Source organism: Vigna umbellata, chromosome 4, assembly GCF_029865625.1.
Source record: "Vigna umbellata cultivar VRB3 chromosome 4, Vumbellata_1.0, whole genome shotgun sequence".
In the NCBI taxonomy this organism is placed as follows: domain Eukaryota; kingdom Viridiplantae; phylum Streptophyta; class Magnoliopsida; order Fabales; family Fabaceae; genus Vigna; species Vigna umbellata.
In genome coordinates, this window is record NC_142168.1 from 44,613,985 (window position 1) to 44,686,073 (window position 72,089).

The following is a 72,089-nucleotide window of genomic DNA, read 5'->3' on the forward strand; positions in this document are numbered from 1 at the left end:
AAATTAAATTAGAATTTAATCTTATAAAAAGGTTTGTAAGTGAAGTTTACATTTGACTATTATAAAATCAATAAAATATAGTCAAAGTAAATAAAACATAGTCAAAGTAAGAAACTGAAGAAGAGATTATTGTATCATTAAAATGCTAGCTATGAATTCTGGATATGGATATTCTTTAAAATTTACTTTGATTCATGTAGTCAAAGTTTATGCATATTTGTAGTTCTAAAATAAATAAGGCATTAATTTTTTATAGTGAATGCCAATACAGTCTCCTATGATATATTTATAGATATTTCTCAAAAATATCCTTTAATATATATCTCCAGCTGTAGTTATATTCCGAAATTAAAAGAATGTTCGTTTTGAACAATATTTTTTTTACGTGCCTTTTACTAATTTCAAGTTTCTTTAATTTTCATGTTATTGTCTTGGTACTCTTTCTTTATATGATTACTTCACTTACCCTTGTTTAAAAAATGTACCTTAAAACTACATTGATTAAACAATGATTCATACAACTGTAAAAAGGTAATGACGGAAACCTCTCTTTCTTCTACCTTTTACTTTTCTTAGTTTTGCATAACAAATATCTTTGAACTTTGAAAGTAAACTTTATGTGATTTATTAAAAAATTTATCAGCAAATTATATTTATATATTAAAGCACTTGGAGTGTTTCAACCCGTATATAAAAAGAGATATACAAAGATTTCTCAACATTAGGTCTCCATGGAATATTACAAGACCTATACATTTGAAAAGAAAATATACCCACTTATTCCTTCCATGACATTTTACATTAAACAATCATACAAAACATTTTACATTCAAACAATATTTCAAAATAGATGGACACTTTTGTGGTAGCACTAGTAAAAAATTACATTTTTAACTCGTACATTATGCTTCGGTTTTTTCGGAACCGAAGTGTATCAGACGCGGTGACAGGGTTGTAATTTTCAAATCATTATATGCCTCGGTTGCTAAACAACCGGTGTCTAAACGACATACTGACTCGATTGGCAGAATGGACCGAGGTATATACCTCAAGTGAAAATATTACTGCCTCGGTTACCAGATGGACCGAGGCATATAAGGCTTGGGCTTTGGACCGTGAAAATCTTCAAGAAAACCTAGCAGCTCTCCCATTTTCCTTTTATTTTTCTCGCTTCTCTCTCGTCTTTATGCTCCAATCTCGCTTCTGCCTGTTGTAAGTGCCGCTGCCGCTACCCGTCCGCTGTCCCACCGCCCCGCCATTGCCTCGCCGCTGCCGGGAGCCACCACCACCTCGTCCTAGGCGATGGCTCGAGTACAACTTCCACCTCACCTGCCATTGCGTCTCTGGAGCGAAGAGCAAGCGGCCCCGCCACTACAAGGAGCCACCACCACCTCGTCCTGTGCGAAGGCTCGAGCGCAGCTTCCACCTCACCTGCTAGTGCGTCGCCTCTAGAGTGAAGAGCAAGCGGTGGTTGTTGGCGGTGGCTGTTGGCAGTGGATTTTGGCGGTGAAAATCTCAGATCTACAGATCTGAAGGCCTGGCTTCCACCCCTAAAGACCCCTCCTCCATCCCCAACGTCCACAACAAGATCCAGAAGCTCACCCGCAACGTCTCCAAAGTTGATGCCTCTTCGCGGATTCGCATCTGGGGAAGTGCAGTTCGCAACCTCACGTTGGAGCCGAGGCCATTCGTCGGACCACCGTTGCTCAAGTTGGAGAAAGTCGCGCCGTGTACGATGGTTCGGCCGCTACCTTTGCTACCCTAAGGCAATCTCCCTTGGTTTTCAAATAAGGATTCAACTCCTTTGTCTGTGATTGGAGATGAACAGAGAGGCGTAAAGGCTTAATTTCATTATCTCATTTGGTTGTTGGCTCCATTTTACGCAGGTGAAGAAGGAGCAGAGCACGGGCTTAAGGATCTTTTTCTTTTTTGTGTTATATGATTCCATTATCTTATGAAAGAATCTGAATATGATTCTAGCCTCTCTGGATATTTTCCTCTCTTTTTCTGGTTGTGGTTTCATAGAGTTTGAGATTAAAAGATGCAACAGAGAAAATGATAATAAGTTAATGTGATGGAAGGTGGATCTGTTAATGACCTGATGTTTAAAAAAAAATAGCCTTCTACCGCCTCTGTTCTGGTGAACCCGAAACCAAAATTCTTCCCTCTCTACCGCCTCGGTTTCATTTTAACCAAGGTAAAAACATGCATTTTTTTGATCTCGCCTTCATATACCTCGATTGCAGAATTGGTGCGAATAGGCGAAAATAACCGGTGTCTTTTCTATTTATTGTACTAGTGTAGGTTGGTGTAAACTGCTAAACTCTTGCATATAACATGTTGCTTCCTCTTCCATGGTACTTCCATCAATTGACACTACACTGCATTATTTTCTACAAAAAGAAAAAACTATGGACTACATAGTTTGAGATGGATCAATCTAAAACTACTTGAAAAAAACTAAAAAAGAGGGGAGATGTGAATAGTGTTAATGGAAAAATCTTTTCTCAATCCTTCTGATATAGCATGTTCGTCGAGTACAAGATTTATAAGGTAAGTGTTAAGATCTTGTGAGTGGTTATAAACAATAACTTCTTTTTACGTGTTATTTAGAATATACACTACAATGTTTGTAAGAACTCCCTTCGTTAAATAAGGATTGTTTAGTACAAAAGTTTCTTGTATGTAAATATAAAAATGTAATTGCAAGTTTTATAAGAGAAACATTTAGGTAGAAGTAAACAATAAATGCACACATATTTTTATACTAGTTCACTCCAACTAAGCTACGTCCAGTCTTTTCTATCCACAGAGGATTCCACTATAATATTTAACAAGATTACAACTAAGTATTCTCACCACTCCTGGTATCCTTAGTCAGCGAATAACCTTCCGTTATCCTAGACTAGTTATGTATTCGCACCACTCCTGGTATCCCTAGGCACTCTTGGTATCCACTGATACACTGCCTAGGTGAGTTTCACCCACTCCTAGTTGTGCAATATTATTCACCACTCTTGGTATCCCGATCAGCGAATAACCTACAATTACCCTAGATCAATTGAGTATTTGCATCACTCCTGGTACTAGACAATCCTGATATCCTCTGATGCGCTGCCTATATTTCCTTAACTCGTTTGAGTTCAACAACAAGTGTTTTAATTCTCTTCAGAATTGGAAGCAACGATTGCTTACAAGTCACTCGTAGAGATGATATGTGTACAATACAATACAGTCTAGAGACTCGCTAAGTGTTTCTCTCTTTCCTTACAACAGTAAGCATATATTACAATGAAGCTTGAGAGTATTGCTTCACTTCTCTTCTCCTTCTCAGATATTCTCTTTTTCTCGAGCTCTTCTGTGCTTCTCTTTTGAATGTTTTTCTTAGGATGAATATTTTCATTGTACGTTATCATTTTGATTCTTCCTTTGAGTGTTCTTATATTTAAAGGCTCTTGAAAATATATCTGTTAGACTGAGCTCTTAGCCTTGATTCTTATGGCTTCTCTTTCTTTCATGTTAAGCAATCGTTGGTTAAAGTCAAGTTTGTCAGAGCCAGCTCACTTTTTCAGTACTTTGCTTGAAGTAGGTTATATTTTCTTTCAAACACCACTTCTTAAGAGGAGAACATTCTGTAAATATCTTATTTGTCTCCAACGTCCACTTCTGATATCTTTTGAATAAAGTAGGTGGATGCGTGTAAAGTAGGTTATCTTCATAGAATAGAGTAGATTGTGCATGCAACAAATATGTCTTATCTCTTATCACTTTTGTTGTTTTTGAATGTTAAGCATTTAATGTCATTTAGTGCTTGCTCAAAACAACAAAGTGTTTTTTACATTTTCTACCGTTGAGGTAGCGTTTACCAATTAAGCTTTTCTCTAAAGATACCAAACGTTGAGTAAGAACTTCGTTGTTGGATGAAGTAACTGTTTTAGCTCATGGTATCGTTTAGACTGATGTAAATGCTTTTTGTGATATTGCCTTTTTAGAGCAAAAGTGTTTAGCAGGTTATGTTTTTTTTTATGTTTTTGGTTTAGGCTTTTAGAGTATTTTTCCAAAGACATAGTCTTGACACTTTTTGTGTTTTTCCGAGAGTTCATTTGGATACCCTTGGGTACAATATAACTTACATGTGTAGCATAACTCTCTTAAATGCTTTGACTTGTGAGTAGTCATTGCGTCTGGATGTTTTGACTTCGGTGTTTTTGTGTTTCCTACCATCCTAAGTGTTTTCCTAAGGTTTCTATTGTTGGGGATTTAAGCCTAATTCTTATGTTTCTACCTATCCTATTTTTCTAGTTAAGAAATTTCTTATTTCATTTAATGTTATTTGATTAAACTTCAAAACATCAGAGTGTTTATACGTATAGACGATTTTGTCTTAATAAACCTTTTACTTAGAACCATTTTTTCATATTGACCCCCTAGGTAAACTGATTTGATGCACTCAATTGAATATAGAATCCAATTAGAGTAAGAAAATTTAACATTTGAAATTTTATGTTTCATCCCTACCCAAACATGTAGTTGTGCCAATGAAAAAATTTACTCTTCATCCACTTTACCTTGTTTAAATACAATCTTGCTCCTATGAAACCATATGTTTCATATAATTGATATTCATAGACCTTTCTATAATTTATTTTCTTTACTATTAAGGATCGATAAATAAAAATTGTTGAAAGTGCATATTTATTTGGTTATGGTATACTGAATTTATGGCCACCTATTTACTACACATGTTCCAAACCCTACTTGCAATATTGCATGTAAGAAAAAGGTAGGTTGTAGTTTCCTCTTCCAATCCTCATATACTTGTTATTTATCCTAATTGTAATCCTCTCTTCCTCAAATTTTCCTTTATGGCTATTATATTCAACATTACCCTCCAAGCAAAATGTTGGATTGATGGAGCCACCTTAATACTCCAAGCAACATATTAGAATTTTTTTTCCAAAATTAGAATTGCACAATCTTATGTATGTAAATTTGATTAAAAACTTGAGATCCTCATCTTTCCATTCCCATCTATCCTCACCTTTTCTTTGTATTTTTATTTGATTTATTAATTGCTTAAATTCAACTAATTGAGGCAATTCCATCTCAAACTAATATCGTCTTCATTATATTGTTCATTGTTAGTCCATCTACCAAACTTCATTATTAATTTATCCCTAATGATTGAGTTCCCATATAACCTAGGAACCTAATATATAAAGGCAAACTTCCAAGCCATTTCCTAAAACTTGTTCCTAGACCTTGAACATACTTTCCACTTTATGTTCTAATCAAACCATCTTCCATCTCGACAAACCCCGCATAAGTCATTCCACCATCCACATGTGTAATGTTTTCTAGTTTTCCCATTTAAACCTCTCCAAGAGCCATATTTTGAATCTAAGATATTCTTCTTGAAAAAGCCTACTGGTGCTCTATAAAATGAAAAATAATAAAGAGGCAAGGTAATGATCACTGATTTTATTAGACATATTTGTCCTACAAATGATAAGAACCTACATTTTCATCTAGACAACTTGTTTTTAGTTTTCGCTGGTTGCCAAAAAGATAGCTTTGTTGGGTTACCTCCTACAATCATACCTAGGTACATGACACTTCAATTGTATTGCCATTTAAAACTTCAGAGTACTTCTAATGGTTCCAATTTCTCTTTTATGAAAGTTAACTCTGAAAGTTTGACCCAAAGCGTACAATATCTTACCATTGTGAAGATCTATGCGTGTGTTGAACCTCCCTAGAATCCTTACTTAATGTCCCAAAATTTCTAAATGAAACTGAAGTTAAACCCATCTAGACTTGGACTCTTAAGACTATCACACTCCCACACTCACTGCCTCCTTAATTTTAGCTTCATAAAAACTCTTAGTGAACATATTATTGTCTTCATTTGAAATTTGCTGGAACTGAATATTGTCCATCCTAAATCTAGTGTTGCCATCAATCTTTTCCTATAGTATTCTTTCTCCGCTTCCTTAATAACATTTGGATCTTCATTCACTTTCCTAGAATTTCCATCCATTTAATTGATGGATGGAAAAATTTAGAATTGTTGTCCCCTTGTTTAATCCATTTGACCCTAGATTTTTGTTTCAATATGGACTCATGTTTCAAATTTAAGACCTTAAGTTGACTTAGTAACTCTATGTTCAACTTTCCCTTCCTCATCCAAGTTACTAACATCATCCAAGCTCTAACTTTCCTATTTTTCGGATTATATCCTTTTTTAATTTTCCAGTATGTCCAAAGATGTTGTTCCAAATCTTTAACTTATGTTTCATTCATTTAAATTTTTCTTTTACTACTATCATATCGTTTCCTTCTAAATTATATTCATTCAACTTCTGTTTTACTAGTTTTAATCCTCATTCCATTATTCCACACTTCTAAAACCCCAATCTATTTGAATTCTTTACTACAATGGCACAGTGGTCTCAGACCTGCCTATCTTGAATGTTCTGTTTGTACGTAAATTTGTTATTCAAGATTGATATTTGATTAATTGAGTATGTAAATTTGTTACGTACCTTTTTATAGTGTATGACCATCAATTTTTTTTAAGTTTTTACCTCTAGTTGATATTAGTTTATTTCTCTCGTGTTTTATGATAAAAACTGAGTTGTAGAAAATAATAATCAGTAGACCGATAATAATAATAAAAGTTACTCACATAAAATCAATATAAACTGAAAAGTAAATGATCCTTATTAATTGTGTAGTGTAAATATTACCAACAATTTGTGGTATTATAATTGCAAAGTTCACACTCCAACTTTTTTTATTGGTTATACTGAAATTATTGGCTATTAATTATATGGAAAGTGTTTTGTTGACAACCCATAGTTGCCAACCTTTTGACAACGATACGTGGCGCATTTTCATTGGGTTGTTTGTTTAAGTTTTTAAAAAAGGGGAACTTTCTCTTCAAGGGCGTTTTTGGAAGAAAAATTTCATTTGGTGGTTTCATTTCATTTTCATTTCACATAACCATCTTCTTCCTCACGAGCTCCCACTCTCTTTCCACCATTTGGCGGTTTCATTTCATTTCATCGTTCGTCTCTCCTTCTCAGTGTTCCGCTCACCATCAACATTGAAGTTGGTCTGATAATCACATTTCCTCTTTCAAACTCTCTTTCTCTGTTCTTGTTAGCACTTGCTCTCTATTTTTGTTGGCGTCATTGTCGCCTTCTCTCCCTGTTGCATTGCGCCTCTCTGTCGTTGTCCCGCTGTCTCGTTCTCCATCAAGGAGTAAAAAGGTGTGTTCTTTGTCGAAGGTTTTGGGTTTTCGCAATGTCGAGGTTGGTATACTTTGACCATCAAAGTTGTGTAATTGAACCATAATACACTTCATTGTTAACAATGAATGGTACAAATACTAAATACTATTAATAAACTCAGCCATCCATATAAGAAAATGGACTAAATAACGTCAATCACCACTTGAAGCACGCTTGAGGATAACAAACTGACTCTGGGGAGTCACGTTGTCATAGCTGGGGAGTGTAGGTCAAGTTTTTGTACAAAACACATTTTGGCCTTTAGTAATCGCTTACAACTACCCTATAAGCGATTACCAGCCTATTTTTGCCTACAAGTTCTAAAGAAATTCACCTCCCCCGTTGGAAACACCCTCATGGGCTCCTTAATGGAAAATGGACTATCCAAAACATAATTTTCATGCACTTGGGACCATCAACCATCAACAACACGAGTCACCCATAAAAAAAGATGGAAAAAAGCCACCCTTTAGGACAACAAACTCAACCAAGGGAGTCACGTTGTCATTTTATTAATTAAGAAATATGTCATTTAATGTTGTTATAGTGCACAAATTTTAAAAGGCGTCCTCAATAAATAATAGATCTTTGAACAAGAGGGAAAGATATACGTATAAGATAACGTGCTGTCAATTTTGACCTTTGCTGACTATTTAATGATAATTTTTTCCACCAACCTCCAAATGATACGATTATTTTTTTATTATAAAATAGACTCAAAATGATTTCCAATGAGTACTAATTTGTAAGTTTTGGACATATTAGTAGGTACAATTAATTCCTTAAAGTTAGCGTTTTATATATTCCTGTCAACTTTGACCTTTGCTGCTTGCTTTGCTCTTAACTTTCTCCAACGAACTCCAAATGAGTTGATTCTTGTTTTGTTGGAATCTAGACTCAAAGAGTTTTTCAAATGACTACTAACTCATAATTTTTAGACCATTATACTAGGTGCAGTTAATTTTCAAAAAACAACATTTTTCTATGCTTTCTAAATGAGTTTACTTTCAAGTTATTGTTTCATGTTTCTTATTTTAGATGGGTGAGTGATTTTAATGGTCATGAGTAGTGTTTAGTGCACCAATGGACATGTTAGGTCATTGAATTGTTGAGAAAAAATTTCATTTAGGTGCTTTCAGGTAAGTTAGATAGGTTTTATAAGCATTTCTGGCCATTTTCTACCCTGGTAATCGATTACAGGGGTCTTGTAATCGATTATCAGAGAAAAATGGTTATTTGTATAGAAACTTCAACTGTACTCCCCAGCTAGATGAACCACACTCCCCAACTCTGTTTCTCGGACCTTTTCTGCTGGTTTTGCTCTTAACTTTCTCCACCGAACTTCAAATGAGTTGATTCTTGTTTTGTTGGAATCTAGACTCAAAGAGCTTTCAAATGACTAGAAACTCATAATTTTTAGACCACTCTACTAGGTTCAGTCAATTTTCCAAAAACAACGTTTTTCTGAGCTTCCTAAATGAATTTACTTTCAAGTTATTGTTTCATGTTTCTTATTTTAGATGGGTGAGTGAGTTTAATGGTCATGAGTGGTGTTTAGTGCACCAATGGACATGTTAGGTTGAATTGTTGACAAAAAATTTCATTTAGGTGCTTTCAGGTAAGTTAGATGAGCTTTACAAGCATTTATGGCCATTTTCTGCCCTAGTAATCGATTACATGGGTCCTGTAATCGATTACCAGAGAAAAAATGGTTATTTGTATGTACTCCCCAGCTAGATGAACAACATTCCCCAACTCTATTTTTCGGACCTTTGCTGCTTGTTTTGCTCTTAACTTTCTCCACCGAACTCCAAATGAGTTGATTCTTGTTTTGTTGGAATCTACACTCAAAGAGCTTTCAAATGACTACAAACTCATAATTTTTAGACCACTGTACTAGATGCAGTTAATTTGCCAAAAACAACATTTTTCTAAGCTTCCTAAATGAGTTTACTTTCAAGTTATTGATTCATGTTTCTTATTTTAGATGGGTGAGTGAGTTTAATGGTCATGAGTGGTGTTTAGTGCACCAATGGACATGTTAGGTCATTGAATTGTTGAGAAAAAATTTCATTTAGGTGCTTTCAGGTAAGTTAGATTGGTTTATAAGCATTTTTGGCCATTTTCTGCCCTGGTAATCGATTACAGGGGTCTTGTAATTGATTACCAGAGAAAAAATGGTTATTTGTACAAAAACTTCAACTGTACTCCCCAGCCAGATGAACAGCACTCCCCAACTCTATTTTTCGAACCTTTGCTGCTTGTTTTGCTCTTAACTTTGTCCACCGAACTCCAAATGAGTTGATTCTTGTTTTGTTAGAATCTAGACTCATAGAGCTTTCAAATGACTACAAACTCATTTTTTAGACCACTCTACTAGGTGCAGTTAATTTGCCAAAAACAACATTTTTCTAAGCTTCCTAAATGAGTTTACTTTCAAGTTATTGTTTCATGTTTCTTGTTTTAGATGGGTGAGTGAGTTTAATGGTCATGGGTTGTTTTTAGTGCATCAATGAACATGAGATGAGTTGGAAGACCATTATGGCCTTTTTTTATGTCCTGATAATCAATTACAAAGATCATGTAATCGATTACCAGGGACCTAAGGATCATTTGTACAAAAAGTTCAACTGCACTCTCAAGTTGTAAGAACATCACTCCCCAAGATGTTTTTGGCTTTGTTTTAGGTCAAATTTTCCATTTTGTTGAAATGGATGATTTAGTTCAATGTGAAAGGTTGTGTTCCCTACACCAATTACCACGTTTGCCTATTCAATTGTTGATAACACATAATTTTGATATATATCATTTTCATCTTCTATGTATATGATTTTCAGCTTATGTTTATTTTATTATGTTCGTGTTGTCCAAATCAATAGATGTAATTCAAGATAATATATTGTTTGCTTGTTTGTCCAAATGTCTTTCGATGTCTTCATTTCGTTCAAAAGTATATCATAACTGTTATTAGAATTATGTGCACAATTTACACAAAGCAATGTTTCAAATTCAGGGATTCCAAAAAAAAGTAGTCGTAATCGATTACGAATGCTATGTAATCGATTGCAGAATGAAACCCTATTTTGTTCCCCAATACTCTATGTCGTCACAGTTGTTTCTCTCTCCCACTTCCCCTCACATATCTAAACCCTTCAAAATTTCTTCCCCCTTCCAAACCCTTAAACCCTAACAAATCCCCAATGGCAGAACACGCTAAGAAAAAGTAAAGGGCTTCTTTTTTCACAGCGGCACGTTGTCGTCGTGACAACCCACCCCATCCTCACCACCAACTAATGGGCTTTTCTCCATGACCGACCAATATGAATAATGTATTTCCAATCACGGTCCTATGTTCCGGGGTCAATCTTTCATTCAACCCACCAACAAATTAACTGCATGAAAAATAAAACAATAACCAATGATCGAACTCAAAATGGAAATAGGTACATCCAAAACACCAAAAGGTAAATGAAAATGGAGTAAGGGAAAAAGGGAAAGGGGAGAGGGGAAATAGGAAATGTGAAACGAAAATGCAAAGGAGAAAGAAAATACCTTGTCACCGAAGCTTTCCATTGCTTCACCAGAGTCTCGCCGGAGAAGATGACCCTTTATGCTTGTTTCGGGAGAGAGAAAGGAGAGAAAACACACACAAAAATTGCAAATGAAAATACACAGTGGAGAGAGAATGAAAACGAAAATAGAAAGGGTATTTTCGGATACTAAATTCATTAACTCTTGCACGTTAGCTTTTTCAAATAAAATTTTATTTAAAATGATCCAATAATATTTTGACACGTATTCGTTGTCAAAATGTTAAAATTGATTGTCAATATATCGCGGTCCTAATTATATATGCTTCACTGTCCAACCTTAGCTGCCAATTTAATTCTTGAGAACAGTACTGGTAGTGACTTTCAGTATATAGTACTACAAACAAACTATAGGTATTTAACACGGTTAACTAGTGTAGTCCATATTACACATATAGATATACTTCTGGTAATCATATTATTGATAATAATAGTTACCCATTTTTTCTGATGATGAACCTTTGTTAGATTAAGTGGTTATTTAAGGTGTTGCTTTTGGGTAAAATTTTCTTTTATTTTGATCAAATATGAGATAATTTTGTATACTTGAGTATTACAATGTGAAATAGATTGGAATAAAGGAACCTTGAAAATATTTATTAAATTGAGTTTCAGATGTGTTAATCTCGGCATATTTGTTCAATAAATTAGTTTTGCATAGTACAAATCTACTTTGCTTAGAAGAAATGCAAATATCGTCCACATATTATTTTCCTTTAACGAATTGGTTAATTTACGGAGAACTTTTGCTAGGGATATTTTCCTAAATAAAAAGGGTACTTTCTTTTTCGCTAAAATAGTACTGATAGTTATAGATAGTGATAAAAACAATAGTTTTTATAATAGGAACTCGATTATTATATTAATTAAATTTTTTTAGTATAAAATAGAAATGAGTTAGGTCGAGTTTATCTTATAAAAACTATTATCTACAGGAACTCGATTATTTTTTTAATTTGTTTATTTAATAATTGAAGTCTACTATATAAGACTTTTAGTGGCAAAGTCTACATTCTACCCCGATTAGTTTGTTTAGTTTGTCAAATAAAATAAATTAAGCTCATCATTTGCTCTTTTTAGAGTGTTTTTGATTTTGTGTTGTATGAGTGAAGTTTGAACTGCCATGTCTCATCTCAAAGTTCTAGATGAATATATGTTCAATTAAGATTGTTAGGATATGATAGAATTGATTTGAGTTTTCCTTGAATAAATATTGTTTTCTGTGAGATTAAGAGTACATAGAGGTCGAAGAGACCTTGTAATCTTGTTCATAGTTAGGAATTGGAATAAATTGGTTAAATTGTTGAATGAAATTGTTTGTAAATGTTTGTTTGAGATTGGTTGAATATGGTTATGATGTGAATTAATGAAATGGTTAAATTGGCGATTGAGACAAAAACTTATGTGTGTTTGGGAATTTGATGAGAAGTTGTTCTAAGGATATTTACATTTGGTTCAATTGGTTTCAATTAACATATTTTGAACTTATATAATTTGTTTGGACTCGTGAGAGAGAAGAAAATTACATGTTAAGGCTAATTGAACAACTTCACGTATCTAATATGACTTCTGAGTTATGAAGACTCGTTGAGCGAGTATCTCACTCATTGAACGAGAGCATAATTCATGAAGTCAATGATGAAAGGGAGGACTCACTCGTTGGGTGAGAGATCCACTCGTTGAACGAGAAATTTTTGGTGAAAATCAAAGAACTAGGGGTGTTTCACTGACTAGGCGAGATAAGACTCGTTGTGTGAGTTTGAAAAAATTGTTCATTGTGGTCTTATTCACCAAATTAGTGAAACATTCACTAAGCAAATTTTTGCCAAAAAAATCAATTTTTAAATGAAATGTATTATTTTTTAGAAAGATTGGTTTGGAGAAATGTTACAGTGTATTTATGTGATGTTTGGTTGTTGCAAAAAGAGATGAAATGTATGAATAAGGAAAGGATGTAAACGTTGAGGATGGTATGTGGTGAAATATATGTTATCTTGAAGGAATGATGCAGTTTTGATTTGATGAACCCAAACATGGTACTTGAAGGTTTGGTGAAGAACAATGAAGAATTGCTATGTAAACTAATTTAGGATCTTACTAGTGTGTCAATGTCTTTTAATATGTTAAAATGTGTTTTAACATGTTAATTAACTCCTTTGCAAAGAATGTATTGACACATTAATCAATTGAAATTTATTGACAATTGATTAATTTCACCAGTTAAGTGAAATAAGTCGATTGACAGTTACAATCAATAAGCTAATGTACACATCCTTTATATCAAGACCTGTACTCAATGAAAAGTGACAATTTTTCTGGAACAATTTTGAAAAACGCTTAAGCACCTGTGCATGTGAGATTATTAAGTTCTTGAGGAGGAGTTCATTTTCATGAAGTCTGTTGATTATCTTCACGATTTTTCATTCCTCAAAGACGTGAGTGTAAGAAAAGAAAGTGTTCAAGTGTGATTGTTTCTCATCTTCACTGCTGCTTTGGTTGTATGTTGTTTGGTTCTAGGGTGCGTCCAGGTTGCAATAAGGACCTGCTTGGGTAGATTGTTTCTTGTAGATTTAGAGAACGGTGTCTTGATATTGCAAGTGTGTGATTGTAGAGCATTGAATTTTTCTATAGTGGAAAGTTGTGCTCATGTTGCATATGTGATGGCATACTCCTAGCCATGACATAGCACATTCGTGAAGAGTGAGACATCAATGGAATATGGGCCTATACCCTCCTTGGTCCATTTTAAGACATCTTGAAGATCTAGTAGAGTAAGAATAATTTTGGGCCTTGTATTTTGGGCCAAGTAGTCTAGATTTTATTTGGACTTTGTATTATGGGCTAAAAAGTCTAGATTTTATTTGGCTTTGTATTATGGGCCTAGTAGTGTAGGATTTCAATTGAGTCTTGTATTTTGGGCCAAGTATATTAGGATTTTTACCAAACAAGTCAACAAAGGCCAAGGTCCAAAGGTGACTATGCTTGGACGTCAAAAATGGGTGTGTTGACCAAGGGGTCAACATTTTGGCTAAGCTTGGAGAACAAGGGAGCAAGACTTCATCCTAGACATGTGGAGGACTTCCCATTGTAGAGTTTTCCTCCTAGCTAGTGGTCATGTGTCACTTTAGGAATGGAGAATTTTTCCATAGGAAGTAGTCACTTGTCACTCTCTCATTTGAGAGGATTTTTTTGTCACTTATCTCCCTCTTATTGAAGACGATTTCTTCTTACTCTCCAAGCTAACCAAGGTCATTCTTTTAGGTTAAAGTTTCTGTCCAATTTGATACACCTTAACCTATAAATAGAGGTGATCTCAATCATGTAATTACCTTTGATTTAGAGTAAAGTTATAGTATCTAATTTTGTGACATACTACTCTTTTAAGAGCAACCCAAGTGGCCTTCTCTAGCCACATTCCTTTAAGAGTTGTCTCAAGTTCTCTTAGAGAGAATTCTTAAACACATCTTCCATCACCGTATATCATTTCAAAATCTCAACCCATCCATCATTCCACCTCACCACAAATTTTACATGCAAACCCATAAACTCTCATGGCTTAGTTGCTTCTAGATTTGGCTTATCCAATTATAGCATTACCATATGCTAATTCGATATAGCTTGAGTCTTAATAAAAAATGTGTATATGTTCGTATATTTCTCTAATTCTATCTTTCTTGAGCTTTAATTCAAAATTTTCATGTCACTTATTCAACGTGTTTTACGTAAAGCTTTAAAAGCAAAATTTAATAAACAAAGAATTGGCAGTGCTTGGGCGTATTTTTACATCGTATTTAAATTTACTTTTATGTTGATGTGACTATTTGTCTTTACTAGTTAACTTAAAAATATCGTCACATCTGAACCTAGATATTTTATGCACATTATCTTACATATTTTAATTTAATAATTTATCTCTTCTAATTTACTTGATAACATTTTTTATATTTGTTGTGAACTTCACGTATAAGTGAGCTATCAACGTCAATTACTAATTTATCCTTATATTAAATTTTTTTATTTATTTTAAAGTTTTTATTTTCATAAAAAGAATTAATGTAATTTTTCCATTAAATTAACATTAAATTGATGTTTCAAAATGTAAATTTATGTATCAAAATTTAGATATTTTTTATTCATAAACTCCTATAACTATGACACAATACCTTTTAAGTAAAAAATAATCTAAATTTTAATACATAATAAAATAAAAAAATAATCTAAATGTTAAGGAGTAATAGACCCCTGGCACTCTTAAACCACATTAATGCAAATTAAAACAAAAGAGTCACATTAAGTTTTTTTTTAAAAATAAAATAAAAACTTAATAAAATTTTATTTTAAAAGTTAACAACTCAAATAAGTAAAAAAAAATAAAAAATAAAAACCAAACAAATAAAAGACCTAAATATAATAAATCTAAATTAATAATTAAGTCTTTTAAATAGCTAAATATATAGTACTGTCATAATTGAATAATGTTTTATCATTTTAATACATAGTCAAAACTAAAATAGAAAAATGATTCGTATAAAAAACAGTTTATAAAACAATTCCTTTTTATCCATTATTGTAAATAAATAAATAAAAATTGTACTTAACAACATTCCGTTGTGTTAATATTCTATAAAATACCATCTTATTAAATACAATGTTCTGTTCTATATTATATAGAAAAATTAAAATGAAAATGTAAACACTTCTCTTCCGACAACACTGAACCAAAAAGAACCAACCTGCTTTTGATTTAGACTAGTTCGGCTTGGATTTCACGAATTTTCTTTTACAAATCCAAACCAAATAAAATTAATTGGTTGGGATTTTTTTTTACTGTATCATTTTTCAATAGAAACCGAGACATGATCTAACGTTGTATACAACCAGAAACATTAAAAAATCAAAGAATTTTTGTTCACACCATAAAATTACTTCACAATGAAAGACGCCCTAGTAAAGCTTAATTCTGGTATTAATGGGGCTCCTACAGATAGGACACGTCTGAAGATCTGGTCCACACTCACAGCATGTCTGTCATTTAACATAAACAAATATATCATTCATAAGCACTTATCCGATTTTTCCCTGAAAAGGTATAGCAAGAAATTGAAAATATTGTTTTACCTGATGCCCACATCCAAAGGCCATGTCTTTCGGATTCGTCAGACATATGGGGCAAAGCTGAAAAATACGAATTGAATTCGTTAATTGAACAGTATGACAAGGACAAAATCATCACAACATTTCAAATTTAGTCCCTATATTGCCGATATACAATGCAAACCAGGAAACAAGAAAATGAAACTATGTAACTATAATCTGGATTCATTCAGGACAAGCACAATTTCAGTCACTTGACATAGAAGATAGAGAGTATGAAAATATGCAACAAAATTAAGCAGCTAAATTGATACCATTAATCTCTCCCCATTAGACCAGGAAGAAACTCCTACGAAATATCATTTCTCAACTAAGGCACGTAAAAATAATGCCAAAAATAAAAGCAAGATTGGAACAAGGGAAAAAAATAGTGTCTATTCAGGTAATTTCTAGCAGTGCCCTGCTACATTTTCATTATGCTTTTGCTTCAAAAATACTTGATCCAGAACATGACACATTTCTATTCGAGCACTTTGTACTCTGTAGGGTTCGTACCTGATTGTCATATGTGGAACTTGGGGCTGGAGGAGCTGTGCCAACTGCATCGATGTTGTCATAATAAGAAGGGGCGCTCTTCTCAAAGCTAGTAGCATGAGAAGGTTTTGAGGTGTCAAAAGATGCTGAACCATTTGGTTTTGAGGTGTCAAAAGATGCTGAACCATAAGGTTTTGAAGCACCAAAAGATGCTGCAGAACCATAAGGTTTTGAAGACACTGAACCATATGTTGGAGTTGGGAGGGCAACTCTCTGAGGAGCATTGGCATTTCGACGACTATTTAATAAAAATTAACAGAGCAACCAAAATTGTCAGAAACTTAACTGAAGGTTTATTTCACAAAAGAAAATCATAAGTGGTATAGAACAAAAGTTTACCCCAACAGATTAAGCTCTATCGCTGCCTTATACTGAGAAGGAATCTCCATCAGTGCTGCAAGAGCAAATGCTGCCTCTTTTCGAGAAGGAGGAATGTTCTTTGACATAATTTCTGTGAAATTCACAAACTAAAGAAGCACAGAAATCACGATAAATCAGTCAAAGAATTCCCACTGATTATAACATTTTAACAGTTAGCAATCAACATTATTATGTATGCTCCTTGTCAATTACCTGAAAATTATCGAACGCCCTGGATGGAATATTGTCGTCAAACTCCTTCATCATGTCCCAAGGACCATCTCCAACTCCAACCAGAATGATTGAAAGGGGAAATTTACTGTGATAACGTAGGTAACTTAGAAAAGAAATTCAAACACATAAAACATCATTAAACAAAACCTACAGGATACTCACCTCGCCTCAACAATGGCATCCACAGTCTTCTGCTCCTGTGGACTCAGCCTCCCATGTTCAGTGTCAATACTTCTTGTTACCTGCAGAAAATATCAATGTAGGTGGGATTACACTAAGCTAAGTACCATTATAGCAATTGAAAGTCAGACAATCTACATTAAGTTGCATGGTAGCAACTATGACTTTAAATAAAAATTACAAGAGTGGAGTTTCATGAATGACAAATATGTTTCCTCTCCATTTAAAGTCTATGTCACATAGATTAGGAAAATGGTTTAATTCAAGACAATTCTACGTTCTGGATATAGAAAAAAATAGAATACCTGGCCATCTGCGACTATCACCAAAACATGGTACTGGCCTCCGCTCTGCTCAACAATTGTCATGGCCATTTCCACGATTGGTGCAAATGAGGTAGGACCTGACATAAAACCATTAGTCCAAATTAGCAAGTCAGCACTACAGTAACTACAATAGGAATAAAAATTTACAAAAGAAGAACAGGACAAGTAGTAGAAATATAACCTGCAAGTCGGATATTAGGAACAATTTCCCTGTAACGACCCAACACTTCTTCAAATCCATTGCAAAATCGCTCATCTGGATAGAAACTGAAGACATCCTGATCATGTGTTGATGCTGCCATGATGTCACAGTAATGCTCATTACCATATTTAAAAAACAAAACAGAACATCTATCAAATAGAAAGTTAACTTATAGAAACATACCATCGCCAAATCCAAAACAAGGAATCAAGTTATCCTCGTCAAATGCAGCCAAGGTTTTTCCAATAATAGATATTGCTTGTTCGTAGGGATTTGGACCATTCCCAATGTGATGCAAACTTTTTCTGTTAAATGAATGCTTTCCTGAAAGACGCATCAAGTTCAGCATACATTTCACAAAACACTGAATAAATTGAAATTTTATCTAAAAACCTAATGTATATCAATAAGGTCTAACCTGTCCACTCATTGCTCTTAGTGAAATCAATACCCAGAATAAGATTTGACGACTCAAGGCCTGCACGTGCAAGAGCCTCAGTCACCTGTAATGAAAGCACAAAAATAGTTCATAAAATATGAAAAATGAATAGGAAGGATCATCAGTGTAGAAATAAGCAAATTGGAAGACAGTATCATGACCAGCTAAGTCATGCCTGATCACACAATAAACTTAGAAGTAGTCATAAACATGCAAAGTCGTAGCCTTTTATTTAAGTGAGTTCAGTTCTGTACACTAAGTTAAAAACGACAGTACATGAACTATAATTAAACCATTTCTTACCTCATCTATGGAATTGTAGTTATCTGCGATTCTTGAGTACTTCCTGTCCAACCGCTTCTCATTTCTATGGCTGGCCACTCTACCACTATCATGAGGTTGAGGTTCATAGCCATAGTTTTGCTGCGGAGGTGGAGGGGCATAATAGCTCTGCTGTGTAGGGTACGAAGGCTGTTGAGGCTCATAGGCGTAGGCCCCCTGACCGTAACCCGAGTGGGGGTCAGGATATGCACCCCAAGAAGAAGCAGAGGGACTTGAACGCACAGATGAATTCTGCCTCCAATTATTATCCTCCTTAGAATTGTTACCCCCCATCAACTCAATTCTCTAAAAAATAAAAACAAATATCAATAAATAATAACAAAACTCCAAACCCCTCAGCAAAACTGAGCAGAACACAATCCAAAAATGAAAACCCCAACAAACAACAAATACTCCAAAGCCAATTCCAGATGCTGTATACCGTGTTTACAAACCCGTCGAGAAGAAAGAGATCACGCCAGCAATGTGAAAGCTAGAATGAATGTCTAGAATGTGGAGCTTGAGATGCAAAAGCTATAACAATTGTTCTCTTATTAGAGGCGAAAACACTACGTCTGGATGTCTGAAACGTGAAACCAAACACACCAAAAATACTAAAATAACAAAATCTCCAAACCTCAGTTATATCTCCTTAACAAAACCAAGAGGAAACAAAGTCTAAATTCCAAAACCCAGCATGCAGTATAAGAACTCCAAAGTCAATTCAAGGTGCTATAAATGGAGACAGGGAACTCTCCTCAAACGTTGACTCTTCAAAACTTCGAGGCAAATGCTCAAGATTAGAGACAAGGACCAATTCATAAAACGCTCACCGACTCAAAGAAACACAGCCTTGTTAAGTAAACAACTTAAACGCAAGAAAAACCCTGTAGCCGCCATGTGCCTTCAAACACATTCAACACACGGCACCCCTGTTTGGCCGCACACCGAAAGCAATAACGTGACAAAATCCCGTTCAACGATAAATGGAAACTAAACAACTCAAAATTCAAAATAAATAAATAAATAAATCCTTAAATATCAATTCAATTTCTTCACGAACTCTATCCATCACCCCGGGATTTCAAAAATCCTTATATTAACTTATGAGCATAAAAAAGCAATGGCGTAATTAGTGAAAAGCATGGATATAGAAGCATAACGAAACGACATCGGTGGAGAGTGGAGGTTGCGTTTGGGAGATACCTGGATCTGGACGGCGCTGAAACATGGCGTTCGGAATATTCTGGAATCGGTGTGGGACTTTGATTAATGGCGAAATGGAGAGTGTATGTGAGAGAGAGATGATGGAATAATTATGAAGTCTCGTGAAGGAGAAAAGTGAATACTGGAAGAGACACACTTTCTCTATCCGTTTTTTATGTATTTTAATTCGTTAGTTTTTGTTTTGTAGCGTTGAAGATGGAGTTTGCAGAAGAGGATGCACATGGAGGCGTAGACGTGTAAAATATGACATGGTTAACTCTGGTTTGCAAGCAAGTTAAAAAAACAAAACGGATGAATGTGTTTGTTGCATCATGTGTTTCCTTTCTTGCTTAATTAGGTTATCTCCTAAATTATTAAGAAAAATGTTATAATTAATAAAAATAATAAAATTGAAAGAGATGGGAGAACAACGCCAGAATACTTAAATAAAAGTAAAAGATATTTTAAGAGTTGAATATAACGTTTTGTTATTATTTCTATACTATAATGCTATGTACCTTTCCACTATGGATTTCTTCTAAATATAAAAGTTTCCTAAACCAATTTTGTAATTTGTGGTGTGTCCGATTTCCATGATCTAAACTAAATTATATATATTTAATCTTTTATGCTTTGTTCTTTTGGGTGTATTTGGGGGAGATGATTCGGGAGAAATGATTTTGAGGGATTTGATTGATGTGATAGATTTAATTAGTTTAATTGGTAGAAATAAAAGATTACCAAAATGTCCCTAGTGATAAAAATAATATAAAATGTTATTTATTAAGGTTATATTTAATTGTGAAAATATTTTTAAAGAGACAAAAATTATAAATAATTTTTAAAATAAATTTTAAAAAATTATATGAAAGAAAAAGGCCACACTTCGACTCTTAACATTATGGTCAATTATATGAAGAAATTGAGCAACTTGTTGCTCCAATGTCGACCGGATGGTGTCCTTAACTAACTCAGTTGATCTTAGTCTCTCACAAAGATTAATAAATGTCTCTGGACCCATCCTAATAATGTCGTGGCACCGATTAGTATGCACAAGATATGACATTAATTGCTCCCTACGACGATCTCTGTCTGGTAGGTAATTCATTACACTACTGGAATCACTAGAGTACTTATTCAAGATACTCAACGCGTGTCCAACAATGCATAGCATTGTTAAAGCACCCAATGAAGTGGTTATTTGTAATTGTTGACGTATCATTGCGATAATATTGAAGTCTACACCAACCACATCATCATTTATATCTTCACGGTCCTCATATGATAAATCTAATTCTTCTTCCATCTATATTTACTTAACAAAATAGTATAATTTATGAACTTTATACATACAACTAAAATGAACAATATCAATAAAATTAATATATTCATATAATCATATACTAATTAACAATATTCATGCATTCATATAAAAATTAAACAAAATTCAGTATATTTATTCAATAAATAAACCACAGTCATGCATAATAATTAAATAACCGAAAACATACCTCATGAAGAAACTTAGGAAGCTTTAATTTCAGAATTGTTAACTGGATTTGAAGGAAGATTGAAAACGCTATAACCGTAAGCTCCCAATAAGATACCAATTTCAATTGTCAATATTGATATAAATGAGTGACAATTCCAAACCAAACCTGTTCAAAAAATAAATCACTATCTTATATCATATATTGGTTAAAAAAATAAATTGGTTTGTCAAATATTTACCTTCAATTCACCCTACATGCGACTTCAAGAAATTCCAAACAATGACTCAACATAGAGCAACTTAGGAACCTCAACCACTTAATGCATCAACATTATTAACATACAGCCACCAAGATTTTTCAACCTCTAATCAGACTATAAGAAGAAGTTCAATAATAAGGTCCACATTCCAAATAACACGATTTTCTTTAACAATAAAACATTAAAAAATGCAAACAATATATTTCCCTAACCTTCACAGCTTAGTTATCCCTCTTTTCACCTCCAACTTAGTTATCCCTCTCTTCACCTCGGTCAAATACTTTGTTGCTTTCCAATTCTAAGATCTTGATAAAAAAACCTGCAAACACATACAAATGTTTAAGCCTCATGCCATAAAAATTCATTTCCAAAAACAACCTATGACCAAATCTCATTCCTCGCGCATCTACGGTTTGATGGAAGCCATATCACCCCAACCCGTACGCCACAAAACATTCTTATACTTTGCCCTTGACCCTCCTCACAACTCTCGTACTCCACCTTATGCCACATCCATGTATATCAACCTCACTATCCTATTGCATCCTCTACTGTTACCATGCATTCTCGGACCACCACATTTCGACCACCACACGACACTTCATCTGCAACTCCATGCCACACATCTCCCTCATCTTCGTTGATTGATGTCCCCATTTCTCCGTCCAAGGGTGGTCATAACAACACACCTTCATCCTCTCCGGCCCTATCATCAACCTTCACCAACCGCTGCTTCCAACGCGGATGAAGACTTTCGACAGCCACGCCTCCAACATCATAACAGCATCAGTCCATGGACGATAACTTACACGCTTCTGCACCTTCACCTTTGTCGACGGAGCCAGAATTTCAGCTATGGGGATCCGCTTACTGGATTTCCAACACAGCGTTGTCATCCGCTTGCAATGATAGGAAGTAGCACACCACCCTCATATCCAGATACGTCAAACACCGTATCCGAATACACCAACAAACCAAAAGCTTGGTAACCCTTGATCCGAATACATCAACGTATCGTTTGCGCTTTGATCTTCTTCATCCGCTTGCGTCGTCATCATCAACTGCCTTCTTCCTCCTCCTTCCGGGTCTTCTTCATCCGTTGTCGTGGTCTCCATGAACCCCCTTCTTCCTCCTCCAAACACCCTTCTCTTTCGTCTTCACTACTTGCAGAGGTCTTCAACCTGCAACAACCACATAAATCTATTCCACAAACATGAGCTCACCTCAATTGTTCTCCACAGCTGCTCACTCTCAGATCTTTTCAGCACACACACAACTCTCACTCACGCAAAGCTCTGCTAAGTAAAGAAACCCTCACAGTTAATACACACACCAAACTTATCTACAAAGACCGTCTTATTAATGTTGTTAATGGTCAGAGATTCTTTTACAAATTCAAAAACGAATCTCTTCTTTGCAGCATCGAATGGTTGTGTCAACCAGGGAATCTCAGTAGGACACTGTGCGCTGCTAAACCATGATGTAAAAGCTTGCTTTCGGACACTCCAAAGTCCTCACATGGGAAGGCACAATAACACTCGTGAAAGCACAGTGCATTTGCTGCAATGGAGTACAGTTAAAATGAAACCCAATACGTTAATATATTATGCATGCTTTATTGAATGCTTCTGGAATTATAGAAATAGTAGAGGGACATAGACGACTTTTCATCCCAAATCGTCGCAAATCTTTGCAAAACTGCGAGACCCAAAAAAAGCAATAATCTGCGCAAATCAGCCCTATTACCTGCTTTTCCATCGTCGCAAATCATACAAACCGAACAGCATTTAACCCGCAAATCCATCCTTTCAAATTAGCGACTACAGTAAATCACCCCAACCGAACGCAGTGTTAATGATAAAAAGTACATATTTGAAGCCTTTTTATTTAATTAATTATGTTTGAAATAGATTTTACTTACAACTATTCACTTTTAATTTTATTTATAAAAAAATCTTATAAATAAAATACCTTTGTAAAGACTTAATATTATTCTATATAATATATAATACTTAAGGAAAAATTATTTAAGAAATAATAAAAAAAATATGGATTAAATTCAAAATATAAATAAAAAATAATAACAAACAAACTAAAAATAAAAATAAAGATAAGATATCTATCATATTTAGTAATATAATATCTAAGATAGTGTATACAGTCGGACTATCCGTCTAGTTCGATCCGACCCACCACGGGTTGACCATTTAATGAGTCAACCTCAACCCAGTCCATTTATTAGTGAGCTAGAAAAATTTGAACACAGTCCGACCTACCATGGGTTGTTAGATTAAATGGGTTGACTCACTTAATTACAATTTTTTCAAATAAAAAAATTACATTTTTTTTATAATTCAAATCTAAATAAATTTACTCTAAAATGAATTTAAAATAAAAAAAATATCACAAAATCAAATGTAATGAAAAAAGCAAGTACAAAAAACGAATAAATAAGTTTCTAAAATTGATCATTTTTGTGTCACTTGTCCATTTATTAGATTACAGTCCTGAATGGATAAATCTATAATATTTTGCTCTCTTGAAAGATCTTCCTCTTTATCCACATCTCCAATACAATAAAAGAAATGTTATCTAATAATATTAAAATACAAAATAATAAATAATTAAATTAAATTAGGTGAATTTGTGAGCGGCTCACTACGGATTCAACCCGGGTGAGTCGAGTTCTAAGTGGACTGGGTTTAAAATTCACCCGTATAAAAAATTTATATTTTTTCAAATCCAACCCAACTAGAATCGGTGGTGGGTCGGATTGATCCGCATGTTCTATCCTATCTTGACAAAACTAGTATAAATTATATGTACCATTATTATTAATATAATCTATAAATACTTAATAAAAATATATTTTTTTGCATGAAATTATTAATATCATAAAAGATAAAATATCATGCTCAAATATAGAAAGTTGTTTTATATAAATATCTTGTTATAAATTATTATTGAAAAATATATTACTGACATTTGATTGATAAAGAAGTCCGTATTAAAGAGTCATGATTATAAACAAACTAACAAAAAATCATTGTCACTGAATAGTTTAATTTAATCATTCAAGGTTTGTTCATAATTTTTATTTTATAGTTTTTATACTTGATATTTTAAGTGGATTTGGTTTCTCTTGACAAAATCAATTTTAGAAAATGAAAAAATATAATAATTATTAATTACCGAGTTTTAAATTTATAATCAATAATTTATAACTGCTAATGTAAAACATTTATATATGTTTTGTAACCGTAGTTTACATAACTTCTTATTAATTTTATTATTATCAATATTTCTCATTTTACTATTTAATTGTTTCAGTTTTATAATTTGTTTCTTAAACTTAATTAACTATACCCAATAAAAAATAAATTATAAAAAATAGTATATTACGTATTCTTCTTTATAATTGTTTTGTAGTTACATATTTTAGTATATTGTAGTAGTTTTTTTATCATAATCAATATATGTAAAAGTCCATGTTGATATAATTGTAATACTAATTAAACATTTTATAATTGATATTGAGCAAAATAGTTACATAAGTAAAATTTATATGTCATAATTTTCCTCATTAATTTAAATAACAAAATTTTTCATTCCAAAAATATAGACTTAATTAAAGGAAGAGGAATTCTGCAAAATAAATAAAAAAATATACATATAAATAGCTTCCATCATCTATGTGACTCCTATGATGTCTCAATGTTGATGATCTCACTTGCACTATATCATGTTCCTATGCAAATACATTGTTATAGTAGCTAACAACCAAATCACAAATTAGGATAAGTTAGTATATTTAAAAAGAAATAGGAATTGTAATAATTCAAATATTTATTATAAACATCATTCACAAAGAATTTATTCACCACACACAAAATATTTAAACCAACTATAATTTTTACCTCCGAAGTATTTGTGCCTTCAGTTAAACTAAGAGATTCTCCACTTGTCACACATATCGTGATAGATTTTGGTATGAAATACCCAGACTCTACGTAGCACCATAATGGACTTATTTCCATTCTATATAACAGCGTTAACTTACTATGACAACAAAAATGCTATCTTTTAAACCAATTTTCGTCATAAGAACCTTCATCGACTCTCACTACCTAAATATCTTCCTCTATATGAGTTTGAATACTTAGTAGAGTTTGATAATTTCTTAACAAATCCTTATTCAGTACACCCTAACTTAAGATCAATGTAGTACTTCCTCTTAAAAAATCACTATCCTATCCTCATGAAAACAACCAACATCACACATTACATATTAACTCATTCATCATTTACTTTCCATTTCATTAGCATAATATTCAATTACAATATTTCAATAAAATATATCAAAATAGAAAGATGTATTTCTCAAACCACAAATCTCTCGTTGACAATCTCAGTAGTTGAAGTGAAGAACTATCTCTAAAAATTTCAGTATGATCTAATGGTTAATAGAGTGAGAATAAAAATTTTAAAGACACAACTCAAACACAAAACCAAGGTGGCACCAACGCTCTACACCTAGCACCCAATGTTATACCCTCCTGGAGCTCACTATCAAGTGAGCGCCAAATAGTACTAGGCGAGTGCCCAATGGTACTAGAGTAGCGCCCAATGCTGTAGAGCACTAGAACTCACAAACTTGTGAGCACCTATCAATTTTAAAGTGACGCCTAACATCTTGGGCTACTAGAGCTCACTAACTTGTGTCTCTCACATGGTGCCCAATGGTTCTATGGTACCAATTCGACATTGTATAAAAAAATCAACTTTTGATTTGGCTGAGATATGTCATCCAACTTGCCTACCTATGCAATTATATCTCTTCATTACTTAAAATACATTGTTTATTTAAAAAAAAAATCCTCAAGTAAAGCAAATTGAGTAATCTAGTCAAGTTAAATCAATTCCATAGACAACATTTACAAAACAAATAGATTAGCATAAAAAACTATCATCGTAGTAGTTCTCAATTCCATTCACCCAAAACTCAAGGATCAAATTAAAACAAAGTAATCATTATGATCAAACTAGGTTCCCTTACCTATAGTAAAAACTCCTAACTCAAAGGTTACTTCTAAAGCTTTAGTTCTCACAGGATGCTATAATTACACAGAGAAAATCTCTATCAAAGATTAGAACGCATCCTCATAATCACAAACAAATAGAGATTCACCTTGAACTATTTTAAGTCACATGCATGGACGAGAGAGTTATATAATGTTAAATCACAGCTAGATAACCTTGGTTATCTTAATGTCTAGTGCGTATCTTCCTTATGCTTTCTTAATCACCAAAACACCATATAATGTTAAATCATATATAATGGGTCTTTATCATAATTTCTTAATCAAATTTCTATTCAATACAACCTAACTCACGATCAATGTAGCATCTCTTCCTTGAAAATCACTACATTATCCTCACCCAAACAACCAACATCAAACATTACATAATAACTCATTCATAATTTATTTTTCCTTGCATTAGCATAATACTCAATTACAATATTTCAATCAAATATATAAAAACAACAAGATGTACTTTTCTAACCACAGATCTTTATTTGACAATCCACACGATTAAAGTGAAAAATCGTATTTCAAGAACTATTTGTCGAAGTTTTAGTTCGATCTAATGGGAACTCAAATTTTACCTAGATAGCTTAGACATTAAACCAAGGTGGCACATAATGCCATACACCTAACACTCAATACCAAACCCCATAGAGCTCATTGTCAAGAGAGTGCTTAGCGGTACTAGAGTGGAGCCCAACGCCTTAGACCATTGGAACTCACTAACTTGTGAGCAGCTAGAGGTTCCAAAGTGGCACCCAAGTCCTTGAGCACTAGAGCTCACTGACTTGTGTCTCTCGTGTGCCACCCAACGATCCTATGTTATCACCCAACTTTGTATTAGAAACTCAAATTTTAATTTGACTGACATCCAACCTGCCTACTTAGCAATTCTAGCTCTTCAATAGTTGAAATACCTTGTTTATTTGAAAAAGACATCCTCAAGTTAAGCAAATCAGATAATCTAGCCAGGTCAAACAAGTTCCAAAGGCAGCAACTCCAAACCAACGTATCAACATCACAAATTATCATCACGACAATTCTCAATTCCATTCACCCAAAAATTAATCATCAATTTAAAACTAAGTAATCATTATAAATAAACTAGCTCTCTTTGGAGTAAAAACCTTAACTCAAAGTTTTCTCCCAATGCTCTAGTTCTTACAAGATGCTTTAACTACACAAAGAAAATCCCTGTCAAAGATAGAAACACATTGTCATGATTACTAATAAATAGATATTCACATTGAACTATTTTGAGTCCACATGCACCAATCATAAAACTATGTACACCTAAGAACAATGCATTAACTAAAAAGGAGCAACATGTGAAGAAACAATGCATTAACTCAAAAAGGAGCAACATGTATAGAACTCTTTGTAAGAATCCTTCTTACAATCTCCGATCTTCAAATGAAAGATGAGGTAGAAAAAATGTGAAGAAAAGACTAAGAAAGGTTTATAGAGAAAAATTTTAAAAAGATAATGAATTTTAATAAAATTAAATTCGATTAAATGTCATGTTTTAGAAAACCTATATTTCTCTTTATTTTCTACGTTTTTACCATATAGCTCATTATATTATTTTAATCTTTAGATTTTATAACTAGTTTTTTAAACTTAATTTTCTACCCACAATAAAATATAAATTGTAAAAGATTTTTATTTTATGACTTCTTGTTTATAATAAAAATTAATTTAGTAATTTTTTTCCAATAATTATCTACATCTATAATTTATAAGGATTCAGTTTTATAACGCTTTTTTAGTATATATAACTTTTGCAAATTTTACTCTTTATTAATACATCTCATTTTATTATTTTGATCCTTTTTTATTTTTGTAAATATTTTTTTAAACTCAATTAATTATCTATGATTAAAAATTAGTGCTCAAATCACATGACATGCAATAAGGAGTGGCTGGTCAGATTAGATGAATCAAAGAAGAGTAGGGTCAGATTCGCAGATAACAACACACTTCAGGTAGAAGGAATGGGAAATGTGGTTATACGGAGAAAAGATGGTTCACATGCTATCATAGAAGAAGTTCTACTTGTGCCAGCAATGAAATGCAATCTGCTAAGTCTTGGACAACTTGTTGAGAAAGGATTTACAGTTGTTATGGGAGGCTATGATCAAGTAGAAGTGTTTGACAAAAATAAAGTGTTGATCTTGAGAAGCAAGATCTCCAAAAATCGAACATTTCAAGTGTGTATGGATGCAGTAGGAAGCTGGCATTGTTTGTCTACTGTAAAAGATGATGAGACCTGGAAGTGGCACTTAAGGTTCGACCATCTAAACTTTAAGGATTTAAGGCAGCTAAGTGGAAAAGGTATGGTTTCTGGAATATCAGAAACCAGTATACCAGAAAACGTGTGTGAATCTTGCATTATGGGAAACCAAAGCAGAAAATCGTTTCAAGCGAGACTACAGATGAGATCCAAAGGATGTCTTGATGTGGTGCACTCCGATATATGCGGCCCTATGGAAGTGTCGACCTTGGCTAGAAATAGGTATTTTATCACTTTTGTTGATGAATTTAGTGGAATGGTTTGGGTGTTTCTGATACAGCTGAAGAGTGAAGTGCTTGAGTATTCAAGAGGTTCAAGATTAAGGTAGAAACAGAGAGTGGAAAAACTATTAAGATACTTAGAACCGATGGAGGGGGTGAGTATACGTCTCATGCATTTGAACAATACTGTCAAGACAGTGGAGTCAATCATGAAGTAACAACACCATACACTCCGCAACACAATGGCTTGGCAGAGAGGAGAAACAGGACAATTATGAACATGGCCAGGTGTTTGCTGCGTGATAAGTGTTTGCCACAAAATCTCTGGGGTGAGGCTGTGTCAACAGCTGTTCATATATTGAACAGGTGTCAACCAAAAGACTCACAGGCAAGGTTCCACTCGAGGCGTGGACAGGTATGAAACCAAATGTGAATCATTTTAGAGTGTTTGGATCTTTGGTCTTTAGCCACATTTCAGATCAAAGAAGATCGAAGCTTGAAGATAAAGGAGAGGCAATGGTTCTAGTGGGATATCATTCGATAGGGGCATATAAGCTCTACGACCCTACCAAAGGCAGAATGGTGATCAGCAGAGATGTAATAATTCTAGAAGATGAGAGTTGGGATTGGGAGAAAGGGCAGACTAGTATCAAGAAGGTGTCGGTGGTGACTGAGATATCAGATGCAACTGATTAGAAAATTGTTGATGGTGCTGATAGTGATGATACACTAAGGAGACCTAGAAGACAGTCTACAAGACCACCGAGATTTGCTGATTACGAGTTATATGCAGATACTGGTGTGAGTGATGAAGGTGATCTGGTTCACATGGCGTTAATGGCTGGAACTGAACCAATAGATGTAGATGAAGCTATGGCAGAAACCGAATGGAAGGAGGCCATGATTGAAGAACTCAAATCCATCGAGAAGAATAAAACGTGGAGCTTGGTTGATCTGCCACATGTAAAGCAATGCATTGGATTGAAGTGGGTTTTCAAGAGAAAGCTGAATCTAGATGGCATTGTTTTAAAACACAAGGTTAGGCTCGTGGCAAGAGGATTTTTGCAAAGACAAGGGATTGATTTCACAGAGGTGTTCGCTCCAGTAGCAAGGTTAGAAACAATTCGTGTAGTAATTGTTATTGCCTATGCTAAAAGATGGTCGATGATTCAACTTGATGTTAAATCTGCGTTCTTGCATGGACCACTGGAGGAGGAAGTCTATGTTCAACAGCCTCCAGGATTTAACAGAGGGAATAAGAAGCAGCAAGTGTACAAGCTTCATAAGGCTCTCTATGGCTTGCGGCAAGCTCCAAGGGCATGGAACAGAAGTATTGACGAGTTTTTCCTTGATCATGGGTTTAAACGCAGTGTTTTGGAGCATGGTGTGTACGTAAGGGAGAGCACTGATGGCAACATGATGATTGTCTACTTGTACGTAGATTATTTGTTGATATCTGGATCAAGCCTAAAGGAGATAGACGAGTTCAAGCGAATGATGGAATCTGAGTTCGAAATGACTGATCTCGGGAAGCTTAATTACTTCTTAGGCATGGAATTTACTCAAACAGCAGCAGGGTTGTTGATGCACAAGCAAAGATACATGAAAGAGTTATTGGAAAGGTTCAAGATGGCATCATGCAATGATTTTAGAAGCCCTCTCGAAGTGAATACCAAGGTGAAGCTAGATGAGACTGAAGAAGGAGTGAATGAAACGATCTTCAAACAGGTTATTGGATCATTACTATTCCTATGCAATAGTAGGCCAAACTTGTTGTTCAGTGTAGGCCTGCTGAGTCGCTTCATGGGAAATCCAAAGAAAAGTCATATGTTGGCGGCCAAAAGGATATTAAGATACGTAAAAGGGACAACTAACTATGGAATCTTGTTTCCATATGGTTTGCGTGAGGATGAACTGAAATTTGTTGGCTATGGAGATTCTGACTATGGTGGAGATCTTGTTGAAAGGAAAAGTGCGTCTGGGAACATATTCTTCATCAATAAAGATCTTGTGCTCTGTCTAGCTGCGAAGCAGAATACATTGTTGGGTGCCATGCAGCTTGTCAAGGGGTTTGGTTAAAAGAACTAATGAAGGAGTTAGGGATAGTTGAAGAAAGTCCAGTGCTGTTAAAAATGGACAACACTTCTGCCATGAACTTGGCTAAAAATCCTGTTAGCCATGGAAGGAGTAAGCATATTGAGATAAAGTATCATTTCTTGCGTGACATGGTAACCAGAGGAAGAATTGAGCTGATCTACTGTAAATCTGATTTACAACTTGTAGACCTTTTTACAAAACCACTCAAGACTGATAGAATTGAGTTTCTTAGAAAAGAGATAGGAGTGTTACCTCTGACAGCTTGATTTAGGAAGGAATGTTAGGTGTTTTAAATCCAAGCTTTTATACAATTTATTCTGTTATTTTTTTCGTTTACTACAAAACACTGTTATATTACATATTCTTACCACTTCAATACACATTCAAGTATTTTCACGTTTTCATTTCTCTATTCTGATATCTCCTATCAGTTTCCATTCTCTGCATTCTCTTACAAATACGACGTATTTATATGGGTTTCCAGTAATAATAAAAGAACGTAAATATTAATGGCATGTTTAATTTCAATGATTTAATTAAACTTTTATATAAAATATACTTGTGAAAGAAGAAATAATTGAGCCACATTTCTGCATTTTTATTCAAAAAGATATTCTTGAAAATATTCTATTTTATTTTATTTTAGCACAATAGTAGCACTCAACCAAACTTAGTGGGTCTTACGAAGAATTAAGAATTTAATATTACTTTAATAATCACAAAAGTTAAACGTAAAGTTCTCTTTATTGACTTTAGCGAACGGTATCCCTTTCCCAGCAATCAATCATAAGTTCTCCACAAAATAAAATTGAAAACTTTAATCATCTTTTTTTTACAATCATTACACGTGAATCATTCAATTCTTCTTGTAAATTAAATAAGGGAAATACATGACATTGCCTTCTTTTTCTAAGTTTGTCTTTTCGTATTTTCTTTTTAATATTCTTATCTTGTTTTTCACTTTTTTAAAAGATCATTAGGATCATTCATACGTGAAGAGAAGTTAAATTAGAATATGTGTCATTTTTTTCTTGACATATTTTGTTGTTATATTGATTTAGATAGATAAGAGAAATGATTTTTTTTACTAGTTTCTTATTTATTTAAAGGTTTAATACTTCTTTGGTTTCCACTTTCGTTGGATAATCTCAATGCAATCTTCATTCTTAAAAATGTTTAAAAGTGGTTCTTAGTTATTAAATTTTGCGTCAAAATCATCCCTTCCATTAAATAAAACTAAACGACGTTAACAGAGTGATGATCTGGCAGCATATAGTGCTTACGTGTCATTATTTGGCTGCCACAATAGAAATGCTTCTTTGACTCATGCGAGAGGTTGGCTAGGAAGCTTCCCCATCTAGGTTCAACCCAAGGATTCACTGTCATCCAGTCTGAACCTACTGGCTACCTCGAAGGTGGACATCCCCACAGTCAAACCCAAAGCAGACGCAACCAAGCTCTCAAAGAAAGCCAAACGCAGATCAAACAAAATTCCCAGACCCAAACTCGAAATGGAAAATCTCACATTCGCAAAACGAAATAGAACAAAATCATAACCCTAATTTCATTCATTGCAATTGCAGATACACAAGAAATTCCCAATTAAAAACCCAAGAACAGGACCCCAAATTCCCAAATTGAAACCCTAATCAGCACTACCGATCTGCAAAGAAGAAGAAAGGAAGCAGAGGAAAGGAAGCATAGGATGGTGCATACGCAAGCGGTAGCGACAACAACAACGATGAAGAGGATTGAAGCGCTGCCATTTGCGAATCATAGAACCACTGATCGAGTCCATGGAACTCCCCTGTGCTCCGTAGAACTGAGAATAACCCCAATAGTCTCTGAAGCGGCGCCCCCTGCATCACCATTGGAGAATAACCAGACACCGCTGGAACATCACCGGAGCCCGAGAGTGAGGTGGCCAGAAAATCGAGAAGGTGAGGAGGTCGAACCGCAGTAACGTTTTTAGGGAAGTTGAGTTTGGCTTAGTTACCTCAAAACCTTAATGCGGCCTCATCGTAGGCTCTGGCAGCAGCCTCGGCGGTGTCGAAGGTGCCAAGCCACACTCTCGCCGCTTTGTGAGGATCGCAAATCTCTACCGCTCATTTCCCCCACGTTCTCTACCTCACCCCTCTGTATATCCTCCTCCTCCTCTCGCCGCTTTCTTCTTGTGACGCACTCCGTGACGAACCACCCTCACCCTTACTCACGACAACAACACTATCATCTTCACGCGCTCTTTTCTGCCCAACCGAGCCCGAGCCCAAAAGAGGGTGACACCAATGGGTCGGAACCGAACTACAGTACCCCTTGCAACCGAAAGGAGAAGAAGACCCTAATTGGTTCTATTCATGCCCTAAATAAATTTTTCCCCAAATTAAAAAACCCTATCTTAATAAAACATCGTATCTTTTATAAGTTAGTTACACGTCAGCATGCACAAAACAATATACTGACACGTTGTCAATAACTCGTGCCACATCATTAACGTATTAACTCTGTTTGGTTATACTTAACGGAAGGGACAAATTAGACGCAAATTTTACTAATTGTGGACATATTCCAAACACTTTTAAAAATGGAGACTGAATTGAGATTATCCAACGAAAGTGGGGACCAAAGAGGGTATTAAACCTTATTTAAAATACCTCTATGTTATGTAGATCCTCCAATTTTAGAATTTTCACAATTCTGGTTAGTTCTTTGTTGGATGTCTCACATCGACTAGAGATAAGACCAAATTATAAGAGATAAGGCCAAATTATAATATATAAGTGAGGTGCAAACCTCACCTTATAAGCCGGTTTTATGGGGGATGAGTTAGGCTTAAAACTCACTTTCTAATATGGTATTAGAGCTAAGTTAGAGCATATCCTAACGAGTTCTATGTGGGCATTCTTCTGTTTCCACCCGTTGTCGGGCCGCTATCGGACCACCCCATTAATTCTACTATCACGCTCGAGATGTCTATACCTCGGCGTGAAGGGATGTGTTGGAAGTCTCACATCGACTGAAATAAGGCCAAATTATAATATATAAGTGAGGTGCAAACCTCACCTTATAAGCAAGATTTGTGGGGATGAGTTGGGCTTAAAACTCACTTTCTAATATTCTCACTTTCTAATATTCTTAACTTCAAGCTTGTATAGATAAAGAAGTTATTATTATTATTATTAACTCTTTTAAATGAGTACAAGTTATATGTTTAAGTTGGTGTATGATTTTTTAAAGTTTATTCTTTAGTTGAGATTGAAATTAAATATGTTAAACATTATGATTTAGGAGAAATTTTGATGATATACTCTAAGGTGATTTTTGTATCCTTGTTGGATTGATTTAATTATTTTGCATGTGTTTTGAAAATCCTTGTTGTTGAGGATAAAAGTTATAACTTAATAATAATATTATATTGTGACAAATGTTGGGTTGTATTATAATAATTGTAACTAAGTGTGATATTTGTTGTATAGTGAAAACTTGAAGATGAATATTTTAACTTGGTTCAGGATGTGAAGAAAATATGTTGAGTTTAAGAAGAGAGGTGATTTGAACTTTGAAGCAAAACCTTACTTTCTCGTAAAAGAATTCAAAACAAAAATTGAATCAATTTTTAGGGTAAAGTTTATTGAGCAAGATTTTTGAGAAGTTGCACCGATTTACCTTATATTTAACGAACAAACTTAAAAAGAGAGAAATAAGAAAAGCACAACAAATTATTTGGTTCACTTCTCGAAAAATACTACGTTCACTTGTCTAATCACTTTAAATAAATCACTCTACTATGATCAAGATTTTACATGAACTCTATAAGAAAAAAAAAATAGAATAAGCACTATATCTTAAACCCTACAAGATCCTTACACATGTGAAACCCTTTCACAAGCCAATCTTAATCACCCTTATCAAGAAAACTTACAAAATAATAAATGAAAATAACATTTTAAACAAGATCACCAGATTATGATTATATAGGAAAAAAAAAAGTAAACTCTTACTAAAAACAATATGGTAAATGATTTTGACCAAAGAAATTTGTAGAACAATGTTTGAATTTTGATCTTTGACAAAAATACTTTCAAAAAGAGTTTTAGGAGATTTTTTTTAGTGTACTTAAACTTTGCTTTCAAAAATACTCTCTTTCAGTTTATGAAGTCTTCTCATTTATATTAAATCATTTGAAGATAAAAACACTAAATAAAACATATTTAACCGGACTAAACAGATGAAAAGAAGTTTTGAAAGCCTAATTAATTATATGCCAACACTTTAACTTGTTGAAATAACTTAGAATGACTTTTTTAATAATTTTAATTGAATGATTTGTGTTTCAATCGATTAAAATAAAGAAAGTTTATTTCTTATGAATGTTTTAGGATTTTAACAAGTTGAAAAGTTTGGACTTGAATAACATGTCAAGCCTCAAGTGAAGTTGTTTTGATGATGATGTTTGAAAATGTTGATGTTGAAGATGTATTGAGTATTTTAGTTTTCATTTCAGTGTTTGTAAGTCTTTCACACAAGTACTCACAAGATTTTAAGTTCAACACACAACATATATTAAAATTAGTAGAAAAAAAAGTGTTTTGAAAAGTTACAAACATGAAAAAGGTTTCATAGTTATGTTAATTCATTAAGGTTTTAAATAATATATTAAACTTCTTTTGAGATGTTTCTTAATAGAATAGTCAATGATCTATTTAGTTAACTATTAGAGTAAATTTCAACAACCTAGAGTTTTAATTAAGTTCTTAATTGAAAAAATTACAAAGCAGGAAGAAGTTCTGTGTTATAAATGTGGTATAAAAAGAAAAAATCATGCAAGTGTTGGTGATAATAAAATGATAGGCGCAAACAAACTTTAACCTAAAATAAATGTAAAGAATATTCTTGAAAGCCTAATTTTGGGTTGTAGAAAATGTCTTCACCATTGGCCACTAAGAAGATTTGTGCCAAATACAAGTTCTATTCAAATATCTCTTGGAAATCAAGCTACAATTGTTTGTTCACCATCTATCTTGACACAAACATATTTCAACTCTAATCCAACTACCTACCCTGTACGATGAGCTTTCACCATGTTTTGGAATGAAATGTTATGCAATATAGAGATATAAGTACTATCAATTATCAACGACATTGTATGAGGAAGAGAAGAGTAATTAATGTTCACTAATGAAGAAAAAACTTTCTATGTTGCTTAAAATACGTTTTCTATGATGGTTGTACTGGGGACATAGATACAGACGACACATAAAGTTTAAACCTTTTATAACGACTTAAAAGACTCATCCTAGAATGTGTTACTTTTTATAACAGTTAAAATTTAACCATCATATAAAGTGATTTTTAAAAAAATATTTTATAAAAAAAATCATTTCATGTTTTTTCATCACCATATTTTCCCAATATAGAATCATTGACTAATATATGAAATGTAAAGACTCTACAAACAAAAATACACAAATAGGAGCTACCACAAAAAATTTTAACTTAAAAATAAATTTCTACTTATGTTTAGTGAATTTTTCAAAATCTGTAAAAGTTGTAGTCAAACTAATATAGATTTGTGGTTAGGCACAAACTGGGCATTAGAAATACATAAACACAAAAACAAAAGCAAAACCAACATCAAGTCTAGAAATTAAAATGACAAAACCCAAAAGCAAGAAAGCACCACCTCAAAATGTAGCATTTTGTTCCATAACTTTGATTGTTGCACCTTGAAGGCATTATCTTCAATGTTTTCCACACATTCTTAAGGTTTATCAAACAAGGAAAGTTAAAGCAATGAACGCTAAGATAAAGATTGCCCTTTCATGAAGAGGTTCCATGGCAGGTTCGTGCTCTTTGGCATGTTTATGCTCCAAATTCCAAGTTTCACATTTTTATGCTCAAGTCTAGAGTTTCTTTGAGATGTGAAGGTGAAAAAAAAATAAGTGTGAAGGAGAAAACAAAAAAATAAGCATTCAAAAAGAAGGAGGATTGTCATGAGAAATAAAAATATTAACGATACACTTATTATGATGGTTCTAATACTCCCATCATAGAAAGTGTTTGTCACTTATTCTAAAAATACAACCACATCACTTACACTTATAATGACGGTTGGATTTACAATCTTCAAAGTATATTTTGTAATTTATTATTTACAATCTTCAAAGTATATTTTGTAATTTATTATGAAAATATCGTCACACCACTCTTTATGACAATTGGATTTATAAAATGTCATAATACATTTTGTATTTATTACAAAAATGTCATCGTGTCACTTATTATGACGGGTGAATTACAATCGTCATAAAAGTTTGTCTTAAAATCATGTTTTTCCAATAGTGATTACATGAAACACATTCACTATTTCTCCATTACCAAGCTCAATAAAGAATAGAAGAAACAAAGTTATTTAAAAGGAGTTGAAAACTACTTAACAACCAAAAATGAGATTACAACGACTACTTTCTTATAATACTTAAATACTATCCTTAAAGAATAGGCATACATAAAAAAAACTATCTTTTACAAGTGCTTGAAACTCTGTTAAATTTTTTTAAGTCTTAAAGGTTTGTATAGCCAAGAGTGGTTAAGTGTTAAAAACACACTTTAGGGTTGGAGTAGTTGTGATCGAAAAGTATATTCGTACGAGGTTAGATAGGAGGGGTTATGATTCAAAAGAATACTTATTTGTACTTTGCAGTAGTATGTTGCCTTATGAAACTTAACCAATTGATCATGACCTACACTTAGTTTATTCTAATAGATAAACCATTGTAAAAATAGTGTGTAATTTTTATCTCTCTTATATATTGTACTTATATTGCTTTACCTACACTAAATTAAGAAAGAATAATCTTTTAAATTTTGTTTTTGAAAAGACTTTTGACATATCTTTTGTTGAGAAAAAAAATATTGTATCATTTTGCAATATAAAATGATACTACAAGAACTTCTAAAATTCAATTCAATCCTCCCCTTCTTGTGTCTTTTATTTTAGTAAAGTTAGTGTTAGAGCTCAACCTCTAAAGGGTTTAGCACTTGAGAACTTACAAAGTAAACAAATTGAACATAAGATGAATGGAGCCACAACATCTAATTGTAGAATGAGCCTCCCTTTACGGATCACCAACATTCTTAGGAGAAAATTGTCCGTATTAGAAAGATCAAATGGAGTTGTATGTAACGTCCATACGATATTAACTAAGTTAGATCATTACGTGTGGGAGACAAATATTGCATCCCAAAAGAAGATCGGAAAGAAGAGTTCAAGCAGATGTAGTTGAATAACAAAACTTGATACAATCTCATATTCATTCTTTCCAAAAATGAACTAAAAAGGTTTGCAAACTAAAATGACAACCAAGGAGGTCTGGTATGTCTTTGTTGTATGAAAGGAATGAATATGTGCAACTTCGCAATGTTCCCACCCTCACATGGCAATATGATTCTTTCACCATGAAAAATGGTTAAAGTGTAGATGATATGTTTGAAAGAATGCATATTCTTTTAAATGGGATCAAAGTGTTAGCATTGGACACTAGAACCCCTTAGACGAGTCTAAGATTTAATAGATTTTGATGATAACAAAACATGCAATGAAATATTTAGATCTGAGTAAAAATATAAGCTCCAGATAAGCTTAGAATGATTAGAACGATATCTTATATAAAGCTTTAGACACAAAAAAAGGTCTAGCAAGAATTAAACCTCATTAGAGATATGAATATAACCATTAAATGACCCAAGAATGTATACATTATTTGTTTGTGAATGTGAATGCATACATGTATATGTTTTGTTCGACTAATGTGTGTTCAATGAGTTTAAGCTAAGCACAACGCAACAAGGAATAAGTTCAGAAAGATGCAAACATATGAAAAGGCAAAGCACTAGTTAGATGAGAGTTGAAGGCTGGATTAGACGGTCAAGCCATCAGACGACTCAGGCTCTACACAAGTGTCAGATGACTTGAGTGAATTGAATGCATTGATGACTCAAGATTAAAAGTCATAATATAAGGACCAAACGACTCAAATAGGGCAAAGAGAAAAAAATAGTATTAGACAAACATTAATCTAAAGTAGCAAGCCATTGTACTTCTACAAAGGAGTAGATGATTCAAACATGCCTCATATGAATCAAAAGGACTCAAACAAGTCAACATGATGTATTATACAAGTCAATATAGAGGGAACACAAAAGATACTAAAAGAGTATCTATCAGTAAGTCAACATGAGATTGGTGACATTGATTTTTCTTGAATTCCAAGACTTGAAAAAGCAATAAAGATGATAAAGAAAACTTGCTTAAAATTTTTCATAATTGCTCGTGATAATCAATTATGGCAAGTAATAATTTATTATTGATAATCGACTATTAGATAATCCATTATTATAAATTGATAATCGAGTATCTTAAGTATAAAATGAGGTTTTCTGATTCAAAACAAATTTTAACGCAACCTAAGACAAACAATACATAGAATCAGAGATAAATCACATCCTATACATCAATGTACTAAATTATAAAAACTTTAATATAAAAATAAGTCTTCATGAAGATCTTCTTGCAATAAGATCACATGAGACTTCACTTTAAGACATAATGACAATTTCTACTCTTCAGCTCTATGCTAACCCATCTAACAAATTACAACACAAAGAAAATCTAAAAACATTCCAAAAGAACAAAATGAAAATAAATTACTATAGCATAAGCACACTTAAAACATTTTCACACAAAATAACCTTTGAATGCTCATGAAAGCTTTAGAGAGCACTAGTGAATCGCATATTAACGTTTAAAGTTATGTAAAAGATAAGGATCGATTATTTATTAATAAAGTTTTAAAAATGCAATTTGAAAATACGTATATAATCTATTAATATGAGTTGTTAATAGATTATTTTAATATATCTCTAAAAATATTTTGCAATAACTTTTTGTTATAATTTGTTATTGTATATTTTAATCCATTGAACAATACTTTAGTCCATTAAAAAAATTATAATTGATTATATTACTAAAACTTGTAAAAAAAATTGTTTTAATAGATTATTTTCCTGATTAATTTATTATTCTACTTTTACCATCTCTCAGAAACAATTTAATCAAATATTAAAATTTTAATTAATCAAAAACACAGAAATTTATTTTAAACTTAATTTTACCTTTCAAAAAATATTTTCATTTATTAACATAGGTTGCGTTCTTACTAAACTGTACCGAATTCGGTTGACGGGAATCAGATTTCCCCACCACAAAACCGAAAACATTGCATATTTCTTCTTAGACAGTGAAGGAATCCACCATTCTTGAATATATAAATTGGGTGGCTTATGTAGAGTATCTCTTAATGCGTTTACCAAAATTCTATCAACATATTTGAGACATAAGAAAAGGAAAGCATTCAAGTTTAGTTTGAAAGTAAATTAAATTTGAGTTATTGCGTTTACTTTGATAGGTAGTTGTGCTTTTAAAAAGAGTTTGTCCAAGATGTTGAGAATGGAAGGTGGTTGAATTTAGTGGATAGACATGAAAGGCGTGACAGAGTGGAAAGCAAAATGATGACGATTGGCATGCCATCCACCACGAGCTTCTTGTCAACTCATGCTTCTTCACAAAGCCTGCTTCTTCTTTTGCGTCACTTTCCCGCCAAACCCGCACCACGCATACTAAGTATAAATGATAATAAAATAAACCTTATTCTTTTTAAAGATTAAATAAAATTTTACAGTCCAGCGTAAAGTTAAAATTTGTTTTTATTTTAAATATATGTTCATTTTTAAATTTTCAAGAATAAATAAATATAATTTTTTTAAATTTAACAATGTCAAATTTTTATATATTATTTTAAACTTATATTTAAGTTAAATTATATTAGATAGTGTTAATTTCTATATTCATTTATTCTTAAAATATATTAAAATTTGACACAAGAAAACATTATCCAATTACTTAAAAGGTAAAATTTAAAATGTATGAAAATTATTTAAAGAAAACATTATCAATTACATTATTTCGAGTAATAAAATAACGAAGGAAATACTCCTATTATATTATCTTAACTTGTAAAAAAAATAACTTTAAATAAATCAAGGTTATTCATCATCTCTCTCGAGTCAATCACACTTATAGACATCTGTAATATTATATGCTCATGTATAACACATTATACGATTATTGTCGATAATTTCATTCACAAACACACAAACATGTATGGGGTAAGTTACCGATAAAACAATCATAACAACATGATACATACTGATTATATCAACCATAATCAAACACACAACAAGATACATACATTATGATTGTACCAATCATAATACAAGATACATATCTTCTTAATATATCAGCCATAATCAAACACATCATACATAGTAGTAATAACAATAGGATTCCTAATCCTCTAACATAAACAATTCAATTATATTGAATTACTCGATCATCGATCCCGAATCCTTGAACTTCAATCATTGATCCTTGATCTCTAACTCTTGATGTCATCACTAACATCTCATACATAAACCCTTGGTCTATCCAACATTAACACATATGCTAACTACTTACTATAACCATTATAGTAACACCACTATCAACATAAATAACCTAGAGCATCTCAAGTACCATGACTAATATCATAGATACACCATCATCATGACTATCTCAGTCATGAACAACACCATGAGCATCCCCGTACCATAATACCATAGTGAAAAGAGTCCATCTCACTCTTGTACCCTACCTCACCAATTGTAGCTACTCCTACAGCCCACCTGTAGCCCTCCCTACAGGACATTTGTAGCCTCTCCTACATATCATCTTCTTTCAATGCACATAAGGCAAAAGGAAGCACCTATCCGCAGATAGAACCAGGATTTACGAGGTACAACAAGTAAACTTATTCTTCACTCTCATGCTCATCAATCACATACTCAGGTACATCCCAACACTCACTCTTGCTTCATTCAATGTGACATGATTCAATGAATGCAATCATTCTTTTCTTCTAGTTTTTGAACTTTTCACCCTTGAATAGGGGAGGACGGTTGACGGTGTATCCTTCATTTTCCATTTTTCAGGATTGTTTCCTTGAGTCCTTCTAAGAACTAACCCCGCAAGGTTAGCTTTGATACCAATTGAAGTACCTGAAAAACACTAGAATGGGGGTTGAATAATGTTAATGGAAAAATTCTTTTCATAACCCTTTTGATATAACACGTTGTCGAGCTTTAAGATTTTCTTTTAAATTCTTAAACGCTTGACTTAATAAATTATTGTAACAAGAAGTGATTTTGTCGTGCTATTCATAATATACATTGTAGAGTTTATAAGAACTTCCTTTGTTGAATAGTAATCGTTTAGCTTGGAAGGTTCTTGCATTTAGAAATAAAAACACAACTACATGTTTTATAAGAGAAGTGTTTAGTTAAGAGAATAAGTAATTGCACAGATAATTTTACACCGGTTCACTCCAATTGAGCTACGTCCAATCTCCTCAATAGAGGGTTCCACTATAATCTTCACAAGATTACACTGAGTATTCGCACCACTCCTGGTTTTCACAGTCAGCGAATAAACACTTGTTACCCTAGACTTGGATGAATGTTATCACCACTCCTAATCTCCACAGTTAGTGAATAATCACCTATTACCCTAGGCTTTGAGGAGTTTTCGCATCACTCCTGGTATTAAGCAACCTTGTCGAGTCTCATAGAGATTATGTAATTACAATACAATGTAGTCTAAACACTCGCAGGTGTTCCACTCTTTTCTCTTTCTCTCTTTCTTACAATTCGTAAGCAATATAACAATGAAGCTCGATAATGTTTTTTTTCTTCTCTTTTCTCTTCTTCTATTTTTCTGCTCAGATGTATTCTTTTCTTGAGCTCTTTCTTTTCTTTTCTTTTAAGCACTTTTTAGGATGAATATTTTGTTGTATGTTATCTCTTCATTCTTCATTTGAAAGCTCTTGTATTTATAGGCTTTTTGGATGAACGCCCGCTAAAATAAGTTATTGGCCTTGATTATTGTGTTTTCATTTTCTTCGTGTACAACAACCATTGGATAAAGTCAACTTGTCATAGCAGACATGCTTTTTCAGTCCTTTGCTTGAAGTAGGTTGTACATTCTTTTAGACATGACTTCAAGTGAAGAACATTTTGTGAATATCTCTTTTTTCTCTAACGTAAACTTCTGATATTTGATTTGAAGATTGTGGATGCGTGTGGAATAGCTCATTTGCAAGGAATAAAGAAGATTGGGCATGCAGCAGATATGTCTTTTCCTACCATTTTTGTTGTTTTTGAACATTAAGCATTTAATTTCATTTAAGGCTGGCTCAGAACAACAAAGTGCTTTTTAATTTCCTACCGTTGAGGTACTGTTTGACAATTAAGCTTTTCTTCCAAAGATATCAAGCGTTGATTAAAGACTTCATCGTCTAACGAAGTAATATTTTAGCTCATGGTATCATTTATGCAGATTAAACACCTTTTGTTATTTTGCCTTTATAAACAGTCAGCGTTTAACTTTGTTTGTATTTTAAGTTTTAGTCTTTTAGTGTGTTTTGTTAATAACATTGTTTTGACATTGTTTTGTTTTCCTGAGAGCTAAACTGAATACCCCTTTGGTATGATAAGCTTTACGCATTTAGCTTCAACTCTCTTAGACAATTTTTACTTGATAGTCGTTTAACATTGTGTCTAGGTGTTTGACTTAGTTGTTTTTCTGTTTCCTAAAGTCCTAAGTGTTTTCCTAAGGTTTTTTGTGTTGGAGATTTTGGTTATAAGCCTTTGTGTTTTGATCCTATGTTGTTTTCAAATTATTATTTCGTTTAATCTTATTTGGTTAAACTTTAAAACATGAGAGTGTTTAAGCACATAGACAATTTTGTCTTAACGTGCTAAAGGTAATGGAAGCTAGTGTTTTATTGTAGTTAAATTATGACATATGAATTGCTACTTAATGGTGTGTGGAACCAATGCATGTTGAAGATTACGCTGAAATGGATGGTTATTATGAATAAGTGTGTTAGAATGAATACACTTGATTAAATCATGCTGGTGAGCTTTGATGATTTGTGTAGACTTGGTTGTTGTCATAAATTATGTGTATTGAAATTTGTGGTTTCAAATTGAGTGAAGATGTTGAAGGGAAATAAATTATATGGAACTATAGGTTATTTTAGTATAAAATGGATGTTTTGATAGGAGCGTTTTAGAAGTGAGAGTCTAATGAGAGAAACAACAATGTGGAACATATGGTAGGGTCAATTGAGAGTTGTTGGGACCTTAAGTTACTAATAATATGATATGGAAATTGAGACTTGTTTTAACTCCCATTTTAGAGTTTTTAGATAGTGGGGTTTTGATGTAGTAGGTTTGAATAGAAATAAAGAGTTTGGAGTCTGTTGTTAGAACATTTCTGTCTTGTTTGGACCCTTAAGAGGTTGCTCTTTGTATGAGAATAGGTGAAAGTGAGTTTGGTGGGTTAGAATAGTTGAATTGGGTGCAAAGTTCCATTTTAAGTTAGGAATATGTTCATAATGTGTTATCTAGGTCTAAGATAGTGTATAAACCATGAGAATAGGCATTGAGGGCATCCAAGGTTAGAAAAGAAGGGTTGAAAGTGTTCTGGTATGGCGCTCAACAAATCTCAATGGGCTTGAATGCCAGATTTGCAAGAAGTTTGGTGCCCAACTATAGGGGAGTGGCACTCAAGCACTAGAAATGTAAGGAGAATGACACATAGCGGTAGGAGGGTGCCGCTCAGCACCACTCTATAAGGTGTTCTTCCTTTGTTTTCCAATTTTGTGTCTTTCATGGTTACTTTTGAGTATTTAAGTAAATCTTATGACATGTTTTGATGATTGTTCTAACGTGTGATGGATTAAGAGTTTCTAAGGAGGAATTCTAAGTGTGCTTTCAAAGTTTTGATATTATGAATGTAGAGAGCTTAATATTAGGGGTTATGCTGACACTCTAATGATAATTCATTTTTAATTAGAGAAGAGTGATCCATATGGTGAAAGAGAATGACAAAGCTCCATAGCTCGTGCCACTTACCTAGAACGAAGATGAATCAAAGGTCTTGCACGTGTGAGAAGCTCGAATCGATGATGATGATGATGATGATCGAAGGGCCCAAAGAATTTGAAGCAAAACGAAGGGGTGACCATCGGATGAGAAGAAAAAGCACGAAGTTGAAGGTTTCTCCCATTTTCCCTCTTCCCTCTACTTTTACCCTATAAAAAGGGCATGTATATAGGTTTTGGGAAAGGGGAAGGTAGACAATGTACAATGTACAAAGCGTAGTAGAGAGTAACGTAATGGACTGTGTAGAGAATATGATTGATGAGAGAGTCTGCGAAGTTCAAGTTGTTAGGTTTTGTTTCGTTTTCGATTCTTGAGTTCTTAATTTTAGGGTTTACTCGCTTTCATAGGATATATAACTCTGATTTGTGCTTCTAGATTTCACTAGTGTTGCTCTTGGATCTGTGACAATCCGCGAGTTGCTCTTTTGGTGATTTCTGGTATAGCTTTCTTGTAATTCTCATTTTATGTTCAATGAAATTTCATTTTTGTATAAATCTCTCTATTTCAATTATGATTTTTGCTTTAATTTGAATTCTTGTGATGTTTGGACTATTTTAGGATTAATCTCCGTTATTGATTCATTTTCTCTGCAATTTTCGTTTTTGCATTATGATTACAGTTTTGATAGAACTTGTGGTTTGAATTCTGTTGTTATCATTCTGAAATTCAGTTTTTTTGTCTGTTTTAGATTCTAAGTTTTACTTTTGGAGTTTTCATGATGATTTTGTTTAGTCTTTGAGCTATGATATGCTGGTTTGTTTTAGTATTTCAAAAATGCAATTAGTTTAGGTAGATATATGTCTTTTTTTATTCTTTCGTGATGAGATAGGTTTTACGATTGAGTAATGATTTCTATCTGTTTTTGTTTTGATGTTTCCAGTTGTAAATGATCATAGTAGTGCTTGTAGATTAGGCCATTACTTTTACATTCACTTAGATTAGGATATAATCTGATGCTTTGGTTGAGTAAGTTTAGGTTTACTTTGAATTGAAATTAGGATTGTATCTTTGATTCTGTTCTAGATAGGTTTTCTTTGGATCATGCTTTTGCTAATACTTTGTTGTCTTAATGTGATTGAGATAAAAAATCTTGAGTTAGTTGTTTGTCAATTGGTTAAATGAATTAGTGTGAAGTGTTAAATCAGGTTCTACAACATGAACCAAAATACTCTAAAGTGAGTTAAAATTTTTATAGGATGTCTTCCTGAAAAGTATTTAGCACTTTTTCATCCAAATAAATGTACCTTTGCCTATAAATTCAGTGTTGCCTATGTCTTTAGCTAGCTTCTTGTTTTCTCTTTTTGCATTTATTAAATAAGTTTTGGATTAGTTTTAGCTTAGGTAATAACCTTCTATTCTCTTTTTATTTGAATTCGTACTTTTACATAATACTCATTTTTTGCTTTGTATATTTGTTTTATAGGTCCATTGTTCAATAATGATTAACATTTAGGTTTCTTCAACTTCAATATGCATATATAATAACTGCTATTAGGCTCTGATGATGCTTTCATTAGTTTTCAAGTTTAAATTCTTTAGTTCACTTTTAGGTATTATTTCTATTTTTGTTTTACATTACATTTCATTATTAAATTCAATTGTATTTCTTTCATTCTTCAAATAGATTATAAGTTTAATTCTTTCCTTTTTAATTTCATTTTTTTTCATTAAATGTCCCCACCTTGCAACAAGTAGTTAGTTACTAAATTAAAACAAGATTAAACTTTACATTTTTAAAGCTTAATTTTTGCCAAGTCCTTGGATTGGTTCCTTCGTCAACCCTATACTTCATTAGTTGGGTCTAGGTTTTGTTGTGTTTTTATGTGACCAAAAGTAGTTCAGCAGTGTGATAAGGTGCAATCCATTGGTAATGACTCTATAGAGCAGTAGAGGCCAACCAAAGTGCATGACTCGTCATAGCTCGACATTCATACTATATTTGGATAGTCTAGTCTAAGTCATTGACATGATTAAAATGTTTGACATTCATACTATATCTAGATAGTCTAGTCTAAGTCATTGACACGATTAAGATGTTTGACGTACTTATTATGAAATATGATGTATGTATGAATTAATATTATGTTATGATTGATTTTGTATAATTAACTTACCCTTCTATTGTTGGTTGCTTGTATGTTGGTTGTTTCACTTTGACAATGATCACTTGATTGATATCAATAGAGGGGATGATATATCAGTGGAGTAGGTATTAGGCGATGAGGGCTCTGATGTGTAGTGGAGATTAGAGTGACTTATTTTCGGTACTTTAAAGAACTTCTTTCTAGATGTAGATGTTTTAATCTAAAAATCATTTGCATATAAATTTCAATTTATAGTTATATTTTTTTGGATAATTGTAAGGATGATTCTATGTCTTCTTGTTGTTCTTGTTCTATTAATTTTGCAATATTCCTTAATAGTATTTAAGATTATAAATTGGGATGTTACAATAATAATAATAATAATAATAATAATAATAATAATAATAATAATAATAATAATAATAATAATAATTGTAATAATAGTAATAATAATAATATAATAATAATAACAATATAATAATAATAATAAATAGTAATATTAATAATAATAATAATAATAATAAATAATAGTAGTAATTATATTATTATTTTTATGTTTATTATTATTATTATTATTATTATTATTATTATTTTATAATAAAAAAATGCATACTGGCTATTACAAGATATCTGTGATGGCGCATGACCCATATTTTATAATATAATTTTTTCATTTAAATTAAATTATTATTAAATTTTAAATAGAAAATAAAATTTTCAAAAAAAAGTAATCGGATATTGCTATCCTATAAATATGTTATCGGATTTCTGTTTCTGACAAGAAAAATTTGTTTCTTATTTATACTTTATTAATTATTTAATTTAATTTAAAAATTTAATATTATTTAATATATTTTATATTTAAATAACTATTAAAATATAGTTTATATTATTATAGTAGTAAAATTAAAAAATAATAATAATAATAATAATAATAATTAAAAAATCTAAAAATTTTGAAATATTATTTTATTAATTTAATATAATTTAATATATTTATCATATTTTATATAATTATCTTTATTTTTATTACTTTTATTTTAATTTTAATTTTTTAATATAATTATTATATGAAAAGTTAAATTATTATTAAATTTTAAATAAAAAAAAGATTTGAAAAAAGTCATCGGATAGTATGCGATAACTATATTTATCGGATTTCTACTTTCTAACAAAAAGTTTTAAAATTTTTTATATTTATATCTTACTAATTATTTAATTTAATTTAAAAATTTTGAATTATTTAATATTTTTATATTTTAATAATTATTAAAATATAATTTATATTATTATAGTAGTAATATTAAAAAAATAAAAAATAGTAATAATTAAGAAATCTAAAAGTTTTAAAATCCTATTTTATTAATTTAATATTTTAATATAATTTAATATATTTATATAATTTAATATGTTTATATATATTAAATCAGATTTTATATAATTATTTTTATTTTTATTGCTTTTATTTTAATTTTAATTTTTGCAATATAATTATTATATGAAAAATTAAATTATTAATAAATTTTAAATAGAAAATAAAATTTAAAAAAACGGATATTGGTATCCGATAACTATTTTATCGGATATCCAACACTAAAAATTTAATTTTATTAATTATTTAATTCAATTTAAAATTTAATATTATTATATATAATTTATACTTAAATAACTATTAAAATATAGTTTATATTATTATAATAGTAATATTAAAAAATTAAAATAATAATAATAATAATTAAGAATTTAAAAATTTCGAAATTCTATTTTATTAATTTAATATATTGAAATATATTAAATCAGATTTTATATAATTATTTTTATTTTTATTAATTTTATTATAATTATTTTATTTTTAATTTTTGTAATATAATTATTATAATTATACAAATCATATTTTAATAATTATTAAAATATGAAAAATATTAAATAATATTAAAATTTTAAATTAAATTAAATAATTATTAAATTGTGAATAAAAGACAGTTTTAAAAATTTTGTTAAAAGATGCAGAGTTAAAGAAGTATTATTTAAAGAGAAAAAGTAAAAAAATATTTACTAAGATTAAAAAGCTATTTTTGTAAAAATTGGAGGTGTAGATGAAGTGTTGGAGGTGCAGTATGAAACAACCTATCTGTAATTAGAAATATGGGTCTTATTTGAGAGCCCATGACCCAATCACTGGATAAGTGAACAGAACAGACCTAAGCAAACGTTTCCATTTTACAATTGGATAGTTTGTTTCTTCTCTAGGTGTGGCCGGGAACGACAAAGAAGTTAATCTAAGAGAAAAAAGAAGGATTGTAGCGATGGCGCATCAAGGGGAACCGACAAAGCTGCGGTGGGGCGAGCTGGAGGAGGACGACGGCGAGGATCTGGACTTCCTCCTACCGCCGCGACAGGTCATAGGGCCCGACGACAATGGGATAAAGAAGGTGATTGAATACAAGTTCGACGAGGACGGCAACAAGGTGAAGATAACAACCACCACGCGCACTCGAAAGCTCGCCAATGCGCGTCTCAGCAAACGCGCCGTCGAGCGTCGCTCCTGGCCCAAGTTCGGTGACGCCGTCCACGAAGAAGTCGGCAGCCGCCTCACCATGGTATCCACCGAAGAGATCCTCCTCGAACGCCCCAAGCCCCTTGGTAACATTTCTCTGCGGAATCTGCGTTATGTTACCGTTTTCATTACAATTTTTATTGTTTTCTTCCTTAATTGTACTGTTAATAATGTCTGTGCTGAATGGTAATGTCTGTGGTAATAAGCTATTGGAGAAAATGCATGAACTGCAATTACATTGGGTCATCTCTTTGTGCTCACAATTCTGGATGACCTTCAGATTTGAAACAAATCATAATATGACACTATTTATGGCATTGTTTTTGGGACTTTCAATTTGATTTCCGATACTGACATTTGCAAACTTTATTTTAGAGAGGTTGGGTGTGGGAGAGGTTGAACCTCATGAAAGCTAAACAAGAAAAGAAAATATATCTCAGTTGATTTTGGATGAGGAATTGATTGCTGATAACTGTAAAAAGAATTAGGGAAATAGTTTAAAAAAATGAGAGTAAAATTAGGAGAAGGGCTCTGAATACTGGGTTCTGAAAAACCTCTGGTTGTGCATGAGAGTGAAGACGTGAACTTGAGGTCAGTGTGATTAGTATAGGTATTGTAAGTAATTATAGGATTGTTATAGAGGAGGATAATACGATTGATCTATCATCAGTTTTTAATTACTGTGTTTCTGTGATTGTTAACAGGATCCAAAACGGAGGAGCCGAAGACTGGTGGAGACCCCTTGGCTCAATTCCAGAAAGGTGCTGTTCTGATGGTGTGTAGGACTTGTGGGAAGAAGGGTGATCACTGGACCTCAAGGTGTCCATACAAGGATCTCGCCCCGCCATCTGAGGGATTCGTGGATAAGCCTGCAACATTAGATGCTGCAGCGGCAACAGGTGGCGCAACCAAGGGAGCCTACGTGCCTCCTGGTATGAGGGCAGGGGCTGAGAGGAGTAGTGGATCTGATATGCGGCGAAGGAATGATGAGAACTCTGTGAGGGTAACCAACCTCTCTGAAGACACAAGAGAACCAGATTTGCTGGAGCTGTTCCGTCCTTTTGGTCCTGTAAGCAGAGTTTATGTTGCCATTGATCAAAAGACTAGCATGAGCAGGGGCTTTGGTTTTGTCAACTTTGTGAACAGGGAAGATGCACAAAGAGCTATCAGCAAACTTAATGGGTATGGTTACGATAATCTGATACTTAGAGTTGAATGGGCAACCCCCAGAGCAAACTAGATGTTTTGTGCTTTTGCCCCTTCTGTTATAAATGGTGTTCTGAATGTCCATCTATTTTTGTAGTCCAAGTCATGTAATTGTACTTGTTTCCTTTGAGATGATTTAGCATTTAAAATTATACCCTTAAGATCTTAAGCTGCTTTTTGATAATCAGGTATCATCATACCCTTCTACAAAGTATTTCATTTTGAAAGTAAAAATGGTTGATCTTTATTGGCTTAGGATGCTATGGTATATCAATTTTCTTTCTACACTTTATTTCATTTGAAAGTAAAATGGTTGATCTTTCTTGGATTGGGATATAATGGGATATCAATTTTCTTTCTTGGCTTAGGGTCAGTCCAATCTACTCTATTTTTTACTGATTAATAAAAAGTCATTAACTTGCTGATTTTGACATTCTTACCCATTAAGTATCAATACTTTTAAGTATATTAGGTAAAAAATAATAGAGATATTGAAAATGTAAAAATATTAGAAAATCATTATTAGTAAAAGATATTCTTCAAATAAATATCTGTGATTTGTTTTCATTAAAAGGTACATTTATGCCATTCAATTGGCGGTTTAATATATTTTAGTTTATATTATCGTGTTACCAAAATCAATCTAAAAGATTCAATTAAAAATATTCTTTAAAATAATTTTTGAAGTTATTATTGTAGAGAAAATTTAATTACTTATTATTAATATATGTAATAGTATATATATATATATATATATATATATATATATATATATATATATATTAATATATATATTAATATTATGTTGAAACCTTTTATAATTTAATAAATAATAAAGAAATAAGTTATCCTATTATTATTCATCAGTTATTAATTTTACGGGTAAATATTATTCATGGTTAAAATTTATTACTATTTACTATTTTATTTGAATAAGATTTATTTATATTTATTATTTTATTTGATTCAAATTTATTATTATTTACATTATTTTATTTGTATAAGAAAGTAAAACAATAAACACAACCGTTCATGAAAGAGTTTTCCAGCATTCTAATTGTTATTTATATTATTTTAAAATATTGGTGTTCATAAAGTTTAAAAATCCATTGCTGCATTCGATTGATCTAACGAATTGTGTATCTTAAGAGGGAAGCACTATTATTTTGTTTTTCCTTGTATTATGTGAGATTTTCTCTCTAAATAAAATGTTTTGCGTACCTCAACCCTGTTACTTTCTACTTTTTCTTAATATTTGCTATTATTTATTATAAGAAATGTTTGATTTGATCAATCCTCTTCTATCCATATTTCTATCTTATTATTATTTTTATTTTATTTTTATTTCTAACATACTATAGTTGCCACTTGTCCTAGCATATCTAGGAGTTAAGGTGGTTATATTTGTAGTTTTTCTTTTTTAAGAATTCAAAATCTGATGTTGAATTTATGGAAATTATTCTTATCATTGAGGATTTTTGAATAATCAGTTTTACTGAGGTGTTGCTTGAATGTGATTCTTCGTTATTATGTAAAACTTTTATTTCTCTTATGGTGTTTCCTTGGTCTCTTAGTAGAAGATGGAGAAAATGTTTGAAGATTTGTGAAGAAAATCATTATCTTGATAAATAAGTTAAGTTGGAGATTACGAATAAAAATAACTTCACTTGGTATTCTGGAATGTCACATGTTATTATTTTAGTTTGTTCATAACAGGTTTCAACTTCCTATATTTCCTTTTGTTTAAAAGGGACTGTGTTTTATATTTTTTCTTTACATGAGTTTGGTGTAGTCATGTTTTGCATTTTGTTTTTTTTTTCTTTTATTGTTCATATGATAAGAAATTATTAGTAAATTTTTGGACGTGAACCTAATTAAGATGTCAAAATATATAGTAATGCTTAAACAAAATTTACACACTAGGATAGAAATTTTATATTTTTATTATTTTTGTATTAAGTCTTTATTGTGTTATAATTGTATTTTATAACTTTTTATGTAATTAAAAACCTTTTCGAAATTAGTTTTTTTTAATAAGGTGTTGGACAAATGTCTTTAATGATTAGACCTTTGAATTTAAGATTCACAGAATAAAATACATTTTTTTTTCTAAATTTTTTGTATTAATAATTTCTCATTTGAAAAGTTAAAATATTTTTTTAGTGAATTTCTAAATATATTTTTTAATTCTTGTATTTGAATTTCTAAGTTAAAATATTTTTTACTGAAATTTTTTTTTAGCTTTCTTAATTTCTCATTATTAAAATATATTTCACTTGTGGTGAACATGTAATCTCTGATAAGGATAGAGACACATGCTTAGGAAGAATAAACATGTCTAAAATGGAAGCATTTCCATCTTTCTATTTTAGAAGTTTTGTTTTGTGTTGACTTTTCATATGTCTTGAGATAAGCTAACTTGTTAACTTGACTTTGAGTTGACTTGTTGATTTTTGACTTGAGTTGTTTGTTTTGTAGGTAAAACTAGTGCAACTTTGAGGAGGATACCATTACTTGAAGTGAAGGAGAGCCTCACCCTTCGAGCAAATCATGCTTAGGACCTATTTTCGAGTCTTGGAAGGCAACGTCTCAAATTCAGGGTCTCACAGGTTTACAAAAACTGAATATTTATAAACTTTCTTATAGCGTAAAAACATATTTTTTAAAAACATTAACTTTTAAACATGTATAATTTATTCAAATCATAATAGTTCCAAAAGCTTTATCCAACATCATTTCACGAATTTATCATGCCTCTAGAGCATTTGCAATATCATATGCTCATGTATAACACATTATACGATCATTGTTGATAATTTCATTCACAAACACATAACACAAACATGTACATGGTAAGCTACCGATGAAATATTCATAAAAACAAGATACATACAAACTTATATCAATTGTTAAAAATGAATTGCCTTGTTTCTCAACACTAAGAGGGGGGGTGAATTGGTGATTACTAAAAACGAATGCTTTTTAAATCTTTTTGTAAACTTTGAATGATCTTGAATCTTTCTTATAATCTAAGTAAAATGTGTATTCAATTCAAGGTAAAAGAGATAAGGAGAGAAGAACAAACACAAGATTTTTATCTTGGTTCGGCCTTAATGCCTACATCCAATCAACCTTAGATTGAAGGATCTTTTACTATAATGATTTGAGATTCAACCTTTTTAGCATGAGCATGACATTCTTTACAATCTTTTTCAACAATCTTAATTTCTGTTTTAGCATTTTCAACATATTACAAAGCTTGATCATGTTCAATTTTTAGCTTATCAATTTCATCAACACGGTTATTTATTCTATATACAAAATCTCTTCTCTCAGAGTTTAATCGATTAACCTTGTATTGTAGTTTCCTTGCCTCAGCATGTAGCTCCTGAAATGCATCCAGCAGTTGATCATATCTGACTTCTATTGGCTCGTTTTCAAAGTTGTTGTCGTTCCTTTCAGAGCACACTGATCCAGCCATAAGACATAAATTTGTCTCTTCTTCCAGACTTTGATCATCATCACTGAACGAGTCATCATCACTATTTTTCCATGCAATGTCTGCTTTTCTCTACTTATCATCACTTTGATAACAATTGACTGTTTTTGTTCAGTCTCCTCCTCTTCTTTCAATCTCCCCAACTCCAATTCGTGTTCCCTGAGCTTTCCAAACAGTGTGGCCATATTCATAGTGGTTAGATATCTAGATTCAGATATAGTCGTTACCTTTGGTTGCGAACTTCTGTTGAGACTCTTTAAGATCTTTATATTGATTTCTTCTATCTCAAAGACTTTGCTATGTGCTATCAAGTGGTTGATAATGTGGGTAAATCTATTTTGTACATCATAGATGGTCTCTCCAACCATCATCCTGAACATTTCGTATTCTTGGATTAGAGAGTTCTTTCTGGATCTTTTCACCTCATTCGTTCCTTCATGAGTTACCTCTAGGACCTCCCACATTTCCTTGGCACTTTTGCATGTTGACACCCTGAAAAAGTCATAAATGGTAAGTGCAGAAGATATAACATTTCTAACTTTAATATCATATTGAGCTCTCCTATTTTTCTCTTGATTCCACTAAGAAAATTTTTTCAAAATAGGTTTTCCATCAACAGGTTTAGTGGGTTCAAAAGGACCATTTAAAACAGCATCCCACACACCTCTATCTACAGATTTAAGAAAGATTCTCATTTTGATTTTCCAAAAAGGATAACTTTCACCAGCAAACAATGAAGGTTTGTTCGTAGATGCACCTTCACCAAAGGTTTGAGAAACAGAGGCCATCACAGGATCACTTAATCGATTATACAAAAAGAGTAATCGATTCGTTTTTCAAATAACTTTTGAAAACCAGCTCTGGTTCCAATTGTTAGAAATAAATTGCCTTGTTTCTCAACACCAAGAGAGGGGGGGGGGGTGAATTGTTGATTACTAAAAACGAATGTTTTTCAAATCTTTTTGTAAACTTTGAATGATCTTGAATCTTTCTTGTAATCTAAGTAAAACGCGTATTCAATTCAAAGTAAAAGAGATAAGGAGAGAAGAACAAACACAAGGTTTTTATCCTAGTTCGACCTCAATGCGTACATCTAATCACCCTTCCAATCAACCTTAGATTGAAGGATCTTTCACTATAATGATTTGATATTTACACAAAAGGTTTTACAGAGAACACACTCTCACAATGTAAACACCTCTCACACTCACAATCAAATATAGAAAGAAAAGACCTGCATACACAGAACCACATGTCCTTTTTGCAGAACCCTTTGGGACCACCCCTCAAAGTCAAAAACCCCTTATTCTTCTTCTTGTCTCACACGAACAAGGAACCACAATATGAGATTGCAAAAAACACGTTTCTGATCAATGTAGACACATCAACAATGCAGAGTATGATCAATCAATTGCATCCACAATTCTTCTCTCAAAAATCCTTCAAGATTATTTCAAATCTTTGAATCTTGATTCTTGGAGCTTCTTAATCACCTGTAACATTTTTCTCTAATCAAAGATATCAGATATGAAATTTCAAAATGATCAAATCGTTATTCTTGTTACAGTACAGTGAGCAATGCGTCAATATATATAATTATCTCATGACAGACGTAGATTAATCGATTACGTTAATAATGTAATTGGTTATATAAATGACAAATGTAACACAATTGCAATTCAAACATATTTAATTGAATGCATAATTAATGGAATCGGTTTGAAATAAATGCTAGTCAACATATTTAAAAATATGACGGTTAAAACAGTTATGACTTAGCTTTAAAACAGATTTCAAAACATAACAGACTTAATTGATTATATACACAATGTAATCGATTAAGCTAAACACTTAAGCAAATTTTGAATATTTTTTCTCTTCAAAACTCATCATAACACATATCAAAAAGATGTTTCCAAAGACATGAGTTTTAATCGATTTAACATTTAATGTAATCGATTCAAAACCTGTTGTTTTGCCATAGTTCAAAACAAAAATTATCTTATGAGTTCAATTTATTACAACATCAATGTAATCGATTCTATCATACAAAATTGATTTGTGCTTGATGTTTTATCTCATCAAAACATTTAACATGCATACAGAAGATATACACAGTTATGATCACAGAGTATGCAAGCTAATCAACATGATAACATATATATTAAACATATAGAAACACTTGTAAATCAACACATGTAACAAACATAAATACAGATTTCTGTTGTGTTAGTATAACATATATGTGTGTTTTTACAATCAATGTGTTGTCATCATCAAAAACCAAATTATCAGAGTTTAGGGTTCAACATTCATATTGATCCCCATATCAACATCAATAATAATCAAACATCCTATATATAGAAGTATTAACAATAGAATTCCTAATCCTCTAACACAAACAATTCAATCATATTAAATTACTCGATCCTCGATCCTTGGACCTTGATCTTCCATGTTATCACAAACATAAAAAGACATAGACTAACCGTTTATTCTCTCAACAACGCTTATGCTAACTACACCTCATATTATTATCACTATCAACATAACATTCCTCTAGAGTGTCATCATCATTACAATCATCAACACATGTAACACATCATGAATAACCTCATCATAACCACCACCATGAACCTCTATAGAACCATAAACATCATAGTGGAAAGAACTAGTCTCACTTTTGTACCCTACCTCACCTACCTGTAGCCTCTCCTACATACCATTTGTAGCCTCCTCTATAGATCATTTGTAGCCTTTCCTATATATCTGCTCGAGTAGTTCCGCAATCTAGTTAAGGAACATGTATTCTTGCCACACAAGGATAGAGAAAACACCATCACCCCTACACAAGGAAGGTTTAATACCTAAATCACCATTCTCTTTTCCACAACTATTTTCCAAAGTGGATAACCCTCTCTTTTCAACAACCAATGTCAAAGGGAGCACCTATCCGCAGATAATCTCAGGATTTACTAGATACAATAAGTAGAACGATTCTCCATTCTTATGCTCATCAAGTAAACATTCAGGTACACCACATCGCTCACTCATGCTCCAATCCCAACCACAAGTCAAACCCTAACCCTTAACATAGTCACTAATCTCATTCTCTACTTATCATCACGTTTCACAACTCCTCAAGCTTGGTCCATATCCATTCTTTATCAATTTTGCCATGTTTAACAAAAATGCACTAGGATAATCAATTATCATAAGTGATAATCGATTATTCCCGAGAAGTTCATAATGGGACAAAACATATTGTGATAATTGATTATCACTTAGGATAATCAATTATTCCAGTTCTAGCACATCAAATTTTCAGATTTATCACATATGAAAGGATAATCGATTATCATATTCGATATTATTTTTTAAACAAAACTTAAACTAACTTACAAATATTCGATTATAACTAGTGATTATCCTACAAAAATATGAATTTTATTTTAAGACAAGAACTAAACCAAGTGAAAGAAGGAAGGTGAAGAAACTTCTCTCCTAAACATATTTGTTTATTATAATAACTATAATAAAAATTAAAATATATATTTATAATAAATTGTAAACGTGCTACTATATACATAACATTAAGAAGTGATTATATTTTTAACGAGCTATTCCATTATAGGTTAAACTATTTCTTCTCCACGAGGACGATACTTTGAAAATATGACATGAAAGAAAAACAAAAAGTAGACAGAGAAAACTGTGGTCCAGTGGTTGTTACTGGGACCATCCATGCAGGCGCCGCGAGAAAAAGACAATGTTTCAGCTGAAGCGAACGTGCACTCTCGTGACCACGCCAACGCAACCCCTCATTCGGTAATCTAATCCTAAAATTCCCACGTAAGATAATCCTCTGTTTTTTGCTTTGTCTTTTTTCTTTCTCGCAACCTGTTTATTCTTCTGAATATTTTTGGCATGATGAACTAAAATCAGAAGTATATGTTTTGCTTTTCTCTTCTTGACAATAAACAATGATAAGTCTTATTTCAAAGTTTATTTCAAGAATTATATTTCATAATAAATTTACAGAAAATGTCGGTGAAATTACTGACATAAAAATTCTAATATATCAATTTCTTTTTCATGCGACTGTGTTTTATTATGACAATTAGCTTATAGATTCAATTCAATAAAAAAATATGATCTATGATGCTTTATATATTTTGATTAACAATTTTAATTTTTTTAATTTAAATAATAATAAAGATTAACAAATTTTACATAAAATAATTAATTTTAGCAAACGACTTGAAAAATAAAAATAAAGGATTAACTCTAGATGTCAATTCAACGTTAAAATAATTCTTTAATAAAACTTCGAAAGAATAATGAGAGTTGAGGGTTTAAGAAGAACGTTTACTACATTAAATTATAGTTTTCGATTGCTCAAAAGTAATATACAACACAATGAAAACTTTGTCTTTTATAATAGTTTATCCTAATTGAAATACATCTAAAAATCCTTAATATAGTTTAAAATTTATATAGTGTTTTAGTACTATTTTATCTTGTCTATAAAGTTATTTTTAATTATTCTGTTTATCTCTTGTTAATATAAGTTCTTATGTGAATGAACATCCTTATTAAATATCATTTAAAGTTATAAAAAAACTAAATATTATGCAGGTTAAGGATACAGTGATATGCTTTGTAATAATTTTTTTTTTATATGTGGGTAATTATTAAAAACTATTCTCAATACAGTTTTTAAAATTCTTAAAAAAATTGTTTGTTTTTTTCAAAACAAAGAATCTTTTTTTATAGGAGATTATAAACATCCGCAAACAATGTTACTTGAACTCGTCTAAAACTAATATTAGTCAGAAATCAAATTCTTTAAATTTTTGTTTAACATAATTATTTAATCAAGATTGGGTCTGACGATGAATCACGTCCTGAAGAGTTGTCGCTTGGGATGAAATTTTTTTCTAATTATTTGTTTTTAGAAAACATAAATAGTTGAAATCTTCACCAGCTTCATCTTAGTGTTTGGTTCCACCCAAGGATTCTTTCTCAAAGTTCCTTTCTTCCATCCTTCAGAAAACACGCAAATCCCGAATAAAAATTGCTTGAACTCTTCGTAGTGAACGTCAACACTCTAAAGTACAGAACTTTCATCACCCTTTTCTTCTTTCTGTGCCACCCTTTTACAAGGTAATCCATCTGTTACTTTATTTTCTTTTACGCTTCCATCTTAGTTCATTTGCATTGGCGGTGGCATTTTTCTTATTCCTCCGCAGCATTTTCATTATATTTTTTGTTCATTTACATATAATTGTTCGAAAATTCTATGTTTTGATTTAATGGGTATTTGATTTTTTTTTTATCAGATACCATGCATTCATCAACTTTTGGTGTTAAAGGAGCTACTTTGGGGGTTCCAAAACGAAGGGCGTTGGTGGATTTTGTGGACTTCAGAAATGGGAGTGTTTTGAGACGTAGCACAGTGTCCATGGCAAAGAATAACACCGATCTTTGCGGGTTGAGACTTGGTTCTGCCACTATGGAAACTAAGCTAATTAGTACCAGTGTTGGTTTTGGTGGCGTTTTTGGGTCGTCCGTTAAGCCCAGATCAGTGAGGGTTATGGCTTCTGGTTTGTATCCAATTGCTGATGGTTTTGATTTGTTTGATTTATTATCTATTGTGAAGCATTTTCGGATTGCGTTTGTCTTGCCTGTGATGTGTATATAATGTACTTGGTTCATGTGGATGGACCAAGTGTTGTTTTGCTTAATGATGCCCTTTTTTGGCTTTCTTGGAAAACCTGGTTTTTTGCATTGCCGCTTTTTTTTTTTTTTTTTTTGAATTGCATTAATGTTTTATTTCTAGCAAGATTATGCTTGTCTATGTGTGTTAGCTATCGATTGTGTTGTTGCTAATGTTTGTTGACTTAGGTAGTTAAGTCTGTTGCTCGATTTCCCCAACATGAAGTCTGCATGATGAATGATATGAATCTCGTGGTTTGTAATCCAGTTCATACATGAATGTTTAATTTGAGCATGAGGGAATTCTAATTATACTGCGGAATTCATCTTTTATAAATGCCTTTTTTTTCTGTTGGCCCTTAATGTTGTCTCTATACTAGGAATGGTATTACTATACTTACGTTTTTGCAGTTTCATATGTGATGATTCCGAAAACAGTTTTTGTAGTGCTAAAAATTGTCTCTAAATATCAAAATCTATGGACAACTTCTGCTATTCTGTCAGGTTACAGTGTAAATCTCACTTGTATTTGTGATTTGAATCACTCAGTATGGTACGGTTCAGCTAGCCAGTGATACATATAATGTGATGAATAGCAGTTGATTTTGGATTGTGCAATATGTGAATGAATCAGTGTGATTCTGTATCATTAGTACAAATTACGTAGTTTTTTACTACTTATTTTCCTTTTTACTTTTGTTTAACCATTTCTCGTACAGAAATGATGGAGCACAACTGAATGACCTACTTGATTATTTTTCTTCTTTCTTTTTGTTCAATATTATTATTTGCTTTTTCCATTGTTCCATTTTTAGGTTTAAGAAACACGCACTCACTTGTGATTTGTCATTTTGTTGTGAGACATATAGTTAAGATGTTTTAATCAATTTCTGGTTTAAACCTGTAACACAAGATATGGCATTTATACAATATATTTCAATTTCTTTTTTCATTGGCTCTTACGATTCTATATAATATTTTGATTCACAATGCAAAAGTTAGCTTGAAAATTCAGATTTGAATGGTAATTTGATAACTTGCTAGCTGTTACATATATTTATATGTTCTTACAGATACTCATAGCAAGTAAATTGAGTTGCAGATGGAAACATTGAGGATGTTGTACCAACTACCCTTCAAAGCAGATCTTCTGGAACTGTGCTACCATATGTTGGTGTTGCTTGCCTTGGAGCCATTTTATTTGGCTACCATCTTGGGTATGTACAACCTCTTCTTCCTATTTGATGTGGGTCGATGGACTATAATGGCTCAAGTCATTTCTTTGTGCTGCTATCTATGTTATAATGGTTTCGGGTATAACTGTGACTATTTTTCATTCAATAATATCTTTGTGTTGGATAACTCTGACAATTTGGTGTTTGATGTAGGGTGGTAAATGGTGCTCTTGAATATCTTGCAAAGGATCTAGGAATAACTGAAAATACTGTTCTACAAGGTTCATGTTTTATATAAGTGTGTGCATCAATATATCTATCTATGAATGTAAATTACTTTGAAATTTTTTTATTGATTTAACAAGTAATGAAAACTTTTTACATGTGAAAATGCAATTTGTTTTATGCACTCATAAAGAGAAGATTTTCAGTATTCATGACTATAGTGTACATGCCAATGGTACTGTTAACATAAGCAGCAAATTAACCAAGCTTTATTGGGAAAAACCTAAGTCTCACATTGATTAGAGATAGTGCAAAATACAACATATAAGTGAGTTCAATCCTCACCTTGCCTTACAAGCTAATTTTTTACAGTCAAGTTAGGCCTAGACCACTTTGTAATAAGTTCTATGAAAGCAGGTTTGAATGAATATTTTATTAAAAGTTCCAGCATATAAGTCCAACTCTGTTACTATTGAGATTTTAGAAGTTCTAACATGACTTGCATATGCCCCATCAATCATTTTCTCTTGATTATCATGAGTGAAAATCCCTGAACAGGCTGGATTGTCAGCACACTTCTCGCTGGTGCCACCGTCGGTTCATTTACTGGCGGATCATTGGCTGACAAATTTGGAAGAACTAGGACTTTTCAATTAGCTGCAATCCCCCTAGCAATTGGAGCATTTCTTAGGTCTGTCAGTTAGTATTTAGGAAAAGTTTTTATCTGTCTATACTTTTGAAATCTGACATTATAAGTTATGACAAATTTACAGTGCTACAGCCCAGAGTGTTCAGCCAATGATCATTGGTCGGTTACTTGCTGGTGTAGGAATTGGTGTTACATCTGCTATAGTACCATTATACATATCTGAGGTGCATTATTAATTATACTTATCTTTGTGATCTTGTCTAAATAAGATAATAAGATATCTATCTACATATCCTTCTTATGGCCAGATTTCACCAACTGAAGTCCGTGGTGCACTAGGTTCTGTTAATCAACTTTTTATATGTATTGGGATTCTTCTGGCACTGGTAGCTGGGTTGCCTTTGGCTGGAAACCCTTTATGGTATTGCCTTGTTTCACCTTACTGCTTTTTTCCTCTTTTAAGTGGGGATAGGGTTATGTTTTCACCTAACTTCTTTCTGAGCTGTTTATTTCTTCCGGTGATTAATATCATATAGAGATGGTAAAATGCTAGAAGGAAGTAAAGATATTTTTTTGGTGGGGAATAAATCAGTGATAGAAGGAAATATGCTAATAGAAGAGAGAAATTTGTTAAGATTTTCTGTCTGTATCTAAATCCCAAGTATTTTCTCAATAAGAATTGAATGTCGGGGATTTTGTTGGAGATAAACATTAGGAGTTATTTTCTAGTAGTTTGATTTCCTTAGTTTAGAATATTCCACTTAGAAAAGATGCAGATCCCAAGTCTGTGTTCTTCTCTGGAGAAATAAACATCTCAAAAAGAGGTTTGCTGAAAACTTACACACCCCATCCCCACTTTTTTAGCCCTAAAACTTGATATTATTAATGCTATCTTGTAGATTTTCTAACTAATTATGTAGATGATTTGATAGGATATTGAGAGTCTAAGAGAGAAGGAGAAAAGGGAATGAGACGGTTAGGAGAGTAAATAGGGTGTAACTGTAATAACAGTTAGTTGGCGGGAAAAGGGAGCTCAGATAAAGGGCTGGGATACTCTTGTAAGAGTCAGTTTTTGTGAATTCATTGTATAGACAGGACACATTTATCCTATGGAGGGGGAATTGCTCCCTTGGAGGCTTTGAGTGTACAGATTGGTGTAAAAATAGTAGAAGTATTCAGTTTTCTATCCTTTATCTCTCTTTATCTCTGGTGTAGCGTGTGTGAGTGAGGAGTTTGGATAGATTTCTTACCAAGAAACCTATCATAATTACATAATTATAGCTGTACAAGATTTTTAACCAACAAATTTGCACCAATAATAACAGATATTCTGTAGTGTACACCAATCGGATATCAAATATTCTGCAATATTTTTCAATCTACACCAACTAATAGCAAATGTTATTCTAATAAATTCCCCTAACAGAAATATGAAGTCTCATCATTAATGGTTATTTGCAAACATGTGGTTTGTGATAAAAGTGCAATTGCAGATTCATAGATATTGAAATCTGGACACTACAATGAAGGATAATAAATTATTCACTTGGTGCACAAAAATTCTATTTAACCCAATTTTAGGGCCTAATTTTTATCAATATTTGAAATTAGACTTGATATTTTCACATTATAGAAGTAATAGCTTGGACCCAATATGTATGGATCACTGGAAAGTAATATTTCTTTCTTTTCGAAAATAATTCTTCCTGGTTAATTTGATAATATTAGTTTTGAGGTTAAATTCATATTTCCATGATGTCTTCATGGTTTACAATATATTTTCTTATTGGGGTATCCAGGTACATTTGCTGGTTAGTTTTCTACTTTGTCTAGCTCATTTGATTTTTTAATTATATTTTATCAGGTGGCGGACAATGTTTGGCATTGCAGTAGTTCCATCTGTTCTGTTAGCACTAGGAATGGCAATTTCTCCAGAAAGTCCACGCTGGCTTTTTCAGGTTTTCCTGGAACTCTACTATCTTTGGTCTGGGAAGATTTAAATTCATGACAGTTAAACTACCGTAAAAAATCCTTTTAGACGCATCAATATTTTTTTATTATGCAAATATTTTTTTTATAAATCTGACTTAATCTTACCAATTAGCTTATAAGTTCTATTTTGTCCACTTCTCGACTGAGACTAATCACCCATGAAGTTTGGATGCTTAATATGACATGAGTATGATACGACACAGATGTGGAGACAACAATTTTTTGAATTATAGGATACTACATTTGGAATATGTTAAAATACAATTATTAGATATTTTATATAGATGCAAAATATTGATACAAAAAATGACATTGATTTTTTATCATCAATTCTATGATTATCGCAATTTACAATAAGGCATTTGTGGTCATAACAAAACAAGGTATAGTTTCTTGATATGTGATAACCAGTCTTGGGTAGCTGCATCAATAGAAATATCTTTAGTAGAACTAAAATCAAGTATTTAGTCCATACACCTACAATCCACAAAGAAAGTTTCTAAATTTGGTTGACGATACCAATTCAAGAAGCTCAAAACCATTATTATGTGAATATATCTCCACTAGTGTCCCACAACCTGGTCTCCTTTTTTCTATACAATAATACCACTCATCCTTTTTAGACGTACGTTGGAAGTAATGTACATAAACCAAATATTCAACTTGTTTTGGATCTATTTTGATTCTCTTCAAAGAACAAATGAAAGAGTATGATAGGATTATGAATGTACATGTTAGGAGGAAGGTTGTTAAAAAATGGTTGTTGTCAAGAGTTTTGGAGGGGGAAGAGACTATCGGTGAAAGTCTATTTATAGTGAGAGGTTGCCCTGTCTACGGGGGAGAATTCTGGTTCTGAAGAGGTGTGAACATGATTATTGCTATCCTGTGTAGGGAGGGAACATTGTCCCTGGAAATATTGTATATTTTTATTAGCACTCACACAGAAAGGGATATCACATTCAAGAAACCTAACATTTGGTCCAACCTACCGGATCAAGAAGAGGAAGGATCATGGAAGGCAAAAGGAATGTGATTGAAAGGTGGGGTAGTGAACATGATAAGTCGATTGTGGAATTGAGAGACAATATTCAAGAAATTAAAGGAATGTTGTGGAAATCCAAGAATCACGAAAGGGGCTCAAAAGGGAGTGAGAATTCTGTGAATGGAGGAAGAAAGGGAAGGAGAGAAGAACAAATTGAAGACTCTAAGGGGGAAAAGGAGGAAATTCAGAAGTATTGGATGAAAAGGGTGGAATTACCCCCTTTGAAGGGGCCGATCCTATGGGGTGGACAGTAAGAATGGAGAAGTTCTTCAAAATTCAGAACATCTCATCAAAAGAAAAACTCTGTTTGTGTTTATCAATATGGAAGGAGGGGCCAACCATCGGTTTAGATTCTAGAGAAAGAAGGCCAAGAATCCTTCTTGGGAGATTATTTGACAGAGGTGCTGATCAAGAGGTTTGGGAAAAAGAAAGGAGTTTTGTCTTTGAAAAACTCTCGAAAGGGACTTCCATCAACATTAGTACTGGCAGAAAAGTGGGAAGCAGGACCTCGGTTGGTTCCAAGATTGGAGGAAATTAGGTAGGGAAAGCTAGGAGTAGAGGAGTACATAATCTCCCATATCCAGAGTACATCAGAAGAAGGGAAGAAAGGAGATGTTTTCATTGTGGGGGAGCTTACAGCCCTGGACATCGGTGACCAGAGAAGAATATGTGGGGTCTTAATCATGGTTGAAGATGAGGAGGCAGGCAAAACAGGAGAAGAGGAAGAGATAGAGTAGAAACATATGGAACTATCATTGTCTTCAGCAGGAGAAGAGGAAGAGATATAGTAGAAACATATGGAACTATCATTGTTTTCAGCAGGGAGACTGACTCAAACCAACTTAATGAAATTACAAGGATGGGTGAACGGGATGATGGTTCTGATCTTAATTGATAGTGGAGCAAGCCACAATTTTATTTCAATAGATTTGGTGGCTGATCTCGATCTTCTAGTGGAAGCAACACCACCATACAATGTCTAGTTTGGAGATGGCCATCATAAGCTCACTAGTGGATATTGTTGCAACATAGTCATACAGGAGCATCATGTGGTGGAGGAAATGTTTTATTTGTTCGAGCATGAAGGAGTAAATTTAATTCTTGGATAACTTGGTTAGCTTCATAGAGGTTCAGGTTAATTGGAAAAGCTTAACTATGAGCTTCAATGAGAAAGGGCAAAAAGTCCAGATTATGGAGATCCAACCTTGACAAAAAAAGTTGTTTCTCCATAAGCTCTATTGAAAGTGTTAGGAAACAAGGTATGAATCCTAACTATCTTCCTCTCTCTCTCAAGTCAAAAGAATAGCACAAGCAATTGAATCAACGTATAGTATTCACATCAAGAAACAAGAATACAATGAGATATCAGGAGCTTAACCTTCTTCACCAGGTACTCAAACCGATCTGCACAAGCCAAGTTTCTAACTGTCTACCGAAAACAATAAAAGAGCTCCTCTTATATAGACATTTGTCCCGCCCCCTTAATCGCTCAACAATTCCTTATTTCTCTATTCTTTTTCTCCTTTCCTATATTCTCTAAGTCCTAACATTACTCCCCCCTTGAAGATCAACCTTGTCCCCAAGGTTGCACTAAAACTGCTCATGTAACGCTATCCTATTCCGCCAGCCGAGAAGGCCGAGAGCTCCATCTGTTTCAGCTCCACTTCTACCCCCTCCTCTTCTACGTCCTCCTCTTCATCCTCAGCCAATAACACTATTCGTAAACTCTTCTCAGGGCATTGGTGCCCTGGCCTGAAAGGTCCCCCACATCTGTAACACCTCCCTTCTTCTCTTCGCTTCAGAAATTCTGGGTAGGGAAGGTTCCGCGAGTTTCTTCCTCTGTCATCACTTCCCCTAGGATTTCCTTCTCTCGTCGCACTACCCGTCGTGCTGTCTCTCCTCACCGATCCGACGCTCTCAGTTGCGACAGTCCTCCCCGGGTTACTCCTCGCCGCTTCGGTTCTCGCCACCACTGCTCCGCCGTTGGTGGATCGCCCCATAAAGGCGGGTTCTTGGCCCCAGACCACCCCAGCAAACCCAGGCCACGAAGCGCCTCCTCCACGTTGCGCGCGATCCTCATCGCCGTCATCAGATCACGTGGGTCATGGGACCTCATTTGACACCTCAACTCCTCGTGCAGTCCCGCCAAAAAATAACCCAGAACTGGTTATCGGAAAACTCCTTCGTCTGTCCGGCTAACGCTTCAAACTCCCTCACGTACTTCTCTACAGTGGACGTTTGTTTGATCGTCGCCATTCTTTCAAAAATTCCGCCTCGGTGACGACTCTCAAAATGGATCAACAACGCCTCCTTGAGGCCCTCCCAGGTTCGGTTACTTGCCTTATCTTTCCAAAACTTGAACCAATATTCGGCGCTTCCCTCCATGCTAATATGCGCCAGTTCAATCTTCTCCTCCTCTGCTACCTTTTGAATTTCGAAAAATTTCTCCGCCCTGCTGATCCAATTCAAGGGGTCGGGTCCCTCGAAAATGGGTAATTCCACCCTTCGTCTCCAATTAGGTAAATTCCCCGATCGCTCCCCCTCACCATCTCTATCCCCATTATCCACGCGCTGGTTTCCACCATTATTGTTTACATACCCTTGACTCCCATTGGAACCTTCCTCTGTTTGCTTGTTGTGCACCCCCATCAACCTTATCAGTTCTTGGATGTCCTTGTGCATTGCTATCGATTCTTGACGATTCGCTGTGGTCTCCGCCTTCAATCCGTCTACGACCATCTCAATGTGCTCCAATCGTCCCTCGACTACGTTCATTCTTCCTTCCATCGTTTTCATTCTCACCGTACAGTTATCCGGCAACTTCTTAGTCCAGCAGCTTCTTGATCCGACAACTTCTCGATCCGGCAGTCCCCTCCCAAGCGGATCCGACACTTCTCTCCAAATGGGATCCGGCAGGTCGGACCACTTTGTTAGGAAACAAGGTATGAATCCTAACTATCTTTCTCTCTCTCTCAAGTCAAAAGAATAGCACAAGCAATTGAATCAACGTATAGTATGGTATTCACATCAAGAAACAAGAATACAATGAGATATCAGGAGCTTAACCTCCTTCACCAGGTACTCAAACCGGTTTGCACAAGCCAAGTTTCTAAGTGTCTACCGAAAACAATAAAAGAGCTCCTCTTATATAGACATTTGTCCCGCCCCCTTATTCGCTTAGCAATTCCTTATTTCTCTATTCTTTTTCTCCTTTCCTATACTCTCTAAGTCCTAACAAAAAGAATCCGAGATAGAAGCTGTCGCATTAATATGGGATTTGGGAAGAACAGAGTTGGAAAAAAGGGAAGGTTTGGAGGAGAAATTAACTCCAGAACAGTAGGCAGAGTGGAGAGGTGTTTCGGACCAGTAATAGGATGGCCAAATAGAGGTGTTAAATAGAACCTTGGAGACTTACCTTGGAGGTTTAGTCCTCCCATATTGTTTTTCTTTTTTGTTTCTTTTTTAATAATAATTTATCCATCATGACAGCAAGTGATTGTTGAGCTTTGGGATGCCAACCTAATTGATATATCAGTTTATAGTTATGCTTTCAAATGGGTAGCCTTTAGAGAAAAAAAATTGATTAGAAATTGGAAATCTAGAACTGAATTAAATTGTTGAATCTGAAAATGCTCCAAATGTAGAAGAAAGCTTGTTAAGAAAGATAGAAAATGGAGAGAAACACGTAATTCTAAAAGGCAAAATTTAAATTGAAAACTAGATGAACTGACTAAAGAGTCTCCCTCTAAAGTGACTGTACGGACACCTATATATTGTGTTCAATGCTATAAAATTCATACAAGGTCCATGGAGAAAGTCCACTCAAGTTTTTCCAGATCTGCATAAATTCACTCAGCGAAATGTAATTAGTTGAGGGGATTGGTCGTTAGAGTTAGATCTATCATTGCGTTGGGAAAATGGCAGTTAAAACAGTTATTTGCAACTTTGTTGATCTCAGCTGAGGGGATTCTTCTTGTTTTGAAAGCTCTTTGCCTAGGTTTATGTCTTCATCAACCTATTCGAAGAAGGTTAGTCAATATAAAAGTATATATAATTATGGTCATTTCTGACTAATCCCTCCTCTTTTATGATTCATTTACCAAAACTAGGCTAAAATTGTGCACTAAAAAAGTGGTAGACAATCCAATTAACCATGCTAAAAGTGTGCATAAAATGCATTCATCAAGTATCCAGGCCAATTCTTAGAAAAAAATTAAAAATATTGGATACTTCAAATACTTATTCGGAAGCCTTCTACAAGTATCCAAGAAGTATGTTCTAAAAAAAATGTTAAAAAAGTATATATACTTTTCCATTTTTGAAGTATTCAGACTCCAAACCTAAAACACCTTCTGGGGGCTGCAATATAGGTAATCTCCAAAGAGGACATAATTACCACAAGCTAGGACTGATTGCAATTAAGGAAGATTCACTTTCCAACATAATCCTACTAATCATACATATTGTATATAAAGGATGTGCCTTATATGTATGTTAAGATAAGGCTTGAAAACACTACCAGTTTCCTTAATGCTTAAACTGAATTAAAACTTAACTGTTGTGAACTAATATTTTGGTATAGAAGCCAACATAATACATACATGGATGACTAATATGTATTTGTCTAGAGTTTAATGCAGTAATTTTATTGTAGGTTTTCTGAGAAAATTCCGTGTATTATTTTACAGCAAGGAAAACTCGCAGAAGCTGAAAAGGCTATTAAAACACTTTATGGAAAAGAAAGAGTTGCTACAGTTATGCTTGACTTATCAACAGCTAGTCAAGGTTCATCTGAACCTGAAGCTGGGTGGTTTGATCTGTTTAGTAGCCGATATTGGAAAGGTATCCTAAAATTGAGTTCCAATTGATTCTAGTTTTGATTACACTTGACCAAAACTGATAATTCTGACCTACATATCTCGAGCGCCATTTCGTAGAATTGTTTTTTCTTTAAACTTGTTGGTTTAAAGGAAGTTCAATGTAAAAACCACATTGATTGTAATAATTTTATCCAGCATGATGCTTCGTGCAAATCCATTATCTTGTTTCAATGTAAACCACATTGATCAGACCTGATAACCCTTAGACTTCCCTTTGATGTTTTATTTCCTTGAGGCCCTTCTTATATTTGTATGAAGAATTATTATTTAATCTGATATATTTGTGTGAAGAATTATTATTTAATGATAATACTATTTATAGAAGATATGATTTGATCTTTAGTGTTTAGAGAAACATGTACAACTGATAATACCTCTTTATTCTTAATTGTTAGCCATTATTAGGTTTCCCTATATTGACGTTTCTTTCCTTAATTACAAGGGTATCTAGTCTCTGTTGATGTTACATTCTTTAAGACTACTCCTTTCTTTTTTCCACCATTAAATATGCCCCTGTTAGGCATGTAAATAATGAGGAAGAGTGGAATAGGCATTATAGAAGAAAATGATAAGATATGGAAGGTTTACTATAGAAGGAGAAATAAAAGGAAGTGGTGGAAAAAGTTATTATAGAAGAGAAGAATAAAGGAAGCGGTGAATAAAGGAAGTAGTAGAAAGGTAAGTGGATGTAATGCTGTCAGTTGGGAGTTGGTTTATATAATTAGACCAATCAGTTCCTTGGAGGGGAGATTATTTTGTATTGACAGTCTTTTGACTATGTGACAGGGAATTACGTCTAAGATAGGGGGTTGAGTGTTAGATAACTTCTATGTCTAGTTCTCTGTCCTAGTAGTCTAGGACCGTGCTTTTGATGTTTCACATCAACCTTGAAATATATAAATAGAGAACCATGAGAGGGGTTCTTCAAGCCCTCTAGAAACATATTTCTCTGATTTAATCTCACATAAAGGATTCACAAATATGATTGAACATACAATTCAGAACATGGTTTATGTTTTAATTTCACTGGCCAACTAACTTTTTAGTCTACTATATGCATTCCTTAAAATGTGCCTTGTTGCAGTTGTCAGTGTTGGGGCAGCGCTTTTTTTGTTCCAGCAATTGGCTGGAATAAATGCCGTAGTGTATTATTCAACTTCTGTTTTCCGTAGTGCCGGAATTGCGTCTGATGTTGCAGCGAGTGCCTTGGTTGGTGCATCAAATGTTTTTGGTTAGTATTATTTAATCATAAAATTCAAATTGTACTTGTTGCTCAAGCAAATTATGGATCCTGATTTATGTTTTATTTGTTGCAGGAACTGCTATCGCTTCCTCCTTAATGGACAAACAAGGAAGGAAAAGTCTCCTTATCATAAGCTTTAGTGGGATGGTAATAATTACTTTTATCGCACATCTGTTTTGGACACAAAGCTAAAAACTGTTAGATATTACATGATACATTCGTGATATGCTTGAAACATCACAAGTAAAATTGTCAAATGTTATTTTTTGAGGGTCTAACGCCTTACTTAGCTAAACATGTTCAGAGCGAAGGAAGTATATCTTCCATTAGTACAGTGACATAATGCAAGGTTGGTTTTTGTGTTCAACTTTTCACGTCAAATATATTTTGGGCATATGAACATGTTAATAAGTTAGAAACTATCTCCT

General features: G+C 33.0%; 3 protein-coding genes and 1 pseudogene across 4 annotated transcripts in view; 2 read left to right on the forward strand and 2 right to left on the reverse strand.

Annotated features, from left to right (window-relative positions):
* Positions 1 to 15,599: 15,599 nt before the first annotated feature.
* Positions 15,600 to 20,137, reverse strand: LOC124825993 (E3 ubiquitin-protein ligase RGLG2-like). Of its 2 annotated transcripts, XM_088112519.1 has the most exons (13): positions 19,389 to 19,768; positions 19,078 to 19,128; positions 18,618 to 18,941; positions 18,294 to 18,378; positions 18,059 to 18,199; positions 17,855 to 17,968; positions 17,653 to 17,750; positions 17,330 to 17,409; positions 17,147 to 17,252; positions 16,913 to 17,040; positions 16,535 to 16,811; positions 16,004 to 16,060; positions 15,600 to 15,910 (listed from the first exon to the last, which is right to left on the reverse strand). In XM_088112519.1, the coding sequence occupies exons 1-13, from the start codon at positions 19,455 to 19,457 to the stop codon at positions 15,830 to 15,832; spliced, it is 1,611 nt and encodes a 536-aa protein (XP_087968645.1). In that variant the 5' UTR covers positions 19,458 to 19,768; the 3' UTR covers positions 15,600 to 15,829. The 2 variants fall into 2 exon arrangements, with proteins under 2 accessions (XP_087968645.1, XP_047154704.1); XM_047298748.2 differs by lacking the exons at positions 19,078 to 19,128; positions 19,389 to 19,768 and adding an exon at positions 19,842 to 20,137.
* Positions 20,138 to 32,946: 12,809 nt separating this feature from the next.
* Positions 32,947 to 42,093, reverse strand: LOC124834474 (uncharacterized; annotated as a pseudogene).
* A 7,599-nt stretch (positions 42,094 to 49,692) lies between these two features.
* On the forward strand, positions 49,693 to 51,422 carry LOC124834475 (uncharacterized). The gene is made up of 2 exons (XM_047309174.2): positions 49,693 to 50,118; positions 50,737 to 51,422. The coding sequence occupies exons 1-2, from the start codon at positions 49,782 to 49,784 to the stop codon at positions 51,270 to 51,272; spliced, it is 873 nt and encodes a 290-aa protein (XP_047165130.1). The 5' UTR covers positions 49,693 to 49,781; the 3' UTR covers positions 51,273 to 51,422.
* An 8,196-nt stretch (positions 51,423 to 59,618) lies between these two features.
* LOC124834476 (plastidic glucose transporter 4-like) overlaps positions 59,619 to 72,089 on the forward strand; it is a 15,516-nt gene continuing 3,045 nt past the window's right edge. The window contains exons 1-11 of the mRNA XM_088111898.1: positions 59,619 to 59,903; positions 60,080 to 60,343; positions 61,558 to 61,672; positions 61,844 to 61,911; positions 62,414 to 62,546; positions 62,629 to 62,728; positions 62,813 to 62,925; positions 64,369 to 64,462; positions 70,227 to 70,380; positions 71,503 to 71,649; positions 71,735 to 71,808. Of these exons, the coding sequence (XP_087968024.1) occupies positions 60,085 to 60,343; positions 61,558 to 61,672; positions 61,844 to 61,911; positions 62,414 to 62,546; positions 62,629 to 62,728; positions 62,813 to 62,925; positions 64,369 to 64,462; positions 70,227 to 70,380; positions 71,503 to 71,649; positions 71,735 to 71,808 (1,257 nt within the window). The 5' untranslated portion in view covers positions 59,619 to 59,903; positions 60,080 to 60,084. The remainder of the gene's footprint in view (positions 59,904 to 60,079; positions 60,344 to 61,557; positions 61,673 to 61,843; positions 61,912 to 62,413; positions 62,547 to 62,628; positions 62,729 to 62,812; positions 62,926 to 64,368; positions 64,463 to 70,226; positions 70,381 to 71,502; positions 71,650 to 71,734; positions 71,809 to 72,089) is intronic.

Bases quoted from the DNA above. Each gene is read 5' to 3' on its own strand.
- LOC124825993 (XM_088112519.1), bottom strand. From the start codon at position 19,457: ATGAATTGGTCCTTGTCTCTAATCTTGAGCATTTGCCTCGAAGTTTTG. The intron at 19,129-19,388 runs GTTCCCTGTCTC...CATTCATTCTAG, and splicing joins AGAGTCAACGTTTGAGGAGA to CTTTCACATTGCTGGCGTGA. The intron at 18,942-19,077 runs GTATACAGCATC...TTTATTTTTTAG, and splicing joins TCGACGGGTTTGTAAACACG to AGAATTGAGTTGATGGGGGG.
- LOC124834475 (XM_047309174.2), top strand. From the start codon at position 49,782: ATGGCGCATCAAGGGGAACCGACAAAGCTGCGGTGGGGCGAGCTGGAG. The intron at 50,119-50,736 runs GTAACATTTCTC...GATTGTTAACAG, and splicing joins CGAACGCCCCAAGCCCCTTG to GATCCAAAACGGAGGAGCCG.